The sequence below is a fragment of the Hyla sarda genome, chromosome 1 (assembly GCF_029499605.1).
Source record: "Hyla sarda isolate aHylSar1 chromosome 1, aHylSar1.hap1, whole genome shotgun sequence".
Taxonomy (NCBI): Eukaryota; Metazoa; Chordata; class Amphibia; order Anura; family Hylidae; genus Hyla; species Hyla sarda.
The window spans coordinates 398,739,031-398,811,119 of record NC_079189.1 but is presented as its reverse complement, the minus strand read 5'-3'; the positions used below and the strand labels follow the sequence as shown (position 1 = coordinate 398,811,119).

General features: G+C 41.6%; 1 protein-coding gene and 4 gene segments (V, D, J or C); 4 read left to right on the top strand and 1 right to left on the bottom strand.

Annotated features, from left to right (window-relative positions):
* The first annotated feature begins 4,020 nt into the window (after window positions 1-4,020).
* Window positions 4,021-4,542, top strand: LOC130364457 (Ig heavy chain V region 914-like). The segment is given in 2 exon segments: window positions 4,021-4,066; window positions 4,178-4,542. Coding segments are annotated over 2 exon segments (411 nt in total).
* Window positions 4,543-23,983: 19,441 nt separating this feature from the next.
* LOC130277054 (Ig heavy chain V region XIG14-like) lies at window positions 23,984-24,493 on the top strand. The segment is given in 2 exon segments: window positions 23,984-24,037; window positions 24,124-24,493. Coding segments are annotated over 2 exon segments (405 nt in total).
* Window positions 24,494-29,393: 4,900 nt separating this feature from the next.
* LOC130364300 (Ig heavy chain V region MC101-like) lies at window positions 29,394-30,732 on the top strand. The segment is given in 3 exon segments: window positions 29,394-29,520; window positions 30,218-30,280; window positions 30,371-30,732. Coding segments are annotated over 3 exon segments (552 nt in total).
* A 10,628-nt stretch (window positions 30,733-41,360) lies between these two features.
* LOC130277044 (uncharacterized) lies at window positions 41,361-46,169 on the bottom strand. The gene is made up of 2 exons (XM_056527285.1): window positions 44,702-46,169; window positions 41,361-41,661 (listed from the first exon to the last, which is right to left on the bottom strand). The coding sequence occupies exons 1-2, from the start codon at window positions 46,131-46,133 to the stop codon at window positions 41,651-41,653; spliced, it is 1,443 nt and encodes a 480-aa protein (XP_056383260.1). The 5' UTR covers window positions 46,134-46,169; the 3' UTR covers window positions 41,361-41,650.
* A 286-nt stretch (window positions 46,170-46,455) lies between these two features.
* Window positions 46,456-66,501, top strand: LOC130277060 (Ig heavy chain V region MC101-like). The segment is given in 3 exon segments: window positions 46,456-46,865; window positions 65,475-65,537; window positions 65,613-66,501. Coding segments are annotated over 2 exon segments (402 nt in total).
* Window positions 66,502-72,089: the final 5,588 nt, after the last annotated feature.

Genomic DNA, 72,089 nt, shown 5'->3' with positions numbered 1-72,089 from the left:
AAGTATTATCAGTTTTGTGACTGGATTTGGGTTCTACACATTCGGTTCACTCATCTCTCTGTATAATCATCTGGTTCTGACTAGTGTTGAGCGGCATAGGCCATATTCGAATTCGCGAATATTCGCGAATATATGGATGAATATTCGTCATATATTCGCGAATATTCGCATATTCGTTATATCCTCGGTTTATTTTCGCGTATGCGAAAATACGTGCATGCGAAAATTAGCATATGTGGAAATTCGCATATGCGAAAATTCGCATATGCTAATTTTCGCATATGCGAATTTTCGCGCGCCAGTCTCACACAGTAGTATTACAGCCTTCTTTACACCACACAAGCTGGAAGCAGAGAGGGGTGATCACTGTGATGTGTACTGTGAAGAAAAAAAAAAAAAAAAAAAAAAAAAAAAATTTAAATATTCGTAATTACGAATATATAGCGCTATATTCGCGAAATTCGCGAATTCGCGAATATGCGATATTCGCGAATAATATTCGAATTGCGAATATTCGCGAGCAACACTAGTTCTGACATCTACAAATATTATTTACAGACATGTCAGTGGGGAACTTTTTATTGATAATACAAGATTCTAATAGCACAGGACACATATTTATAGTTTACCCCATCATTTTTTATTTCATGGTAATTTTTCATAAATACATATGCATACGTATGTCATGCAAATAAAGGAGACACACTTCCTATTTGTAAAACAGCTGTTTCAGCTACCAGATATATATATAGACATTACATGGATCATCTAACACAACATTCACCACAATGGAAATGTCACTGTTCTTTCTCATATTATATTTCTGTTTCTCAAGTAAGAATGACCAGGAATGATCACAGATTATAATGACATATTGATAACCTGATGACATTATTCCCTCTTAGTCTATTTCTGTAATAGTTATTCCTTGTTCTTTTGTCCTAGGTGTCTATTCTGATGCTGGTCTCACCCAGTCATCAGACCCAGTGGTGGTGAAGCCTGGAGGCTCTCACAGACTCTCATGTACGGCTTCTGATTTCTCTATGAGTGGTTATTATATGCACTGGATCAGACAGGTTCCTGGTGGAGGATTACAGTGGTTGTGCAGGATATATTCAGGGAGCATACACTATGCTGATGTCATTAAAGGACGATTCACAATCTCCACTGACTATAGTAATAACCTGTTATATTTACAAATGACCAACATGAAGACTGAGGACTCTGCCATGTATTACTGTGCTAGGGAAGCACACTGATGAAAATAATCCCACGTCTGTAACAAAACCCAAAATGTATTCAGTATGGCTGAACAGTAGGTGGCAGCAAAAACCTGCATTCAAGATGCAATAAATAAACACCATTCCAAAATGTTGGAAATCAATATGTAATAATTTTACTGCACAAGAAAAGTGAAGGAAGTTTTTGTTCTGGTATTGCAAGACATATATTGGCCTTACGTGGCGGTTGCAATTAGTTTACTAGTGGAATAGTCAGTGACTATGTTCAGGCAGGCAATATATGAATTAAGAAACAAAGACTGTAATTCTCTGCTTTATACAACCAATTAGACCCTGAGGGCTGATAATGCTGTAGATCAGAGCTTTTCACACTTTTCATATTGGTGAAACCCTTATAGACATGCATAGCTTTGTGACACACTACTCCCTATACTGCCAATTACTCATATAATGTCAGGCATCCTATGGCATGATACCAATATCAGCTTTACAAATGTGGCTGAAACCTCCCATATGCCATTTCATTCCCCCTTTTATCATCCCCCCCCTTTACCAATTTATCATCCCTTGTGCCATTTGATCACCCCCTTCACCTCCTGTGCCAACTCATCAATTCATGTGCCATTTCATCCTTCTCTCATCACCACTTTCAGCATTTCATTTTGCTCTGTATCATCCTCTGTGCCATTTCATTCCCCCCCGCCCCCCCCCCCCCCCCCGGTGCCACTTCATTTGCCCTCCTTTATCACCCCCTGTGCATTTAATTTCCACTTTATCACCCTCTGTGCAATTTCATTACCCCCCTTGATCACCATTTGCACCACTTCACCCCCCCATCCCCCTGTGTCACTTTATCCTCCCCCCCCACCGTAATTCCCCCCTATAACTTAATTTGACTCCTTGATCCCGCCCCTCTGTGTCACTTCCCCTTCCTATTGATTCCACTTGCTGACAGTTCAAGATCTGGCAGAACAGCCGTGGCCACTTAAGAATGATAATCAGAGGCGGCTGCTTCTTTGGGACCAAGACACCACTGGGGATTGTCACCAACACAATAATGTGTTACAACACTTAGTTTGGAAAGTTCTGCTGTATGTGGTGTAGTACAATAAGCTCTAGTACAATAAGTATTTCACATCTGTGTTGTATGCATTTTTTGGGGTTCATAATGCAAAGCTTTTTTTAATCCATAAAGCGATTCACATGGTCATAAAATATGCAACATTTTAAAAAGTAGCATGTTCTACTATTATTAGTTTTGTGGATGGAATACACCCATTACATTCTCATGTATTATCAATTTTTCACAGTGTAACAAAATGTCTGTAAGATACCCATTAGTATTTACTGTACAAAATACAGACTCAATGCTGATAACACACTGATAATATTGTATCTGTAATATGTCTAGATTTCATAGCTATATTACAAATGTATACCATTATACTGTGAAAAAGGGTGGGTTCACACATGTTGTTTTTCTGAAAAAACACCAGAAACAACACACAAAAAGTGAAGTTTGTTTGTGAAAAACAGGCATTTCTGGCATTTTTTTGGAGGACTGCCACTGCAGTTTTTGAGCCAAAGTCAGAAGTGTATTCAAAAGGAATAGGACATATAATGGAACGACTTACTGTATACTTCTCCTTCCTACTGGATCCACTTCTGACTTTGGCTAAATAACCTGTAATGGCAGTTTTCTAAAAAAATAAAAAATAAATAAATAAATAAATGGCAGAATAAAACCTGTGGAAACCTAGCCTAAAATGCTATAGCTATAACGTTTTTTTTTTTTTTTTTTTTTGCCTTTTTTTCCTCTCTTGAAGTGTGCTTTTTTATGTCATGTCACTGTCAGTATTTTTCTGCAGTATGCTGAAGGTATAGTTTTTTTTGCCCATTTGGTGGGATTATTCCCCAATAGACTTCTATATTTTTTTTCCTGCATAAAAAACACAGGTGCAAATGAGTGTTACATTTGTTAGTGCTTTTTTGCTACATTTTTTTTTACATGCAGCAAAAAATAAATAAATAAATAAATATGTATATTTATATATATATATATATATATATATATATATATATATATATACCGTAATCAAGATTATTAACAGCAAACTAAAAAGGATATCTAATAAGACACACTGGGGAGTTAGGAGCTTGGTATTTCTGCCCCAGAAGAGCTCGGCTTGGATAAAGCATGAAAAGATTATCCACTAAATAAATTATCCAATAAAGCTTTCACACTTGAAAACAGATTAACAAATGATTGTGAGATTCGTTTTTAATTAATAATTGAAAAAGATTCCGCCGTTATAATTACATTTTTTATTGAAACAAACATGTTCACAGAAAGCAGCGTGGCTTTGTGCATAAGATTTTATCCAAGGCATAAACAAACATAGTTCACAATTTTTGGGGAAAAAAATTGATGTATGTTGCACCTAACATCAAAGAATGATGATGTGATGATGATGTTTATTATTTCAGGTACTTTCACAATAAGTACATAGAAAAAAAACTAAACACAAAAATAAAAATTGGCCCAGTCATTAAAGGGGTACTCTGCCCCTAGACATCTTATGCCCTATCCAAAGGATAGGGGATAAGATGTCAGATCGCCGCGGTCCCGCTGCTGGGGAGCCCCGGGATTCATAAATACATATGCATACGTATGTCATGCAAATAAAGGAGACACACTTCCTATTTGTAAAACAGCTGTTTCAGCTACCAGATATATATATAGACATTACATGGATCATCTAACACAACATTCACCACAATGGAAATGTCACTGTTCTTTCTCATATTATATTTCTGTTTCTCAAGTAAGAATGACCAGGAATGATCACAGATTATAATGACATATTGATAACTGGATTACGTTATTTCCTCTCAGTCTATTTCAGTAATAGTTATTCCTTGTTCTTTTGTCCTAGGTGTCCATTCTGATGCTGGTCTCACCCAGTCATCAGACCCAGTGGTGGTGAAGCCTGGAGGTTCTCACAGACTCTCATGTACGGCTTCTGATTTCTCTATGAGTAGCTATTATATGGGCTGGATCAGACAGGCTCCTGGTGGAGGATTACAGTGGTTGTGCAGGATATATTCAGGGAGCATACACTATGCTGATGTCATTAAAGGACGATTCACAATCTCCACTGACTATAGTAAGAACATGTTATATCTACAAATGACCAACATGAAGACTGAGGACTCTGCCGTGTATTACTGTGCTAGAGACACACTGATGAAAATAATCCCACGTCTGTTACAAAAAACAAAATGTATTCAGTATGGCTGAACAGTAGGTGGCAGCAAAAACTTGTATACAAAATGTAGTAAACACCCTGCCCTTCATATAAACTATGTCAGAGATTATATCTAATTGGGCAGGTAGCAGATCATAATATGGGCAGTTTGGAATGTTGCAGGGGCCCAAGGCTCCCAGAGAACCCATTACTGTCCTAAGTGCCAATTTTCATAAAATAAGAAAACAGTGCCAGTCCAGTAACCAGCCCCTTTTAGATTTCAGTTTTTGTCACAATGGACATTTATGACCTATGCACATATATTTGGGAATTCTGGGTGCCCCAATGGTTACTACATAAATATTATATCATAATATATATTGAACGTGTTGTGTTTTACTGTATATAAATGGTCACAAACACAATATACACATATAAAATACACACAATTCCTGTGTACATTATGTATAGGCTCATGACAAATTGCACCCATGGGTAAAAAAGTATATATAGAAAAATATTTATCTGTAGCTATGAGAAACTCTCTCACTTTTGCCTTGTGCATGTTTTAAAAAATCCATCCCATGAGGCTTAAAACATGTTTATAGGAATGTGTCTCTTCATCAAAGTTTAAGAGGTATTCCAGCCTTATACATCCCCTATCCAGGGTTCATTCACATGGGCGGGGGTTTACAGTGGGTTTCCTTCTACAAGTTTGAGCTGTGGCAAATTTTCTGCCGCAGCTCAAACTTCCAGCGGAAAACTCACTGTGACATACTGCATACACACCCTTACACGTACCCCCCCCCCCCTTACATCTCATATGGCATTGTTTCCTAAATGGAGCCTCCAGCTGTTGCAAAACAACAACTCCCAGTATTGCCAGACAGCCATTGACTGTACTGGCAGGCTGGGAGTTTTGCTACAGCTGGAGGTATCCTTTTTGGGAAACACTGTCCTAGGGTTTTGGTGGAAACAAGTGCCATCCTTGCATCTGGGTCCATCCCTATTGCAAATTCCTAATTTAGGCACTCTCTCACTTCAGAGCCCTGTCATATTTCAAGGCAACAGTTTAGTGCCACATATGGGGTATTTCTGTACTCAGGAGAAATTGTGTTACAAATTTTGGGGGGCTTTTCTCCTTTTACCCCTTATGAAAAGGAAACGTTAGGGACTACACCAGCATGTTAGTGTAAAAAAAAAATTTACACAAACATACTGGTGTTGCCCAATACTTTTCATTTTCACAAGAGGTAAAAGGAGAAAAAGACCCCCAAAAGTTCTAACGCAATTTCTCCTGAGTACGGAAATACCCCATATGTGTATGTAAAATGCTTTGCGGGCGCACAACAAGGCTCAGGAGTGAGTGAGCACCATGTACATTTGAGGACTAAATTGGTGATTTGCACAGATGTGGCTGATAGTTACAGCAGTTCTGACATGAACTCAAAAATAAATAATAGAAACACCCACATGTGACCCCATTTTGGAAACTACACCCCTCAAGGAACATAACAAGGGGTATAGTGAGCCTTAACACTCCACAGGTCTTTGACAAATTTTCTTTAAAGTTGGACATGAAAATAAACTAAAAAAATCCTGAAATGCTGGTGTTACCCCAAATTTTTCATTTTCACAAGGGGTAATAGGTAAAAAGCCTCCCAAAATTTGTAACACCATTTCTTCTGAGTAAGGAAATACCCCATTTGTGGATGTAAAGTGCTCTGTGGGTGCACTACAAGGCTCAGAAGAGCCTTGTAGCTTAATTGTCTCTCCAAAAGCCCAATGGTGCCATTGGGCTTTTGGAGAGAGAATTAGGCTGGAATTGAAGGCCATGTTTTTTTTTACAAAGCCCCCATGGTGTCAGAACAGTGGACCCCCCCCCCCACATGTGACTCCATTTTGGAAACTACACCCCTCATGGAATGTAACAAGGGGTGCAGTGAGCATTTACACCCCACAGGTGCCTGACAGATTTTTTAAACAGTCGTTTAATTTTTCTTTTGCACAGCCTACTGTTCCAAAGATCTGTCACCCACCAGTGGGGTGTAAATGCCCACTGCACCCATGAGAGGTGTAGTTTCCAAAATGGAGTCACATGTGGGGGGGTCCACTGTACTGGCACTATGGGGGCTTTGTAACTGCACATTGCCCCCGACTTCTATTCCAACCAAATTCTCTGTACAAAAGCCCAATGGCGCTCCTTCTCTTCTGAGCATTGTAGTTCGCTTGGGCTTTTTCTCCTTTTACCCCTTGTGAAAATTAAAAATTTGCGGTAACACCAGCATTTTATTGAAAAAAAAAATTATTTTTACTTCCCACTTTAACGAAAGTTCATCGATCACCTGTGGGGTGTGTACCCCTTGTTACGTTCCTTGAGGGGTGTAGTTTCCAAAAGAGTGTGCTATGTGTTTTTTTTTTATTACTGTTCTTGCATCAAGGGGGCTTCCTAAATGAGACATGCCCCCCAAAAACCATTTCAGCAAGATGCTTTCTCAAAAGCCCAATGTCGCTCATTCCCTTCTGAGCCCTCTAGTGCATCCACAGAGCACTTTACATCCACATATAAGGTATTCCTTCACTCAAGAGAAAAATGAATTACAAGTTTTGGTGCAGCCTTTTAACTTTTTACCCCTTGTAAAAATGAAAAAAATGGGGCTACAATAACATGTTAGTTTAAAAAATTTAGATTTTGATTTTTGTCCTAAAGGGTAAACACACTTTTTGAATGTCATTTTGAATACTTTGAGGGGTGCAGTTTTCATAATGGGGTCCATTATAGGGGATTTCCAACATAAAGTCCCTCAAATTCACTTCTAAATTTAGCTGGTCCCTAAAAAATTCAGATTTTTACATTTTCGTGGAAAATTGCTAATATACTTTGAAGCCCTCTGATGTCTTCAAAAATTAAAAACATGTCAACTTTATGATGCCAACATAAAGAAGACATATTGTATATGTGAATCAATATGTAGTTTATTTGAAATGTCCCTTTTCCTTACAATCAGAGAGCTTCAAAGTTGGAAAAATGCTAAATTTTCAATTTTTTTCCTAACATTTTTGAATTTTTCACCAAGAAATGATGCAAGTATCAATAAAAATTTACCACTACCATAAAGTAGAATATGTCACGAAAAAACGTTCTTGGAATCAAATTTATAAGTAAAAGCATCCCAGGGTTATTAATGCATAAAGCGATAGAGGTCAGATATGCAAAAAATGCTCCCATTCTTAGGGTCATAATGGGCTCCGTCCCCAAGGGGTTAAGTATCATGTTAAAATAATAACTTTGAATGTAAATCATGGATTTTTTTTTTTATTCAACAGAGACATTTTAAAGGGGTGTTCCAGGATTTTTGGTTCTTTGAATGTAAGACAAAGGGAGCAAAGTTAGTCTAGTTAGTAATATACTTCAGTTGCCTTTGTTTGGGGTATCAAATTCATTTGTCTTTCTTTTCCCAGGAAGTTCATTTTCTGCAGCCTACAAAATAAGTATTGTCTCTGACCTTTCCAAGATAGCTGTGTGGCCCGACACAATACATCACAAGTAAGGTGCTGAAAAGGGCCTGCTTTGTCTGTTGTGTGTGAAGCCAGCCCCCTGATGACGTTACCAATGCACATGGATGTGCATTGTCTGATGTGTGTGAATCCAGGACCCAGATCACGCTACTATTGCACATGTGCATGCATTCATCATCACCACAGCTTGTGTGTTAGGTTGTTCTGTACTGCAATGGGTGGGGAGACTGATGTGTGGGAGGGAAATAATTCACCTCCCACCTTAAAACAAAGGATCTCGGGGATTGTAGTCTGAGGGAGGGCACAGAAAAAGTAGCCATTTCCCAAAAACAAGCCAGCAGCCTGATAGAGGACACAGGGCATGGCCATTTACCACCAACACAAGCACAGATGCTTGGTAAGCATGTCTATTACTGTATGACACAATTAATAAAGTCACCTTATTTTGGATAACCCCTTTAAGCTTGATGGTTAAAGGGTAGCTCCCACCATCACTTTTTTTCTTTTCTGTCCCTGCCTATTACCCATCTATCCCTAACCCCCTCCCTGCCTTTAATTTTTTTTTTTTTACATATTAAAAATGCTTTTTTGTCTGCCTGGTAGTGTGCTCACTACCAGGCAGACTTCCCCAGCAGGCACCACGTCACTGATACCTGCTGGGGACGGCACTTCCGCCCGTAGTTCACCTACACAGGGTGCCTCCAGCTTTTTCCCCACTGCAACTCCCAGCTTGCCCTGACATCTATTGGCTGTCAGGGCATGCTGGGAGTTGTAGTGGGGAAACAACTGGAGGCACCCTGTATAGGTGAACACCGGAGCACATCACCCGCCGCGCAGCCCGCCGTGCAGCCCGCAAACCCCCCCGCCCCCGGCCCGTCGCGCCACTCAACTCACTCCCCCTCCCTCTTAGTTCACCCAGAGTACCCCCTCCACAGCGCGCAGCCCGCAACCCCCCCCCCCCCCCCCTGGCGCTCCGCTCAACCCACTCCCCCTCAGTTCACCTATACAGTGTCCCTCCAGGCTTCCCCACTAAAACTCCCAGGGCATGCTGGGAGTTGTAGTGGGGGAACTGGAGGCATACTGTATAGGTGAACAGTATACATAATACAGTGAACATAATACTTTACCTTGTCCCCGAGCCTGCGCGCGTCTTCTTCCTTCAAAGCGCTCGCTCCCGCCTGTCTGATTGACAGGCGGGAGCGAGCACAGGAGTGATTGAATTTCGACTCGTTGCCAGGCTTCAACGAGTCGAAATTCAGTGGTGACGTCACTGCTGAATGCATTCGGCCACTAGGAGGGCGACCCCTAGTGGCCGAATTTAAAAGTGATTTTAAACTGTTTTAAAATCACTTTTTTTTATTAAAGTATATTAGAGATATGTTGTAGTACTGAAGTACTACAACATATCAATTTTTTGTTTTCATGACAGTGCCCATTTAAACATATTAATATGTTTACAATGCTTACCTGCTCTCAGGTAACAAAAAAGTAAACAAGCACAAATGTGGACTAAAATATTTTTTCATATAATTGTTTATTTAATAATTTTTCATTATGACATGGGAAAGTAAAAGACATGTACAATAAACATAATCAGGGTATAGTTACATAATGCAAGTACATAGAAAAAAAAACATTGTACATAGAAAGAAGAGAAGGAGTAAAATAAAATGGGGAAGGTCAAAAAGAAATTGTAAAAATAAATAAGAAAGTGGGAAGGACATGAAGAGATGTCCAGATGAAACAGTGACCAGGGGGAGGTGATTTTGATCAGTTATTAAGTTAGTCAAAATTCCAAATAGTAATATCAATAAATGGAGACAAATGGAAATGTCGTATAATAGACAACTAAAATCATTGAAGGTCTAAATGGTGTATAGCACTAAGCAATACTTTAGGGAAGTTTTGAGAAATTGGGTCCCCACTGGAGGCTATAACAATGAAGAGAAGAAAAATAAGAAAGAAAAGAAAGGAAAGAACAGAGAGTAGTGTCTCGCATGGTCAAAGCAAATAAATCGTTATTAGCTGGTTACCAATCATTTAGAGAGTCGTCATACTCCTTCCAAGACATCCATATCCTCTTAAAAATGTGCAACTTGTTATCCAAGATTGCTGATAAACGCTCCATCCTGCGAATCTCTCTGATTTTCTCTGAGAGAGCCCAGAATGGGGGGATTTCAGGATGTTTCCACCAACGAGCTATAAGACACTGAGAGGCTGTTAGAATATGTAAGAGGAATTTGGATGATTTTTAGGGTATACCAGGTGGAGGGAGATTCAGGAGATATGTGGTCTGATGGAGAGGAAGATGGACATCCAAAACCTGACAAATCAAAGATTGGACCTCTAACCAGAAGTGCCTCAGTGTGGGACAATCCCAAAAAATATGTTGAAGGGAGCCAGTTCCAGCCTGACATCTCCAACACAGGGGAGACACCTGCAGAAACAAATGATGTAACTTCTCTGGGGTTTGGTACCAGAACATTTAGATTTTATATTGATTTTCTTGGTAAGAGATGCAAGAGTACGATTTGGCAGCATCTGTCCCAATTTTTTGCCATTGAAAAGTAGATAATGGGGTACCAATGTAAGATTCCCACTTATCCAGATAGCCGTGTCTGTGGTTATCGATGCCTCCTACAGAGGACAAAATATTGTAAATGGTAGAGATAAAACCTCTAGTGGAATTAGAACTGCTACATAATAACTCAAATTATGTTGGTAGTGGGAAGGGGGATTTATCTAAAGGCATACCCAAGTGTTGCTTAATTTCTTGATAAAACCGGAAAGCGTCTCTTGGGAGATAGTATTTGTCTCGCAGAGTCTGAAAGGGGAGAAGTGTCCTTTTACATGGGTCTACTATATTGTCTAGGTGGAAAAGTGGGATCTAATCCACGGGGTAATTATTGTAGTATCACAGCTGCCTGGGATCTGTGGGTTGAATAGGAGGGGAGTAAGGAGTGTGTTACTAGATTTTAATTGGGATGTAGTTAGGGAGTGTTCCCAAATATTAATGGTCAATTTCATGGGTTCCAACAGTTTGTTAGAAGGGCACATGGGGTCCTTAGACCAAACAAAAAAGCTTGGGTGAACGGGGGAGACCCACATCGTCATAACCTCAGTCCATTTGATAAAGGCCAAGAATGTTGACCAGGATGGGATTCTACAGAGATGTACCGATTGGTAATATTTATGGAGATCAGGGACTGCAAGACCTCCATATGTTTTTTTAGCGGTGAGGACAGATGCAGAGATTCTATGGCGACCCCCACCCCAAAGAAACTTAGACATTTCTGATTGTAATTTTTTCAGCATACCTCTGCGAATATGGGCAGGTAATTTTTTCAGAATGTACAGTATCTTTGGTAAAACAGACATTTTTATTGTAGCTATCTTCCCGAAAAAAGAGAGCGGGAGGGAGGACCATTTTGCCAATAGAGTCTTAATGTTGCTTAAGAGGGGTGGAAAGTTAGTCTTGTACAAGGTAGAGTATTAGGGATGAGATGGATCCCTAAATAGGTCAAAGACTCAGTTTGCCATTTATATGGTAAAGAGAATTTCAGGGACATGAGGACCTCATCTGAAATATTTATTGGCAAGGCTTTATGTTTTATGGGAATTTATTTTATATTCCGAGAGGCTACTATATACGTCTAAGGTGGCATGTAAATTTGGTAAGGACGTCTGGGGATTACATCATGACAGAAGCATGTCATCTGCGAATAGGGTAATTTTAAATTCCCTCATGTTCACCTTAATTCTCTGAATATTAGGGTTATTGTGAATGTGAGTCGCAAGGGGTTCAATACATAAGACGAACAACATTGGAGATAAGGGACATCCCTGGCGGGTCCCATTTTTAATGGGAAAGCTATGGGAAGTGGCATGTGGTAATCGGACATGCGCCATGTTAGAAATGTAAAGGAAGGAGATGGCATCGAGGAAAGGACCCGAAAACGCAATGTTGACATAAAAAAAAGGCTAACTGAGCCTATCAAATGCTTTTTCAGCGTCTAAACTCAAAAAAACACCTTGTTTAATATATCTATCAAGGTTATATTCCGTTGAGTGCCATCTCCCGCCTTTCTATTCAGAAGGAAGCCCACCTGGTCTTTGTTAATCAAGGAAGGGAGGATAGAGCCTAATTTATTTTCAAGTAATTTGGTAAATAACTTCAAGTACGAATTTAAAAAGGAAATGGGCCTATAACTTCAACATTCAGATGGATCTTTGCCTGACTTTGGAATGACATTAATGTAGGAGTTTAACATAGTGTGGTCAATGGGGGTTTTTAGCAGAAAGGAATAAATAATTGCAACAGGCGTGGGGAAAGTATGTCAGAATAAATTTTATAATAAAGATATGGAAGACCATCTGGTCCTGGGGCCTTACCGTTAGGTAATTCCTTAATAACCTCCTGTATTTCCTCAATGGTGAAATGAGAATTCAGTAAGCGTAATTCATCAGGTTTAACAAATTTCCACCATCCTGTGTGGACAAGGAGAAGGGTAGATATTATAGTTTATAATAGAAGTTGTGAAACAAGTCAGCCATTTGAACGGGGTAGTACACAAGGTTACCGTTGGTGTCTTTTAAAGCAAATGGATTTGTTTGGACAGAGTGAGAATTTAGTTGAGAAGCCAACAAAGAATCTGGTTAATTAGCTTTCATGTAATATTTATGTTTCTTAAACGTAAATAGTCCCTCGGCCTTTCCTACTGCAATCTTTGCAGTAGGAAAGGTGGTTACAGAAGGGCATCTAGCCATCTTGCCTTCCAAGTGTTTCAATTTTTCTACTTTTTTGTGTGTCATTAGTGAGTCTGAGTGCATCTCTTTTAAGCCGTGAGGACAGGGCAATACAATGTCCTCTAAATACTGCCTTGTGGGCCTCCAAATGTATAGATCGAGATGAGACTGAGCCTACATTTTGGAGACAGAAATCTTTAATACAGGCCCCTAGAAGTTCCATATGAGCCTCTGTCTTGAGAGGTGATTCATTTAGGCACCAATGGCATATTCTCCTCGGTGTGGAGGTTGGTTTCAAGTCTAGTATGACCGGGACATGATCTGACCATGTGATGGAGTGGAGGCCCAGTAGGTTGCCCAGGAATGTATCAATTCTTGAATGAGTCTTATGTGGGAGGGAATAGAAGGTGTAGTTTGACACTCTCCAGAGATCATAGAAATGGTAGCTTCTAATTAGCTGCCTGAATAAGGTAAAAAGGCGTAAGAGTGGTGCAGAAGGTGTCGGGTGGTCTAGAGAGGTCCTACCAGTGGAGGTCCCCAATGAGTAAAGTAGAAGGGGATAATTTGGCAAATTTAGCAAAAATTCTAGTTAAAAAGGGAATTCGGGCTGTATTTGGGGCGTAAATGTTGCAAAGTGTAAGTGGAGTATTGGCTATTACCCCTGAGACTATCATATATCTACCGTTAGGGTCAACATGTGTAGAGGTCACCTGGAAGGGGCAATGTTTGGAGATTAATATAGCCACTCCTCCCTTCTTACAGTCTTGTGTGGCTACATACGCAACTAGGTAGTGTCTGAGGGCAAATTTAAAGGAACCCGAGTCATCATGGTGGGTCTCCTGTATGGACGCTCCTGTATCACTTTGTGATTTTTAACCTCTTTTGCTTGACTTCAGTGTTCAAGCCTTTTACATTAAATGTCATTAGATGCTCCATGATGACTAATGTGGTTGGTAGGGGTGAATGTGGCTTGGGACATACCAGATATGAAGAGGTCTGGAGGTTTGGGGCTTGGTGTAGATATTTCCTTGGAGCGTGTAAAGATCAGGTAGGTAGGATGATGTGGGGCTTAAGCTGAGTGCATGACCATGCGAGAGAAAGAAGAGAAGAGAAAGGTTAAGCAAAAAACATCATATAATGAATCAAAAAACTACCATAAGAAAAATCAAACCTAAGGAGGAACACCTCAATAAACTATTTAGAGGAACTAATCCTCAGGTAAGAAAAAAGAGGAATTATATTAAGGACTCACACCTAAATCTAGTTAAACTAGTAGAGAAAAGTCAATTCCTCAATATAGGGGGGATAAATGGCAGAAGCCGACAAGGAAATAAATTGAACGAAAGGGAATCAGAGATAAGCTCCTTTGCACTGCTTATGAACATTAGTAGCTAATATCAATACAATGTAGTGGTCTTAACTGATTATGAATTGTCTATGACATATTTAAGCCTTGCATTAAGTGACAGTAAACAGTAAATAAGCTGGTAGTACTCAAAAGTTAGCAAATAAGAAATTAGAGATGTAGAATTATTCAGGTATCAGCATCAACAGAAGTTTCCCGGCGTGGTGATCTTTGGCTGACAAGGGTGGATGGATGTGGGGGCCTCTTCTTTCTCATAGAAACCTTCTTCCAGATCGGAGGCAGAGATGGTGGAGGGGGAAGTAGCTCCCAGTTCTGCAGCTTTGGGACTGGAATGTCCGATATCTCACAGAAAGGCCATAAATCTTGGGCTGTCTTCAATGTACCCGATTGTCCATTGTGTCTCACAGTGAGACTAAAAGGAAAGCCCCATCTGTATCATGGTCTCTCAGGGATTGTAGAAGAGGCCTGAGCAATCTTCTTTTTTGAAGAGTGACCCACGAGAGGTCTGGCATGACCTGGAGAATGGCCCCATCAAAATGAATTTCTCTGTTTACGTGCCTTTGCCATAATGTCCTCTTTGAGAGAATAATTTGTGATGCAGAAAATTATATCGCGTGGAAACAATAAAGACCCTTTAGGTCATAATGCCCTGTGGACCCTGTCACATTGAATTTTGTGTGAAGGTGGTGCTTCCAGAATTTTGTTAAAGATCGCTTTGAGCGTGATTTTTAGATCTTCGTCATGCGTTGCTTATGGAAGTCCTCGGACTCTGATATAGTGCCTTCTTCCTGGATTATTCCAGGTGTCTTTGGAATTCACAAATACCATCATGTTGGGCCACTACTGTGGATTGGAGGGATGATGTATACAAGCGTGTCTCGTCATGTTCGCTTCCCAATGAGTCCACTCTCTGTGTGACCGCATGTAAATCTTGCCTGACTACTGAGATGTCAGATTCAAAGGCATCTTTCATTTCCCTCATAAAATCTCTGAAATCATTTTTGGTTGGGAGATGGGAAAGACAGTTTCTCCAAGTATCATCATTCTTATCACGTGGTGACGTTTCAGACGGAAGATGAACTGTGGATATTGACTGTGACCTACAGTAGATGTTCTTGAGGATAATTGTGGTTTGTTATTTTTATGGTTCCCCATGGAAACCACAGGAGAGATGTAAATTTCAGGTGAGTGGATAGTCTTAGAATGAGATAATGCAATTGGAGAAGATATAAGTTCACGGCTGGACATTAGATGTATATGCAAACAGGCAGGTCAAAGCACAGGGTAATTTGAGGTATAGTGGCGTATCAGAGAGACTGTTAGCATACGAGCAGTCCCACAAATAAATAATGTAATTGTGGTAGATGAAGGTTCACAATTGAACAGTGGATGATAGCAAAAGACTGTCAATGAGATTAGGTAATGCAGAGTAGTAAGTAGCTTATAGGAGTGCTCCTTCTTTAGAAAGTAAGCGTGGATTTTTCCGATGTCAAAGTAAGTGCAATTTATAGATGAGAAATCAGTCCCATGTTAAGAAAATGCTATTGAAGTAGATGCAGTTTCACCACTGGACAGTAGATGGCAGTAGACAGCTGAGTATGCAGTCAGGTAATACAAGTAAAAGGTAGCTTATAAGATTACAGTGATCCCTCAACATACCATGGAAATTAATTTCAAATGAACCATCGTTGATTGAAACCATCATATGTTGAGGGATCCGTGCAATAGTAATATAGAAAGATATACTCACGTGTCCCGCCACTCCAGACCATCACCATTGCCCTGGATGTCGCTCTCCATCGTTGTCATCGCGTCCCCGGGGTGTCCGCGCCGCTCCAGACCTTCACCGCTACCCGGGATTGTTGCTCTTCATCCCGTTGCTGCGCACGCCACTCCTATTGGATGACGGGACGGCATGTGCGCAGCATGATGACGATGAAGGATGCAGGGGATCCTGAAGAGGACGGTCCGGAACTTCGTGGACAGGTGAGTGACACTCACCGCAGCACACGGGGCACCTTAAACGGCTATCCGGAGACAGCTGAAGCAGTCTGCACTGCCGGATAGCCGTTTATGCGATGGCCCCGACATACCAAAGCATGATATGTTGATTCTGCCTTCAACATGCGATGGCCTCTGAGAGGCCATCGTATGTTGAAATTATCATATGTCGGGGCCATCGTAGACAGCATAGACCAGCAATATAAAGGAATGTCACTTTCATTCAATATGTGATGAAGGCATATATCACAATGGATAGTATTGTTGGTGTACTATATAGAGTAACACTGATAGTCTATATGAGCACTTCTATTCACTGTAAGGCAGATGTAAAGGTAATGCAAATCCCACGGAGATAGGAGATTCCAAGGACTTTAGTATAGTATAGTATAGAAATATCAGGTAGTTGTTGTGTCCAGACTACTAAGCTGTACAGTCCTCTGGAGAGCACATGCAGAGTATTTATATATAAGAGGAGCGCACCACATGCGTCTGTAATGGTGCTGGCATGCTGACTCACCAGGGGGTGACACTTGTTGTCGAGGAGATCACCTGCAGGCCAGCTCATGACAGTTCAGTAGGAGATCCAGAAGCCCCTCCACTGCTGGGGCACTTAAACGTTAGAGTCCTGCTATGTGGAGTGGCCTCTTGTCGTTGACATGTAGCCTCTGTATGAAGCGTAGCCTCAGCTTCGTTCCAGGTGTCAGTGTCAGCAGGCTGGCTTACCCGGCAGCAGAGCCTAACAGAGCGGGCCTGCGGGTGACGAGCGGGCAGGTCCGGTGAAACATGGCTGTGTCTTCTGTGTGCAGCGAAAGCACATCTAGCAGTCTAGCTATCCGCAGGGAGCATGAAGCGAAAGCTTCACTGCACCTGAAGAGGTGAATGGGCACAGGGGGACACCTTCCACACCAAAGGTGACCGGGGCAAGTGTGGAGTCTGTTGTGTGCAAATTCAGTTGTGCTTTTATAAAATGCAGGGCACTTAACCGCAGTGTAAGCAGTGGGAAGACAGAGCTCAGCACACACACGTTTTACCCCAGGGACTTCTGGCCACGCCCCCGGACTAAAATCTTTATTTGTATACCACAAACCATGAAAACACACAATAAAAGAAAGCAGAAAAACAAATATGAGAGCAGTATATAGGAAATTCCAACTCACAGCAGAAAACAAGGGTGGAAATTCAAAAACATGGTACAAATAAATACATGGGTAGCTGTACACATAAAGAACAATTGCCTGGTGCAAAATAAATTTGTCATATAAGTACTAACCGGATCACATACCTAGAGAAGGCACCAGATGAATAATTAGCAGAAATACCAAATTAATTAGGTGTATACAAGTAAAGCGCACCTAAAGAAAAAAAAATAAGGTGTATAACAAGTGCATCAAAATACAACCAGGATCCCCGGAAAAAACTATGGGGCATAGTTACTAACCGCAAATTGTTATTAATTTTTATGTGGTAATTTCTGTGCTAGCTGCCGATGTCCATGTTTTGCCTTATTTTGCTGGCACATACACAAAGGGTGTGAATTTGTCAAAAAGGGGGCGTGCTTATAGGTGAAAGGGGACATGCCCGCCCCCAATTGCAAAGTTTATGGCAGTGTGGTGACAGATGAGAGGATACTGTCTTGTGGGAGTGTAGGGTAGTTAGGGTGTTGCTGTTCAGGATAGTTAAGGGCGCTGTTAACCCTTGTCACTCGTGACACCAGGGTGAGGGTTAAATGCTGTGTTTCTTGATAGGCCTATTGCCACCCTTCCAAAGAGCAATAGGTGATGCAGAAATAAAGGATTGTCCACAACCGCTGTTAACTGAAAACTTGCAGGAACTTTTACTGATGAATTTCTGTGGATGTAATAATAGTAACAGTCCAGATAACAGAGTCTCTTTACATATAGCTTGATCGGTTGGGATCAGATAAGCCCAATTTAGCTTCTGAAGGATCATATTGCAGAGATCCGCTGGATTTAGGGGAGTAATTAGGTCCAGTGATCTTGCGATGAGTAGCGGGGAATTGCTTAGTCTATCCGCTATGTTAGAGGCCGAGGCCGCAAGGCTTTGGCCTAGTAAATTGTCTTGTAAGCTGCAGAGGTCCTACCTCTTCCAGAGTCAGCAACTCAAGAGACAGATCAAAATGGCGCAGGTCCCTTATATGGGCAGGGGCCGGCCATTTTGGTTGGTCTGTAACGACTGTCACTCACCGTTACAGTGCATTGTGGGTGAACACGTCACGGGAACCTCCAAATGTCCTGTAGCAAAACCATAGAGTTTCAACCTGATCACGTGACCCGCAGGTCCTGCTACGCTCCGAACAGGTAGATAGCTAAATATATACATATCTATACTTATACTTATATTAATATTAAATAGAACTGCTATATAGTCATCGACTAAATGTGAGGTGACAAGGGGAAAACTACAAAAGAGGGACCCCGAAGTCGTAGGGACTCTGACTATGGGGACCTCTATACAGGTAACGTATAAAATACAGTACCGGGACACCACAGCAGTTTATTCTGCAAAAACAGCATAATCCGCTATTGATATCTCAGCTAGTTCGGATTGGTGGATATATTAGAATGGCTTCATGGGTGTGTTGGATCCAGCGAGCTTGTGTGCTGGTGGGGGAGCCTGTGAGAGAGTCATGATAACTACCCCTATGTCTATAGCAAAACATACACTAAGTTGGGGGTCGTCTTCTCTTCTTGGTTGTATTTTGCCAACTCTGTTTTTATGCACACCAAAATAGAAATGCTGCGGCACTCCAAAAAGTATAGTGAAAAAAGAATTTATTGACCTGACATCAGAAGCGACGTTTCAGCTGCCCGATTGCAGCCTTTCTCAAGCTCAACCACCAGTGATAACAACACAGTATTTATACAGGACGTGTACAACATGTGATTTCCATCGTTAGCATATATAAACAGTATAAAAAAGGATCATATTTAAGATCAGGTACAAAGTGGGTGAAAGAAAATATAATACATAAAGTTCCCATGCAGGGTGCTACTTACACAGGTACGTGATCAACATGACTACATTAAAAGATCACTTCTAGCAATTTTAACAGGTCATAAGTGCAGGTATACTTTAAGAGAGGGGCGGAAACATACATACAGCATGATGTGTTGCCGGGTAAGGACATGGAAACGGAGGACGCCAAGATGGCGTGAGACGCTGCCTCGGCTCCCGGCGCTTCGCGCCGTTCTGTGTGTCTATGCGCAAGCACAGAGGGAACACACTGAAACAGAGAGCCTATCACTGGCAAGCGTTCTTGCTACTATGGAAACTGGTCTCCGCTCACTTCCGCGCGTGCGCAGACGAGTGAAGTGAGTCTGTATTCTCCCTGGTGGAAGTTGGCAAACCTCCTCCAGTTACTGGATGAATGAAAGTATGCATTTAATGGGTCGGCGGCACATAGGTGGGCATCGTAGGTCTCGGCCCTATGTTGGAGACACAAGGCAGGAACCTAGGCGGACGTGGAACCCGTGGGTGCGGGGATACCATAATCCGCCGGACGGTACCCACCTCCAGATGCCGTCTGACCTCTTTGATCAGGAGATAGATGATGGAGCACAGTGACTGGAAAGATGGAGACCAGAGAAATAGTTTTCGTTGTTTGACCCGGTTCTTCAAAGCTGTAGTATGTTGCCTCCTCAAATTGGTGATCTAAAATTACATAAAAACAGAATCAGATTTCAATGCAAGAGAGTAAATATTACATATTGTCTCATATCAAAAATATCACATGTGGTTGTAACTGGCAATTAATAGTACAGAAACCTCATAATGGTGATTATGACACATTTAATATCCCTGGCGTAACCACAAATTCAACATTCAGTCCGTTGGGCCGCAGGGAGTTAAGGGTATGGATCCATCGTAATTCTCTTTTTTCAATATACTGGTACAATCTCCGCTATATTTCAGAGGGGGAATATGGTCTATTAAGGTGAACCTAAAATCTTTCTCATTGTGTCCAGCTTCCAAAAAATGCTTGGAAACTGGTAAATCATGGCGTTGTTTCCTTATTGAATAGCGGTGCTGATTTATCTGATGTTTGAACATGAGGGTAGTTTCTCCAACATATATAAGGTTGCATGGGCAACTAAGAACATAGATAATGTGGTCCATAATACATGTTAAATAAGCACCAATCTTGTATACTTGGCCCGTCCTTGGGTGCACAAAATTGGGGCCCTTAATCATATATGTACAATTCACGCAATTTCTGAAAGGATATGACCCTTTGTTCTGTACAGTGATGTAGGATTGTAAGCTACATGAGAGTAGTGTTGAGCGGCATAGGCCATATTCGAATTCGCGATATTTCGCGAATATATGGACGAATATTCGTTATATATTCGCTAAATTCGCATATTCGTAATATTCACATTTATTTTCGCATATGCAAAAATTCGCGAATGCAAAAATTAGCATGTACAAAAATTTGCATAAGCAAAAATTTGCATATGCTAATTTTCGCATATGCGAAAATTCGCACGCCAGTCTCACACAGTAGTATTAGAGCCTTCTTACACCACACAAGCTGGAATCAGAGAGGGGTGATCACTGTGATGTGTACTGTGAAAAAAAAAAAAAAAAAACGAATATTCGTAATTGCGAATATATAGTGCTATATTCGCGAATATTCGCGAATTCGCGAATATGCGATATTTGCAAATAAAATTCGAATTGCAAATATTCGCGAGCAACACTACATGAGAGGTGGTGTCTGGAATTCCATGATGTCTGGGAAGCTATTCCGAATAATATGCCATTATTTCCTGATGGTGTTAGTGAGCTTGTTAGTGTTTGGACTGTAAGTAGTGACAAAGGGTATACGTGACAAAGTTTTAGATGTTTTTGTAGAGGATAGGAGCTGATCCCTATCCATATTGAGTACCTTTTGTTTACTAGCTTCTACCAGTACTGTTGGGTAACCACGGGCTGCGAAGTTTCTTGCCATGGAATCCAATGCTGGTATGACTTTCGACTCCCTACTGACTATGCGGCGTGCCCGCATCATCTGACTAGCCGGCAGGGAGCGAACAATGTATCTTGGATGATGGCTGTCAAATTTCAAAATGGAATTACAATCCGTACTTTTAGTGTATAGATCTGTTTGTAGTTGGTTGTTGGAGTAAGAGACTGTTTTGTCCAGGAAATCTACTGCAGAATAGGACCAATTCAAAGTAAATTGTATGCAGGGATTAACCCCTTAACGACGCAGGACGTATATTAAAGTCCTGCGCCGGCTCCCGCGATATGAAGCGGGATCGCGCCGCGATCGCGCATCATATCGCGTCGGTCCCGGCGCTCATCAACGGCCGGGACCCGCGGCTAATACCACACATCGCCGATCGCGGCGATGTGCGGTATTAACCCTTTAGAAGCGGCGGTCAAAGCTGACCGCCGCTTCTAAAGTGAAAGTGACCCGGCTGCTCAGTCGGGCTGTTCGGGACCGCCGCAGTGAAATCGTGGCGTCCCGAACAGCTGACCGGACACTGGGAGGGCCCCTACCTGCCTCCTTTTTTTGGGTAAAATGACTAATGTCACTGCAAAGTAGAATTGGCGACGCAAAAAATAAGCCATAATATGGATTTTTAGGTGGAAAATTGAAAGGGTTATGATTTTTAAAAGGTAAGGAGGAAAAAACGAAAGTGCAAAAACGGAAAAACCCTGAGTCCTTAAGGGGTTAATGCTGTTTAAAAAAAGATGAAAATTAAGTAACTCAGATGCACTACTGGTCCAAATGAGGAACACATCATCAATGTATCGCCACCACCTCAGCACATGCCGAAAGTGGGGCGATACATAGATGGCGGACTCTTCCATGGCGCCCATATTTTTATGCAATGAGATAAAGTTTGTGACAGAATGGGCTTTGCTTTAATGGTCATAGCTTTTTTTAATGTGGTTTTCTATGTAGGAAGTATTTATTGCTGCTCTCAGATATGCTCGAATAACACTTGCATAAGTATCAGATCTCTTGTGGTTCTGTGTACTTATGTCTGTAAACTATGGAATGTCACTTATGACTGTCTACTGCTCCAAAAAAGCTTTGGTCTAAACTGTGTCTCTGGCATCCTTACTCAACGCTCTCAGGTGTTGACTCTATGGCACTCTCCTCTCCTTGTGTGGCACTTTTCTCTCATGGCCTAAACAGCAGTTTTACAGATAGAGGGTCCTCCTTTTCAGCCACAGATTTTCTATTCACTATGACAGACCTGGAAGACATTATTAACCCACAGAGGTTATTGCAACCCATTGGATCTCCGTCGTCAAGTCACGGAGGTTGATGTGTTTACACATTGGCCCAGATTTATCAAACTGTGTGAGAAAAAGTGATTTTCCAAAGCAACCAATCACAGCTCAGCTAACGAGCTCTGGTAAAGTGAAACTTGAGCTGTGATTGGATGCTGTGGGAAAATCCATCCACTTTTGTTTTCTCCATTTTGATACATCTGGGCCATTGTCCACAGTAGAATGTGATTCTAGTGACTGTAGCGGAACCTTAGCTGTCACTAGTTGGCTCCTTCATTGATCAAATGACCCAGCTGCTCAGCCCATGCAGCCACCATAATGTATTATTACCAGAAGTCACATTAACAGACTCTCTCTTATGATGTAATAATTAGTGTTGCTCACGAATATTAGAAATTTTAATTTTAATCGTGAATATCGCATATTCGCAAATATTGCGAATATAGCACTATATAATACGAATCTTGTTGTTTTTTTTTTTCTTTGTTCACAGTACACATCACAGTGATGTTTAGTGGTACGCCCCCCGCACCTGAGAGCTTTGGCTCTTGCTCCCCGCACCTCCAGCTATTGACTTGCCGTCTGCTGTATGGACACTTGTAATAAAGCATCGTTTGGCAAATACTTCTCAGTGGGTAAGTGCAGCTTTTTTCCAGTCTTCTGCTTTTCATGTTTTACACATCACAATGATCACTGCATCCCTCTCTGCTCTTCGTATATGCGCATATTCACGAAATTGAGCCTTCCCTTCTTTAATGGTATAGGGAACTAATGGGCTAGTGCAAAACTACAACTCCAGCATGCACGGACAGCCAACGGCTGTCCGGACATGCTGGGAGTTGTAGTTTTGCAACATCTGGAGATCCGCAGGTTGGAGACCACTGCACTAGCCCATTAGTTCCCTATACCATTAAAGAAGGGAAGGCTCAATATTCGCGAATATGTACATATATTTTCGCATATGCACAAAAAAACGAATATAGCAAATATGCGAATTTCGGGAATACATGACGAATATTCGTCCATATATTCGCGAAATATTGCGAATTCGAATATGGCCTATGCATTTCATCACTAGTAATAATATGTCATCAGGTTGGACAGTGAAGTGCACTGAACGACTGCTTCCTTAGATGCTCTCAGATGACCAGATGTTTCTCTTCCCCTTGTACATTGTAAGACATCACAAGCAGTGCCCTCTCACCCTCTATATCAGTCTGTCATTTACTCTGTTCATTGTACTTGTGTTTGAGTTATGATATATATTTTGATCCCTTATCATACGTATAGCTCCCTGGAACCAAGGACACAATATAAATACATTATTATTATTACTATTATTATTATTAATAATAATAATAATAATAAGAAGAAGAAGAAGAAGAAGAAGAAGGATTATTATGATAAACAACCAAATATTCTAAATCTAAACTAAATAATTATTACAAATAAAGTAAGGTATCATCATATTTATGTCTTTCTAAATTCAGAACTTGAACCAAAGGTGGAGCCAGTTATGCAAATACTCGCTCAACTTAAGAATATAAACGCTTGTGTCACATATTTATACAGCTCCTTATCTTGTTGATCAGTTCCAGGAAAAATGGTCATTCTTATACTTCTCTTCATGTTTTACCCAATAAGTAAGACAGAATGGACAATGTTTTTATTACTGTGATTATGTCTAAGTATGAGAATTATTTATTTTACTGTATTCTCTTTCCTTCAGGTGTCCTTTGTCAGACAATACAGGAGTCAGGTCCAGGACTTGTGAAGCCTTCACAGCCACTCGAAATGACCTGTATAGTGTCTGGATTTGAGTTAACTAACTACAATGTGCATTGGATCCGAAAAACTGGGAAAGGGTTCGAATGGATTGGAATAATATGGAGTGGGGGTGGTACACGGTATACTGATTCACTAAAGAGCAGAATCACAATCTCAAAAGACAATGGCAAGAAGCAGGTCAAACTCCAGATTGATAACATGGAGACTACAGATTCTGGAGTGTATTATTGTGCTAGAGAGACACAGTACAACACAGCAATGAGGAGATCGAACAACATCCAACTGTGTCTACCAGGAAATAGATGAACCACAAGAGAAAGAACATTCCTGATTAGAAAATAGGAAACCACAGAAACCAGCTGAATAATGTGAAGTAGAACAACAGACTCACCATTGAAGATAGAAAACGTTCATTAGTGTAAGCTACTGTATAAGAAACAAATGATACTGAGACTTTTTGTCCATGTATAGGGAAATAATCTAAGTCATAACAGCACAAAAATCAAGAACAACATATTTCATATGCAATATATTTATTCAAGTACAACACTATAATCGTGTAAAGACTGGTATGGGCCAGTAATATTTACATAGACAGAAAAAGACAGTATTAGTTGGATCATAGATGAAAAGAGGATAGCTGGTTTATCCCTATCTAGTGGCCCTGCCTGGCGAGACTGTAGGTCCCCTGTCCTTATGACCTGGGCCTACACTGGAACCTCCTAGTGACCCTAGGCTAGAGAGGGGACAACCAAACAGTAATACTGTGTCGCCAAGGATCAGGCCTTTAGCACATGAGATCCAATATACAATATAAATAACGCACTGATACTCTTCAAGAATAAACACACATGTGGTAAATACAATAAAATACCCAAACCCGAGGGTGGTAACCAGGGGTATATAGTAGTATTCACGTGTCAGACCCACAGTTGTCTGTGTTGCATAGTTAGAGGTGTAAATATGCACTTAAAGGAAATTGCATTAATCAAGTCATAACAGGAATAAAGTAGGAGTAAGGGGAATATGAATAAAAACAAAGAAAAGAAAAGAAATTGCAAGATGGTCTCCGGTTGGCCAGGAGGATAACATTTAAGACAGTGTGTAAAGAGTGCTATACCAATAGAATAACAAATTGTGGGATGTTTTGTGGTGGTTGCCACAAAAAGAGCTTTTAATAACTATTGTTTAACTCCTTAAGGACCACAGGTTTTCTCATTTTTGCACTTAGTTTTTTCCACCTCATTTTCTAAAATCATAATGCTTTTTCAATTTTCCACCTAGAGACCCATAGGAGGGTTTTTCTGTGACACCAATTTTACTTTGTAATGGCATCAATAAATTTACCGCAAAATCTATGGCAAAACCAAAAACAAAATCTTTGTGTGACAAAATAAAATAAAAAAGCCATTTTGTAAATTTTAGGAGCTTACGATTCTATGCAGTGCACTTTTCAGTTAAAATTACACCCTATCTTTATTCTGTAGCATAGCAATGATCAGTGTTACCGGTGCTCGACTGCTCCAGCTAGCTGACTGGAGCACCGATCAGACGGCGAGGAGGTAAGAGCCCTCCCATCGTCCTGTCAGCTGTTCGGGATGCCGTGATTTGACTGTAGCGTTCCCAAACATCCTGCTGAGCCATCTGGGATAACTTTTCCCCTGTTTTAGAGTCGGCGATGTCTGAGCACGCTTCACATAATGGGAGTGGGCAATGGGGTTAAACTGAAAACTACAGTGAAAGAGGAACAGAGCAGTTAAGATCTATTTCCCATTTGAGGATGTGTATAGAGTCATATAGGGTCCATGTAAAAATAAATAGAATAATCTAATTCCTTTGAGGGTTTTCAGTTATCGAGGGGCCTATAAAATATAATTTTGCTAGTGAAGGGAAACTTATAGAAGTCCTATTGGTTGTTGGTAAAAGGGAGCACAGTTGAATAAATTGATAGAGCATGAGAGCCCAAACTATGTAGATAAGGCTTCATGGGTTTTAAAAACATCACTAACATTCAAATCACCAAGAGAGATTATGGGGGGGTATTTATCAATTTTGCCTGTTGACAGTTTCATTTTACCCTTTTCTTTTTTTTTTCACTTTGGTTTTTGTGGACGTACGCCAAATTTATCATTTGGAACACATTGTTAGTAATTCTGGCGCAAATGCCGAAATCAGCTGTTCGACAGCGCCTTTTACACAGAACCTACCTCCACAGAGGACAGCGTATTTTACCCTGTAGAGCAGCCATTTTGCAGTCCCTCCTGCAGTATATCAGCAAGATACATGAGTTATTTTCTTTTGTGAGGTTTATAGGCACCATGTGAATTTTTTTTTTTTTTTTTACCTTTAGTGCTTACCTTTCCTGAACCTGTGTGGACATGTCCGATGCTGGCTCAACGGAGGGTGAAGGTCCCTCAGAGACAACTATGTCGCAGGATAGTAGTTCGCAGCCCCGGAGGAGTCGCTGCTTTCACAAAAAAAAAAAAATTAATATATTTTGACACCTTTACATTTTCTGACATGGATATGTGTGTTTTCCATGTACAACATTTATTGGTAGTGAATTGCGCCCAAAAAAAACCCTAAAGGTGCAAAATTGCGCCAAAGGTCAATTGGCGCAAATGATGAATTACTGACCAAAGCAAAAATCACACACAGGACCGTGTGATTTTGAGCAAGTTTAAAAAACGACAGTGGAGAGAATACGCCAAACTTTGGCGCCAAAGAATTGTGCCAAAGTTGTGCAAAAAAAAAAAAAAGGCCGCTGCATAATGACGAGTGACTTCCTCAACACGACGTCACTCGTCAGTCAGTGCGCGGCGCACAGTGACAGATCAGGAGACTGCCGGAACAGGAAGGACTGCAGTCCCCAGGGCACATGTAACTATAAAACCGGGGACGGGGAGGGAATTGTGCAGTGGCGGCGGCGGGATATTTAACTATAAAACTGGGGATGGAGAGGGAATTGGCCGTGGCGGCGGCAGGATATTTAACTATAAAAATGGGGACGGGGAGGGAATAGAGCAGCGGCACTCTGGCCCCACAGAAGCCACTGCACGTCAATGATTTAAGGCGGCTTCTGATTGAACTGCAGAAGCCGCCAGAAACAGTTTATCGAGGTACACCTGCATACACACACACCCTCATTTTTCCAAGAATATTTTGGGAATTGTGTATATATCCTGTATGTAGCCACAGCAAAATCTGTTCTTGTGTTCAGTATAGCATCTTAGTCCTACTCACTCTTTTCAGTGAAGGTCAGCTGCAATACCAGACACAACATTTTAAAGTTATGGCAGTGTTTCTAGAAGAAAGTAGGCAGTTTTCTAACCCTGTACAACCATTTAACTTTAATAGAAAAAAAGCTAATAAGATGCATGTAAATTTATATCATCCTGCATTGAGCACCAGGATCAGGTGGTAATAATTTTATTTCAGAATATAATAATAATAATGCCAAGATAGGAAACCAATCCTGTTGTTATGCCCCGAAATTAAATAATTTTTCACAGCTTTTAAAAAGCCACTCATTTTCCTGGCACAAAACCTGTTGCTACTCTCAAAAAGGAGTAACATTTTTGGACCATTTGAATTTTTTTTTCTTTAGCTGTCTCTGTGTGCTTATAAACATTGGCAGGCATCTGGCTCCAAAAAGGAATCATTTTTGGGCATTCATTTAAAAAAAGCATAAAAAATCTGCTAGTTCTGTGTGTTTTTATTCAACCTGTTAGTTACTACTAGTGATGAGTGCCATAGGCCATATTCGAATTTGCGATATTTCACGAATATATGGATGAACATCCGTCCTATATTCACGAAATTTGCATATTTGCTATGTTCGTTTTCTCTCTTTTTTCCCATGCAAAAATTCGTAATGGAATTTGCATAGTGCACATGTGCGATTATATCTTTCACCTAAAAGAAGGAAGGGATCAGTGTCCTCTTACTGGAAGTGCCAATATTCATGAATATTTGCATATTCGCATACACGCAAAAAAATTATTCGTCATTACGAATACATATCACTATATTCTAAAAATTTGTGAAATCGCGAAGAGCCAATATTCGCAGTAAAACTTCACATTTTGAATATTCACGCTCAACACTAGTTACCACCAGGTACTATCCGTCTACCCATAGCCATACATGTTGCGGTAATTTTGAAATGAACTTTGCCTTACAGGAGATATCCAGTGCTGAACAACTTATCCCCTACCCTAAGGATAGGGGATAAGTTTCAGATCGCTAAGGCCCCCTGCAATCTCCAGTATGGGGCCCCGGCAGCCCACGGGAAAGGGAGGTGCTGACCACCACAAGAAGAGGCGCCCAACTCTATGGCAGATCCGGAGCGCTGCCTTCGGCAATCTCCGGCTCTGCCATAGTGATGTATTGAGGGGGCGCGTCGGCTGCCGCTTCGTGCGGCTATCTGGCCAGCGAGCCAGGACCCCATACAGGAGATCATGAGGGGCCCCAGTGGTCGGACCCCCCGCGATCTTAAACTTATCCCCTATCCTTAGGATACGGGATAAGCTTTTCAGCACTGGACTACCCCTTTAAAAACAGCTCAGATGCCCATAGATACACTCCTAGGTAACAGTGTTATACAGGGCTTTTATGTCACTTAGACAGTGTTATACACATGTTTTTGGGCAATTGGGGAAGTACTGGTTCAGACAGAACTAGGTCAGTTAAAATCAGAATTTTTTGCCAGAGTTGGGCAAACCAGCAGAATTGAACTTTTGAAGAGTTTGCAAGTCTCTTTTCTCTAGGGATAAGCATTACCGAATGTAAAATTAGACCCACTATGAACCATCTGAACATTGTTTTGATCCTGGTCCTTAAAAACTGGTTCAATAACCCCTGGTGAAGCTGACGTATTAGTTGATAAAAATATTTATTTAGGGAAAAATACACAGCATATCTGCTTAAGAAACCTGCAGAGAAAAATCTGCACTATATCATCTCACACTGTCTTAGGAGAGTTAGCTAAATCTTATCTCTGAGCTCTAGCCCTGCCTCCTGAGTGATATCACCACCCCTGACTAGCCCCGATAGTCTACATAACATCATACTGGCATATACACATATACACCTTTCTGTGAACAATTAGGAAGAACGAGGTGTGCTGCCTCAAGCTGAGCAATGTGGCAGGCGGAGGGGGAGGGGAGTAGACAGGGTGGGAGGGCTGTGATGAAATGCTGAGGAAAAGCAATGCATCCTGGAAATTGTAGTATGGAGGAACTGCTCAACCAAAGAGTAGTAAGAGGACATGTACGGGAGAAGACTACATGCCCACAAAACAAATGGATTTTGGTAAATTCAGAACTGAGGCAGTTAGGTAAGCAATGTTTATATGCACCTGCAGTATTTTTATTTTTACTTGACATCGGAGCTCTCCTTTAACGTGCACTTTCCACTTTCTGGTTTACCAAAAACATTACAAACTACTATAAACAAATAAGGAGAGAACTGTCAAACTAGCCATGTGGGGAAAAGGCAGATTAGCGCTGCCCAGTAGACTCTTCTCACTGTGTCTTTCTCATTTTAACCCCTTTCTGACAATTGATATTAGTGTATGGCTTAGGAGTTGAGCCCTTTCCATTCATGTCATATTGTGGCTGTGTTACTCTGATGATTACCACAGACAACAGCCAGGAATGGAAATCATTCTCATCCATGCAATTGAGTGTGTAGCTACAAACTGCAGATTTTCTGATGGAACTTCGGAAACGGAGTAATCATGTAGTGTGAAAGGGGCCTAATATCTAAGTCCTACAAACTCCTATTCAGTGAAGCTCAGTTGCAGTACCAGACACAACATATTGACAGTTTTGGGGCTGTTTTTAAAAGAAAGAAGTAATTTTTTCTAGTCCTGTAGAACTAATCAATAAAAAAAAGCCTATAAGAAACGTGATTTATATCATGTGGTATTCAACACTAGGATCAGAGGTGGAGCGTCTTATGCAAATAAACATATAAATTTAGAATATAAAAGTTTGGATATTCAACTCTTAATCTCAGTTATCTGGTTATAGGGTCTTACATTGTATCAGTGATGATGGACATAATATTACTTCTCTTGGTGTTTTTCCCAATAAGTAAGATCTTGGATTCGTTTTTATTGTATTGTTTTAATTATGTGGATACTATTTTTAATATTTTATCTTATTATATTCTCTTTCCTTCAGGTGTAATCTGTCAGACATTAAAGGAGTCAGGGCCAGGTCTAGTAAAACCTTCACAGTCACTTGAAATGACCTGTATAGTATCTGGATTTGACTTAAGCAGCTATGCTGTGCACTGGATCAGACAAACTCCTGGGAAAGGGCTGGAATGGATTGGAGCAGCATGGAGTGGTGGTAGTATTTATTATGCTGATTCAATAAAGAGCCGGACCACAATCTCAAAAGACAATGCCAAGAAACAGGTCAACCTTCAGATTAAGAACATGGAGACTGCAGACACTGGAGTGTATTATTGTGCGAGAGACACAGTGCAACAAAGTCATGAGGAGATCATACAAAATCCAGCTGTGTCTACCAGGAAATAATAAAAAGACATGGGAAATATATGCGTTACTGAGCATAAAATAAGACCCACCAGAAAACACCCGAATATTGTTTTGATCCACATCATTGAGAACTGGTTCGATAACTATTAGTGTTGAGCGGCATAGGCCATATTCGAATTTGTGATATTTCGCTAATATATGGACGAATATTCGTCATATATTCGCTAAATTCGCATATTCGTAATATTCGCCTTTTATTTTTGCATGTGCGAAAATTCGCGTATGTGGAAATTAGCATATGCGAAAATTTACATAAACCATAATTAGCATAAGTGAAAATTCGCAAATGCGAAAATTAGCATATGCAGATTTTTGCATATGCGAAAATTCGCACGCCAGTCTCACACAGTAGTATTAGAGCCTTCTTTACACCACACAAGCTGGAACCAGAGAGGGGTGATCACTGTGATGTGTACTGTGAAAAAAAAAATGAAAAAAAAAATAAAAATATACGAATATTCGTAATTACGAATATATAGTGCTATATTCGCGAATATTCGCGAATTCGCGAATATACGATATTCGCGAATAAAATTTGCATTGCGAATATTTGCGAGCAACACTAATAACTATATATTAGTTCAAAATATTAATTTAGGACAGGAATGACATGGTTTCTTAACCCCTTAAGGACGGAGCCCATTTTCACCTCTAGGACGAAGCCCTTTTTTGCAAATCTGACCACTTTCACTTTAAACATTAATAACTCTGGAATGCTTTTACTTATCATTCTGATTCTGAGATAGTTTTTTCGTGACATATTCTACTTTAACATAGTGGTAAATTTTTGTGGTAACTTGCATCCTTTCTTGGTGAAAAATCCCCAAATTTGATGAAAAAAATGAAAATTTTGCATTTTTCTAACTTTGAAGCTCTCTGCTTGTAAGGAAAATGGATATTCAAAATATTTTTTCTTTGGATTCACATATACAATATGTCTACTTTATGATTGCATCATAAAATTGACGAGTTTTTACTTTTGGAAGACACCAGAGGGCTTCAAAGTTCAGCAGCAATTTTTCAATTTTTCACAAAATTTTCAAACTCACAATTTTTCAGGGACCAGTTCAGGTTTGAAGTGGATTTGAAGGGTCTTCATATTAGAAATACCCCATACATGACCCCATTATAAAAACTGCAGCCCCCCCCCCCCCCCAAGTATTCAAAATGACATTCAGTAAATGTTTTAACCCTTTAGGTGTTTCACAGGAAAAGCAGCAAAGTGAAGGAGAAAATTCAAAATCTTCATTTTTTCCACTTGCATGTTCTTGTAGACCCAATTTTTAAATTTTTACAAGGGGTAAAAGGAGAAAATGTATACTTGTATGTGTAACCCAATTTCTCTCGAGTAAGGAAATACCTCATATGTCTATGTAAAGTGTTCAGCGGGCGCAGGAGAGGGCTCAGAAGCGAAGGAGCGACAAGGGGATTTTAGAGAGTACGTTTTTCTGAAATGGTTTTTGGGGGGCATGTCGCATTTAGGAAGCCCCTATGGTGCCAGAACAGCAAAAAAAAAAAACACATGGCATACCATTTTGGAAACTAGACTCCTTGAGGAACATAACAAGGAATAAAGTGAGCCTAAATACCCCACACGTGTTTCCCGACTTTTGCATATGTAAAAAAAAAAAAAAAAATTTCACTAAAATGTTGGTTTTCCCCCAAATTTCACATTTTTTAAAGGGTTAATAACAGAAAAGACCCCCCAAAATTTGTAGCCCCATCTCTTCTGAGTATGGAGGTACCCCATAAGTGGACCTGAAGTGCACTGCGGAGGAACTACAATGCTCAGAAGAGAAGGAGTCATATTTGGCTTTTTGAGAGCAAATTTTGCTCGGGGGGCATGTTGCATTTAAGAAGCCCCTATGGTGCCAGGACAGCAAAAAAAAAAAAACACATGGCATACCATTTTGAAAACTAGACCCCTTGAGGAACATAACAAAGGGATAAAGTGAGCCTTAATACCCCACAGGTGTTTCACGACTTTTGCATATGTGAAAAAATATATATTTGTTTCACTAAAATGTGGGTTTCCCCCCAAATTTCACATTTTTGCAAGGGTTAATAGCAGAAAAGACCCCACAAAATTTGTAACCCAATCTCTTCTGAGTATGGAGGTACCCCATAAGTGGACCTGAAGTGCACTGTGGGCGAACTACAATGCTCAGAAGAGAAGGCGTCATATTTGGCTTTTTGAGAGCAAATTTTGCTCGGGGGGCATTTCGCATTTAGGAAGCCCCTATGGTGCCAGGACAGCAAAAAAAAAAAACACATGGCATGCCATTTTGGAAACTAGACCCCTCACAGAATGTAATGAGGGGTACAGTGAGCATTTACCCCCCACTGGTGTCTGACAGATCTTTGGAACAGTGGGCTGTGCAAAATTTTTCATTTTCACGGACCACTGTTCCAAAGATCCGCCAGACACCTGTGGGGTGTAAATTCTCACTGCACCCCTCATTACATTCTGTGAGGGGTGTAGTTTCCAAAATGGGGTCACATGTGGGTGTGTGTTTTTTTTTGCGTTTGTCAGAACGCCACCCCTGTGCAAATCACCTCAAATGTACATGGCGCACTCTCCCTTCTGGGCCTTGTTGTGCGCCCCCAGAGCACTTTGCGCCCAAATATGGGGTATCTCCGTACTCGGGAGAAATTGTGTTACAAATTTTGGGGGGCATTTTTCCCTTTTACCTCTTGTGAAAATGAAAAGTATAGGGCAACACCAGCATGTTAGTGTAAAAATGTTTATTTTTTTACATTAATATGCTGGTGTAGACCCCAATTGTTCCTTTCCATAAGGGGTAAAAGGAGAAAAATTTGTTAGGCAATTTCTCCCGAGTACGGCGATACCCCATATGTGACCCTATTCTGTTGCCTTGAAATACGACAGGGCTCCAAAGTGAGAGTGCCATGCGCATTTGAGGCCTGGGACTTGCATAGGGGTGGACATAGGGGTATTCTATGCCAGTGATTCCCAAACAGGGTGCCTCCAGCTGTTGCAAAACTCCCAGCATGCTTGGACAGTCAATTGCTGTCCAGAAATGCTGAGAGTTTTTGTTTTGCAACAGCTGGAGGCTCCATCTTAGAAACACTGCCGTACAATACGTTTTTCATTTTTATTGGGAGGGGGGTGGTGGGGGGGCAGTGTACGTGTGTATATGTAGTGTTTTACTCTTTATTTTATGTTAGTGTAGTGTAGTGTTTTTAGGTTACATTCACACAGGAGGCAGATTACACTGAGTCTCCCGCTAGGAGTTTGAGCTGCGGCGGAAAATTTGCCGCAGCTCAAATTTGTAGCGGGGAACTCACTGTAATCTGCCGCCAGTGTGAATGTAGCCTGTACATTCACATAGGAGGGGGGTCAAAACTACAACTCCCAGCATGCACTGACAGACCATGCATGCTGGGAGTTGTAGTTTTGCAACAGCTGGAGGCACACTGGTTGGAAAACCTTGAGTTAGTTTTGCAACATCTGGAGGGCTACAGTTTGAGACCACTTAGTGATCTACAACCTGAACCCCTCTAAATATTGCAAAACTACAAGTCCCAGCATGCCCACACAGCAAACAGCTGTCTGGGCATGCTGGGAGTTGTAGTTTTGCAACATCTGGAGGGCCACGGTTTAGAGACCACTGTAAACTGTGGCCCTCCGGATGTTGCTAGGCAACAACTCACCTAGCAGGACCCGAAAGTATTGCTGCCGCCGCCGCCGCACGTGGGGGAGGATCGCGCTTCGGGATCCAGGTAGGGACCTTCGGCGCCGACCTTCCCTGGATAGTTCCCCCGTTTTGCCCGGACACCGATAGGTGGGCAAAGTGGGGGAATTGAACTTTAACCCCCCCTCCCCCGATCTGCTATCGGTCGGTCGTTCGGCCGACCAATAGCAGGGATAGGAGAGGTGGCACCCCTGCCACCAAACTCCTATGCCTTCAGGGGGATCGAGGGTGTCTCGGACACCCCCGATCCCTCTTATTTTCCGGGTCACCGGGTCACTGAATTGACCTGTGATTTGCGCGCATCGCGGTCATGGGGGGGTCTCAGGACCCCCCTCGGCGATGTGCCGGGATGCCTGCTGTTAGATAACAGCAGTCATCCCGGCCCGATCACCGCTAATGGTGACGCGGCGCTCCCGGAACCCCGCGACGTACATGTACGTCGCCGCGCGCCAAGTGACACTTCACGGCGCCGTACATGTACGTCGCTCGTTGTGAAGGGGTTAAAGGGGTACTCCGCCCCCAGACATCTTATCCCCTTTCCAAAGGATAGGGGATAAGATGTCAGATCGCCGGGGTCCCGCTGCTGGGGACCCCGGGGATCTCTGCTGCAGCACCCCACTATCATTACTGCGCAGAGCGAGATCGCTCTGCACGTAATGATGGGCAGTAAAGGGGCCCGAGCATCTTTACGTCACGGCTCCGCCCCTCGTGATGTCATGGCCCGCCCCCGTCAATACAAGTCTAGGGGAAGGGGGCATGGCGGTCGTCACGCCCCCTGCCATAGACTTGCATTAAGGGGAGGGGCCGTGATGTCATGAGGGGTGGAGCCATGATGTCACACTGCTCCGGCCCCTGTATTGCCCGTCATTACGCACAGAGCAAACTCGCTCTGTGCAGTAATAATGGCGGGGTGCCGCAGCGGCGATCCCCGGGGTCCCCAGCAGCGGGACCGCGGCGATCTAACATCTTATCCCCTATCCTTTGGATAGGGGATAAGATGCCAGGGGCGGAGTACCCCTTTAAGGGAAAAGACAGAACATTCCTGCAGTAGAAAATCTGCACCAGAATTACCAAAATAATAGTCCTCTAAGTCATATACTGTTATTCCTTTGTATATGCAATACATATAAAATAACAATAACACATTAAATAGAATAGAAAATGGATCATAGGGCTCTTGTAAATCCATTTAAACCCTATATAAACAGATATAATAATCTCTCAGGAACATCAGATTACTTTAAAAAGAAAGAAGTAATCTAATGATCCTGAGAGATTATTATATCTGTTTTATATCAGGTTTAATTGGATTTACAAGAACCCTCTGAATCATGTTCTATTCTGTTTTATTTTTTCTTTTATAATAAATGTATTCCATATACAGATGAATTATATGACATAGGGGACTGTTACTTTGGTAATTCTATGTTTAACTCTTGATTGACTCCAGAGATACAGTAGTGATAACAGTAGATAGCTGAGAGGTGGGGTCGCTTGGATGATCACGTACCTGTTTATAGTACATTGATCCCCCTGTTCCGGAGACATAACATCCTTTATCCCCGCCTGACTGTTTTGGTTCTCTGTCTGGTAGGTGAGACAGCATTATAGCATGTGCTGTGAAGGGGGTATGGCCACAAATCAGACACGAGGGTCTCCTAAACATGCTGCCACACCCCCTTCATTAAATGTGTGGTATCCCAGAGCAGGAACATCTTCAGTACTTGAACTCTGTTAGGGTGGTTGATGTTTCCTAAGGTACCTGTTTCTAATCAAAGTCTTATTATGTACTGATATAAAAATGTATTTAATTCTGTTTTTCAATATTTCTTTTGTACTGTGTCTTTAACTACTATATAAGGTTGTTTTTTTCTGTAAAAGCTGGTAAGTAGCCAATCAGGGTAAGTTAGTCTGTCTCCACCCTAATCCCTTGGGACAGGTAAGTGACCTAATTTGCTTAGTCAGTCTTTCTTTGGTCAGATGTCAGGTTATATCTTCAGTCTACAGTTTCCCACACCGTTAGTGAGTACCTATCTTCCAGCTTCCTGTCTTCATATCTTGAATGAGGATAGGCCCAAACAATCACCATCCTGAGCCAGATCTAGTTGCAACTTTACTGGTGGATCCCACTGCCAAATTGGAACCATAATTCAAGTGGTGCTTTAGGGAAAGAGCCCTTTACCAACTTGAAGAAGGTGCAGGAATCCTTAGGGCTGCATATGTTCCCATGATGGACTAGTGTCTGGGGTCCCTCTGCTGAATGCCCTCACATCAATGGAATCTAGGCTATGGCCAAGTAAACGTAGGTGAGAGAGAGGGACCTTTCAAGTTTCCACAGCTTGCCCCATGGAGATCATGCCAATCATGGAATATATGCTACGTCCCAGCAAGGAAGGAGTTAAATAGTGCTGCTGATCAGCGCTAGTTAACTTTCTGTGGGGAGGGTGGAGTATACATTATACAGCCATTTATATGGCTGTATAATGTATAAAGTGAAGAGAATGATACTTACCATCTCATTGCCGGTCCGGGGCTCTTCTTGTGTAGCCTTGCCTCTAGAGGTAAACAAGAAGAGGCTCACACTTGTGAAAAGATGGTAAGTATACAGATAGAGCTGAGGTTGTGTGCTACTTAGTTCTTCCTAAGAAGCTGCGCTGAGTTTTCCAGGAAAGCCCCTGGTCTGGAGCTCGGCCCTCGCCATGATGCAGGGGAAATGCAGGAAAAGGTTCATAAGTAAAGAAATAATTAAAGGACAGTATCATGGAAAAAAATTGCGTGGGGTCTGAGTGCTAGGGCCCCCTGAAATCTCCTGTTTAGAGCCCCGGCTCTCGTTTACAGTGGCGTGTCATGACCCCCGCCTGAGGCAGGAACTGCCACACCCCCTCTATATAGTTCTATGGGAGAGCCAAAGATTGCCAAATGGCTCTCCCAAAGAGCCATATGGAGGGGGTGTGGCGGCCCCCGCTTCGGGCAGGGGTCATGGCGCGCTGCTTTAAAGAAGAGCCGGGGCTCTAAACAGGAGATCGCGGACCCCTAAAACGTATCCCTAATCCTTCAGATAGGGGGATACATTTTTTCCATGATACTTGTCCTTTAAGAAGGAATTGTTAATTTCTAGATTGTTGGATGAAATTAAAAGAAAAACTGATGTAATGTGAGCATTTGGATGTTTGCGTGACCTCACTGTACTGAGAGAGACCCATAGGAAAGGACCAAGTGTGCCCTTCAAAATACAGAACTGGTCCCCTTAAACAAGGAGGGAAACCAGAAGACAAGTGTCCTGGAGAAGGAAGGTGATCAGCAATAAGGATATAGACTATGACTCTGTGCTGAATATTGTCTCACATGGTAGTGCTGTACAATTATGGCTGATACATCCAGGGAGCCTGCAGAGGGGGGTGCTTTAATCTTTTAGGGGTTAACTGTACCAAATACTGCTATTACACCAAATGTGGATGACTGTACAGAGGAGCAGATAGAGACCAATAGTAATGTGTGTTCAGATCCAGAGAGTAAAGTGTTAATAGTCTCCACATCTGAGGCCTATGAATGTGCTGGGATTGTGTCAGAGTCTCTGGCTACGTGCAGCACCTGTAACACCATTACCAGAGACAGTAACCATTCTTAACAGACCCATCCTGGATGTGTCCACAGACCATACCTCCCAACCGCCCCGGATCCGACGGGACATTCCCATTTTTTAACAACAAAAAAGACCCCAGGGTGGGTTAGGGTAATTATAACCAAGAAACACCTTTGACCCTGGAAGACCCAGGGTCACTGATACCCTTGTTAAATCCCACCCCTAAAACTTAACTTTTATTAGTGTTCAAATTAGAATTATTAAATAATAAGTGTATATTAAATGATGAGTGTATTCACTTAAAAACACGGGTTGGTGTGCTTAATAATAGTATTTGGATTTAGTCAGTTCACCACTGTGTATGTATCAATTATCCCAGGTGGGCTGCAGTACCACCGTAGATAGCACACCAACTCCCGCTGATTAAAATGCTATAAACGCCCCCTCTACATGTTTCACTACATTCGTAGCGTCTTCAGGAGGGAAAATGGGCATCAACTTTCTGATCCACCATCTCGGTATTTATACCCATTAGGACCACCTACTTACATCATTCCACCTATCATGGCTTCACAGGTTACAATGCACCTGTGTGCCCGGTATTTGGACCAATCAGGTCCTATTCACCAGTGTTACCTGTACCACCGTACAACCTATCACCATCCTGGAACGCCGCCTCGTCATCCTCGCCGACTCAGCGCTGAGCGCCGGGCGATGACGTCAGTGTCACCTGTTCGCTGGCAGCCAGTCACAATTCCTTTGCGTTCCAAGCATCCATTGTTTGCGCTCCACATCGGCTTGATGGTTCACTGCGCATGCCCGGGGACCGCGGCTGCGCATTAACCTGTTTGCAGGACTTAGTCAGATTTTCGCAGACAGTACTGCGCATGCTCCAATATTAATCCAGCTTCGGAGCCACTCTTCTTCACATTCATTGGTACCTGATCATTATCTAAGGTTGGGATATTCGGAGGATGATGGGTTAGATGTTCACCATAGGGATATTCAGGACTTTAGCATTTATAGAATGCCCAGGTTGAAATGATATTATACGGTATTCCCAATTGTATTTATAAGATCCACTAGTATAGATTTACCATAATATCTGATATCTATACTGATTCCCATTTTTTGAGTCAAGTCCCGTCCTCCCGGAATGGCCCCCTGATGTCCCGTTTTTTTTTCTTATTACTTACAGTGGGTCCGTCGGCCAACGAGTGTCCTCTGGGGCCAGCAGCCACTGTCACTTTAAGAGGGCAATGGCTGCCGCGTAGCGTAGCAGGACATGCAGCGCGCAGGCACGTCCCATGCTACCTCATCATCAGGCGTCAGTAGAGGCAGCGGCGGGACGACTGAAGGACCCGAGCATGAGGAGGAGGAGTCCACAGCAAGTAATTGCAGCTTCCATGCTCCACTGCTTGTCTGCGACCTACAAGGGGGGGGGGGGTCCTCCTCCTCCTCATTCTTTTACATGAGATCTATAGGAATTCTTTATTTACATGTGCTGCCTACTAGCAGCTTATCATATAGGCCCTCAGCTACAACTAAAGTAAAGAGTCCAGTAAGAGGTCATGCTTTTGAAAAAAGTAGATAGAAATATGTATATCCTATTAAGTTATTTATTTTAACTGGAGCAAAACAGTGCAACAAACGCCTGCACTAGTAATGGCATGTCTCAAATGGCTCAAAAGGAAGATTATAGTCGGCCTTCTTTGTAAGTTCCTAAATAAAAAATTAAAAAAAGATTCTTTCTTTTAAGTAAAATGTAGTTCTTAGTATAAGACTAAAATGTTGAGCTAATAAATGGCACTTATTATAGAAAATTGTAATCCAGAAGCACTTGGGTCACAAGTTTAGGTGCAATATAAGGGTGCAGTCCTCTGTTTTCTGCTATTGTGCAGGGGAGCAGCTTACCAGCTGTAGTTCTATAATGGCGTGCTCCTGCTGCTGCCAATGTGATCCATTGAAGAAGGAAAAGAGCCGATGTTGCTTCTCCCAGGCTGTATGGTAATCGTGGGGTTCTCATTCAGACACAAACCAAAGTGGAGAAGCCTGCTAAAGGATCACAGTGTAGGGAGAAGGTGCATAGATGGCTGGATGTCACCATCTCTGACCAACCCCTACAGCACCTAATACAGCTGGTTGTTGGAAGAGATTGTCTGGTCTATTATGCAATGTTCTCCAGAAGTTCTGGGAGAGGAACTGACAGGACTGCTGTGGGAGGGAGTGAACAGGGTGGGAGAGCAGTGATCAAGAGCTGGGAGGAAGCAATGCATTCTGGGAATTGTAGTTCTGAGCAACTGCTCAAACAGAAAGAAAGTAGTGAGAAGACATGTAGGAGAGAGGACTTTATACCCACAAAACAAAAGAATTTCTGGTGGTTTTAAAAGCAAGCCAGTTAGGTAAGCAATATTATATGCATCTGCAGCATTTTCATTTTTTTTTTGTTTTTATGTTACAGTACTTTTTAAAAGTGCACTTTCCACTTTATTATGGCTTTTCAGCAGACCCTTCTACCTTTCTACCTATGTCTGTCACATTTGTAACCCCTTCCCAACAATTGATATATACTTAGGAGCTGAGCCCACTCCATTCATGGCATGCTACTGCTATGTTACATAGCTAATAACCACTGTCAACAGCTGGGAATGGAAATATCTCTTATCCAGGCAATTGTGTATGTATCCTATGTTAGTATAGCATCTCAGTCCTACTCACTCCTATTTAGCGAAGCTCAGCTGCAATGCCAGAAACCAGTTGCATCGCTAGCACCAGATCTTTGGCCTGGTATCCTGGATCTCTGGCCAACTGCTGCATTCAGTAGCATTTGTATCTTTCAGACAAAGCTAAATTCAATGCAGAGTATGGAGCCATCAGCTCCATGCTCCACTGTTCACACTCATGGGCTGCAAGCAGGATACCAGCATAGTATTCCAGTGTGATGATGTGATGTCAACACGCCTACCAGCATATGCTATGAGGCATCTCCTAGGCTGCTGGACTTAAGAGAGGGGGTGGCATTGTGGGAAGCGACAATTAGGGGTAGTGTCAATTAGGTGAAATGGGCATGCCCCCGACAAAAGGGGGCATGTTCCTGACAAAAGGGGTGTGTTTCACAAAACATTTGGTGGATTTGAGCTCTGAAAAAAACTTGACAGTTTATAACTGTTGCAATTTTTTTTTTTTTAAAGCTAAACGTAGAGAAAAGTAAAACATAGAGAAAAATTGAGAATTTTCCTATCCTGGGTGACGGAAAATTTGGATTTTAATAAAAACAAAACGCGAGTATTATGCTATTAAACTTCTTTACTAAACTCAGCAGCATATAAGTAATGGAAGTATCATAGAAATTTTTTATATAAATAAAGTGTAAATAAACATCAGGATACTAGGATGCAACCTAGAATGATGATCATGGCCTCGACCAATCAGGCAACAGTACAGCAGATATCAATAACTGTCATATAGATAACTTCCTTCTTCTTTGCGAAGTAGACAGGAACAATTGGTAACAGGTAGTCGTAGAACAAGAAAACCAATGTGAATCGGAATGTAACTCCATCGATGAAAATCGTCATAACAGGAGAAGATGAAGTGATCATTGTTGAACTGAAAGAAATAAAAACATAATTACAGGGATGGGTTCTGGGAGGGATAATACTCGCGTTTTGTTTTTATTAAAATCCAAATTTTCCGTCACCCAGGATAGGAAAATTCTCAATTTTAAGGCAAAACAAAACGCTTCGTATTATGCTAGTTCAAAGCTATTAATAAAGATTATAAACTCTAATTAGTACAATAGAGGAAGAAAAGAAAATAAATTATAACAATAACATGGAAACATGTGATTCAGGTCTAAAATAGAAGGTTTTAAAGGTTGAATCAGAAGACCAATTGGCAGCTTTCAGTAAGTCCGATAAAGAAGCACCAGATTGGAAAAGTCTAGTGGAAACAGCACTTCTAGTAGAGTGGGCAGTGAATTTGGAAGTATCGACACCAGCAAGGTGCAAAGTTTGTTTAACCCATCTGGCCAGGGTAGGAGAGGATACAGGTGCATGAGGTTTGCAAAAGGATATTAATAATTGGGAATGGGAAGTATTCCTAAGAGATTCAGTTTTTTGTTCGTAAGATCTAAGGCAACGAACAACACAAAGTTTTACGTGATGCGGAAAAGAGGGGTAGAAAACAGATTGAAGATTAGTTTTGGTACGACGATAAATAGAAAAGATAACACCTTGAGGAGTAAATTGTCTATGAGATATATCAAGGGATTTGACATCAGAGACCCGTTTCACGGAGATAAGACATAGAAGGGTAGTGAGTTTGAAGGAAAGAAATTTTAAAGAGAGGGAGTCATTATCATCCCAGGATATAAACATATTGAGAACTAGATTCACGTCCCATGTGGAAGTATATTTTGGTAAAGGTGGTCTACGGAAACGAATACCTTTAAGTAGTTGACAAACAAGAGGATGTCTACCAATAGGAATGGAATCAATAGGTACGTGTTTAGAGGAAATGGCAGAACGATAAAGATTAATGGTTCTGTATGCTTTACCAGCATCAAAAGAGGCAGATAAAAAATTTAAGATGTGGTATATAGAAGCTTGTAAGGGATCCAAATGTCTTCTATCGCACCAATCAGACCAAAGTTTCCAGGCTGATCTGTAAGCAGATCTGGTACCTGGGGCCCATGCGTCAGATAGGATGTCCTGAGCCGATTTTGAAAGTTGGAGGTTAGAACTTGGTGACCCGAAATCAACCAAGCGACTAGAGTCAATTGTCCCGACAGAATCAGAGGGTGGAAGTTCCCTTGAGGATCCAGAAGAAGATTCTGAAAAGAAGGTAGAAGATGGGGAAAATCTATCAGAAGATGAAGAATTTGGGGAAACCAAGACTGGGTTGGCCATAGCGGAGTGATGAGAACCAGAGTGGATTTCTGTATTGAGGTTTGAAATAGAACCCGAGGAATGAGATTGAAGGGAGGAAAGGCGTAAAGAGTCTTCTGGGGCCAGAATTGTAGGAAGGCGTCCACACCCAAAGCTTCTGGGTCTGGGCGCCAACTGTAAAATAGAGGTAATTGAGTGTTGAGACGGGATGCAAAGAGGTCTATGTGTAATGGACCCCAAAGAGAATTGATCGATTGGAAGATTGGAAGATGAAGTTTCCAATCGCTGGAATCGGTCAAATAACGAGAATACCAATCCGCTACTGAATTGGAAATTCCGGGAAGGTATTCCGCTTTCAAGGTAATATTCTTGTCTAAACAAAAATGCCAAAATTCTTTGACAAAATCTGCAAGAACTTTTGAAGTTGTGCCTCCCAAATGATTGATGTATTGGACAGCAGAAATGTTGTCCATACGTAGAAGAATACAGCAATGGGAGGAATTCTTTGCAAAACTTTTTAAGGCAAAGAATCCTGCTAGAAGTTCCAGACAATTGATGTGAAGGAGGGACTCTGAAGGAGACCATTTGCCTCCTGTAGAAAGGGGACCGCAACGAGCGCCCCATCCGGAAAGACTCGCATCCGATTCGATGACAATGTCTGGGTTCGGATGGAAAATTGCTTTTCCATTCCAAGACTCTATGTGAGTGAGCCACCAAAGAAGTTCCTCTTTGGCTTCTGAGGAGAGAGGAACTTCGTCTGAATAACCAAGGCCTTGTCTTAAGTGACGAATTTTCAGGCGTTGGAGAGCTCTGTAGTGAAGAGGAGCAGGAAATATGGCTTGAATGGATGCTGAAAGGAGACCCACAATTCGAGCTATTGTCCTCAAAGATATAATGTCTTTGTGAAGAATCTGGCGGATTTCTTTCCGAATAACTTTCAATCTCCTTGAAGGGAGACTCAAAGTGGTCAGTTGAGTGTCTATCATGAAACCCAAAAATTCTAGATTTTGAGTTGGAACTAAGATGGATTTCTTGTGATTTATGAGAAACCCTAGATGAGTTAAGAGGTGTAATGTCCAGTTCATGTGGAGCAAAAGTAACTCTTTTGACTGGGCCATAAGGAGAATGTCGTCTAGATAGATAATAAGACGAACTCCGCGGCTTCTGAGAGAGGCAACTACTGGTTTGAGTAGTTTTGTGAAGCATCACGGAGCCGATGAGAGGCCGAATGGGAGACAAGTAAATTGCCATGTCTGATCGTTCCAGAGAAATTGAAGAAAATGTTGAGAAGACGGATGGATTGGTATTGTTAAATAAGCGTCTTTCAAATCTATCTTCACTAACCAATCGTTTTTCAGAAGAATGTCTCTTAGAAGATGGATGCCCTCCATCTTGAAGTGACGATAAACAACCAGGTTGTTTAAAAGTCTTAAATTGATCACAGGTCTGTGACCTCCGTCTTTCTTTTTTACCAGAAAAAGATTGCTTATGAAACCCATGGAATGTGGGATTACAGGAATAATTGCTTGTTTGGAAGCCAGTTCTTGGACTTCTTGGTCTATGAGTTTTTTGTCCAATAGGGAAAATTGGATTGGATGAGGTAAATGGGTTTGGATAGGAGGGATGACAAATTCTATTTGGTACCCCATGACTGTATTTAGTATCCAAGAGTCGGACGTAATCATAGTCCAATTGTGGAAAAAATGAAGGAGTCTTCCCCCTAATGGGATATGTAGGGAAGAATACAGGGGTGGACTTACCTGTGGGAGGTCTGGAGCGAGGATAACCTCTTTGGCCTCTGGAGCGCCATGGTCTGGACCTGTAAGGGAAAAATGGGGAGGGAGCAGAGGGTGGAGCTGCGAATTGTACTGATGAGTTGGAATAGGGGCCTCTATAAGCTCTATGCTGGGATGACCGGCCGGAAAATCGGCCCCGACCTTTTCCGGCCCTCCCAAAAATTCTGCTTGAGAACACTTTCTTCATAGAAACTTGCGCTTTATTAAGCGAGGAAAAAAGACCCACATATTTATTTAGTTCTCTGATGAAATCCTCACCAAAAAGCATGCCATTGGTGGGGTTGGCCGGTTCGGCAGTAGCCAGATTGGTCAATTGTGGGTCAATCTTCATGAGAATAGACCTTTTCCTCTCAGTGGAGAGAGCGGCATTAGCGTTGCCAAATAGACATATTGCTCGTTGAATCCACCCTTTAAGGGTTTCGGTATCAACAGTAGAATTGGAGGCGGATGCCTCATCAGCCATGTCCATAATTTTAGAAAGTGGACCCAGAAGATCCATTAATTTGTCCTGACAGGACTTAAAGCTACGGTCTACTCCCTTCTTTGGGTTTTTTCCTGTTTTAAACAAGAATTTCGCCAGGAGTGGGTCCAACTCCGGAGTAGCCGAGGAATTATTAGGCAAAGAAGGGCGAGGGCATTCTGCCTTCAATTTGCTACGAGATGGACGATCTAAAGGCTTATTAGCTCTTAGTGCTAAGAATTCGGCAATTCTAGAATTTGGAAGCCATTCGCCTGAGCGTGGGTGGCAAATTAAAGCGGGATCAAAGTATGAATCCCCAGGATGTGTCACTGTAGTGTCTTCCTGCAAAGCAGGGTCATCGTGATCCGAGTCACTGTCCTCCGAACAATATAAAATCTCCTGAACATCTTGAATGTCGGAATCGTCCGATTCCTCAGAAGACTGAATTCGGTAGGAGTCTGGCTTCGTTCTAAATGTAGAAGCCTTGACAGGCTGGACTTCCTCTCTGGTGGAGGGTGAGGAAAGTGGTTTCTTTGAACCACTATTAGATGGTTCTGGTTTGGAACCTGGAGCAAGAGCGGTATTAGTCTCATGGCGAGTCCCTGAAGTGTGTTGTACACCTTTAGAGGGATAAGGTTCTTCAATTGAGGTATGGCGCTTTTTTGATTTAACTTTGCCAGGACCTTTAAAACCTTTTGCCATATGAGATACCGATTCGGCAGGAGACCAGTAATGGTCGGAAGGGGTAATAGGAGGTAGAACCCCAGGAGTCATATTGCCAGAGCGAGCCATAATATTAGCTAATGATTTTTCAAAAGATTCTTGCAGAGTGGAAACTGCATTTTGTAATGATTTGGACACTGAAGCGTCCACTAAAGACTGCAAAGCGTCTGGATTGACTTTTTCTGTGGTAGTTTGGATGTTGTCCTGAGACATACTCAATATAATTATGGAGATCAGTAAAAGGGAGAAAAAGAGATATATATATATACTGTATATGATATAATTAAGGATAATCAGTAATAAAATATATATGAATAATAAAATACTAATTATGAGGTAAGTAAAATAATTAGATATATAATCAATTAAATATACTGTTAAATAAAAAATAGGATAATAGTGTAATAAATGAATAATGAATTTAATATGAGGTAAATTAAAATACTACTATGAAAAGGGAATTAAATAAATAAAGCATGAATTAATCAATTAATTAAATAACTAGAATAATTATTAATAGATAAGTTAATAAATAAATAGGAAATAAATTAATTAAAATCAATATATTAGTGCATGAAATTCACATAGTGAAAAAATATGTAGTGAAATAGACTAAAATAGCCACCGGGCAGCAGTGGAGGAGAAGAAATACAGATTTACACTGTTTTTGGCAGGAGGCCAAATTTTAACAATGAATTAGGATACGCTATGACAGAACACAGGCGAGCGCGACCTCCGGGCTTTGACAGCTGTGAGGAGAATGTCAAAAGCCCGGGAGCGCTTGACAGGAGACGACCTCGCTGTCAGAAGATCTCGCGATAACGAGCGGAGCGCTCGAGATACGAGATCAAAAGGACAGTTGAAGCAGGGGGGGAGGAAGACGGAGCTCGCGCTGAAGATGGCTGTGATGACGCAGTTAAATAAGAAAAGATGCGCAAGACGAAGGTAGGAAAAAACTAACAATAAAGAATTGATGTGAATAGGATAAGGAAGTGAAAGTAATAAAAGGGGAATATCTATAAGTGGAAAAATAGCATAAAAGCTATAATGGAGAAAAAAGGAAAAATGAAAACAACCAGAAAATACAGGCAATTTTTATGGAAAACGGAATTTAAGAATGAGAAAAAGGGATAAAATATATAGATATATATATATATATATCCATCTATACATACACACATATATATATATACACATACTCACAATGGAATACAATAAAACTAGATAATATATAGATTAAGAGAATTTGAATAAATGAATTAACTAAAATATGAAATAAATTATGAAATCATTAAATGAATATATATAAATTGATATAGTAATACAATATGAGAGAGAAAAAATATTACATAACTTCACTGTTTGCTGAGCAGCAAAGAAGAAGGAAGCAGAATCTATATGACAGTTATTGATATCTGCTGTACTGTTGCCTGATTGGTCGAGGCCATGATCATCATTCTAGGTTGCATCCTAGTATCCTGATGTTTATTTACACTTTATTTATATAAAAAATTTCTATGATACTTCCATTACTTATATGCTGCTGAGTTTAGTAAAGAAGTTTAATAGCATAATACGAAGCGTTTTGTTTTGCCTTAAAATTTGTAAATACTGTGGAAAAATACCTGTTTGGGGGGGGGGGGGGGGGCACAGAAAACTACACTCAACTCTAATATTTCTAACATCTCCAAAATATGAACCACAATATTTCTAATCCCGTACATTTTATAGAAAAAAAAAAGCATATAAGATACATGTGATTTATAACATGTGGCATTCAGCAACAGGATCAGAGGTGGAGCTTCTTATGCAAATAAACATTTGAATTTAGAATATAAAAGTTTGGATATTCAACTCTTTATCTCAGTTAACTGGTTACAGATTCTTAGGCCTCTTTCACACTGTGAAATAGTTCTGTTTAGCAACTTCCGTCACCAGTTCCGTCACTATATCTGCGATTTTTCCGCCACGTAATTTTTCCGCCACGATGTCCTGTCACTGTATAACGCCCGTAATGAATTACGGGCATATACGGGTGCAAACGGGCAGTTACAAAACCCCATAGGCTGCAATGCAATTTAGTCACGGACGTCAGGGGTTTTGTAACGGCCGGGTTTGGCCGATATAGTGACGGGACTGGTGATGGAAGTTCCTAAATGGAACTATTTCACAGTGTGAAAGAGGTCTTACAGTGTATCAGTGACGATGGACATGATATTACTTCTCTTGGTGTTTTCCCCAATAAGCAAGATCTAGGATTAGTTTTTATTGTATTATGTGGATCCTATTGTAAATATTTTGTCTTATTATGTGTCATCTGTCAGACATTAAAGGAGTTAGGTCCAGTTCTAGTAAAACCTTCACAGTCACTTGAAATGAACTGTATAGTATCTGGATTTGAGTTAAAGGGGTTCTCCGGTGCTTAGACATCTTATCCCCCATCCAAAGGATAGGGGATAAGATGCCTGATCCCTGATGCCCTCCGCTGGGGACCCCTGTGATCTTGCACACGGCACCCCGTTTATAATCAGTCCCCGGAGCATGATCGCTCCGGGTCTGATTACCGGCGTCCACAGGGCCGACGGCGTGTGACGTCACGCTTCTGTCCCCGTGTGACATCACGCTTCGTCCCTCATTGGAAGCCTATGGGAGGGGGCGTGATAGCTGGTGACAGTGGTCACCGGTAATCAGACCCAGAGCGAACACGCTCCGAGGACTGATTATAAACGGGGTGCCGCGTGCAAGATCACAGGGGTTCCCAGCGGCGGGACTTCCGCGATCAGGCATCTTATCCCCTATCCTTTGGATAGGGGATAAGATGTCTAAGCACTGGAGAACCCTTTTAAGCAGCTATGGTGTGCACTGGGTCAGACAAACTCCTGGGAAAGGTCTGGAATGGATTGGAGTAGTGTGGGGTGATGGTAGTAGTGGCTATGCTGATTCACTGGAAAGTAGAACCACAATCTCAAAAGACAATGACAGGAATCAGGTCAACCTTCAGATTAATAACATGGAGGCTGCAGATTCTGGAGTGTATTATTGTGTGAGAGACACAGTACAACAAAGCAATGAGGAGGTCAAATAAAATCTAGCTAACAGGAAATAAAATAAAAAGTTATAAATGTTACTGAGTATAAAATAAGACCCCCCAGTAACCAGCTGAATATTGTTTTTATCCTCATCCTTGAGAACTGGTTCCATAACTCCTGGCAGTAAAAGGGGATAAGCAGCTGATATCTCCAGAAAATTACCAAGTGGCTCTGAAGTGGTAGGTCCACTGCGCACACCATGCGGGCAAGAACGAGGATTGCACAGAGGTGCCACTGACAGAGGTGCTAAAGGGTCTGACCAAGCTATGTAAAAATGGTTTAAAGTGTTACTCACAAAAAGAGGAGCATGGTTGTCTAACTTTTATAAAAAAAATCAGGCTGTACAAAAAGCCACTAAATAAGGCTCCAAAGATTTGAGTAGCAGGAGTTCAGCACAGCGTCCTCTTCCTTCAGTGGCAAACTACGCCCAATATTGCAACTTTTTATTTGATTTTAAGGTTAACATTTATATATGCCAAAGGGTATGTAGCCTGTATTATAAAGGCAAAGGACACTGAAGGTCGTGAGCTGCCCTTCTTTGGCTGAAAGTTAAGAAGGAAAATAGGTGGAATAGGAAAGCTTTGGAGTCATCTAAAGGATGGTGAATTTCCTGACTTAGGCTCTATTCACACGTACAGTATTCTGCACAGATTTGATGCACAGGATTTCAAACTCTGTTCAGTTTACATTGAAATCTGCAGCAGAAAATCCTGTGCATCAAATCTGCACAGAATACTGTACGTGTGAATAGACCATTAAAAGGAATGACTTATTGTTTAAATTAAGTTTTTATGTTTATATTTTTAAAGAATTTAGGTGATGTTTAAAGGGGTATTCCAGGAAAAAAACATTTTTTTTTATATCAACTGGATCCAGAAAGGTAAACAGATTTGTAAATTACTTCTATTAAAAAATCTTAAACCTTTCAATAATTATCAGCTGCTGAAGTTGAGTTGTTGTTTTCTGTCTGGCAACAGAGTAGAAGAGGTTTGCTATGGGGATTTGCTTTTAAACTGGACGGTTCACGAGACAGGTGTCATCAGAGAGCACTAAAACAGAAAAGATCAACTCAACTTCAGAAACTCATAAGTACTGAAAGGATTAAGATTTTTTAATAGAAGTCATTTACAAATCTTAAAAGAAAAGAGAAAATTGTAGGTGCAGCTCACAACTATACACTTACTGAGGTGAAATGGGGTACACACCTATACCACGGTGTGTTGGAAATATCAATAGAAAAAGAAAATGCTTTCCTCCACCTCAAGGCTCGTGTTTATATTATTACAAAGATAATGCAATAAGACCGTGCTTCGGTTATTCTATTATTTTATTCAAATTTATCATATTAATTTAACCCCTTAAGGACCAGGCCATTTTATACCTTAAGGACCGGAGCGTTTTTTGCAATTCTGACCACTGTCACTTTAAACATTAATAACTCTGGAATGCTTTTAGTTATCATTCTGATTCCGAGATTGTTTTTTCGTGACATATTCTACTTTAACTTAGTGGTAAAATTTTATGGTAACTTGCATCCTTTCTTGGTGAAAAATCCCAAAATTTGATGAAAAAAATGAAAATTTTGCATTTTTCTAACTTTGAAGCTCTCTGCTTGTAAGGAAAATGGATATTCAAAATATATTTTTTTTGGGTTCACATATACAATATGTCTACTTTATGTTTGCATCATAAAATTTATGAGTTTTTACTTTTGGAAGACACCATAGGGCTTCAAAGTTCAGTAGCAATTTTGAAATTTTTCACAAAATTTTCAAACTCACTATTTTTCAGGGACCAGTTCAGTTTTGAAGTGGATTTGAAGGGTCTTCATATTAGAAATACCCCATAAAACACCCCATTATGAAAACTACACCCCCTAAAGTATTCAAAAAAACATTCAGTAAGTGTATTAACCCTTTAGGTGTTTCACAGGAATAGCAGCAAAGTGAAGGAGAAAATTCAAAATCTTCATTTTTTACACTCGCATGTTCTTGTAGACCCAATTTTTGAATTTTTGCAAGGGATAAAAAGGAAAAATTTTTTACTTGTATTTGAAACCGAATTTCTCTCGAGTAAGCACATACCTCATATGTCTATGTTAATTGTTCGGCGGGCGCAGTAGAGGGCTCAGAAGGGAAGGAGCGACAAATGGTTTTTGGGGGGCATGCCGCATTTAGGAAGCCCCTATGGTGCCAGGACAGCAAAAAAAAAACACATGGCATACCATTTTGGAAACTAGACCCCTCAGGGAACGTAACAAGGGGTAAAGTGAACCTTAATACCCTACAGGTGATTCACGACTTTTGCATATGTAAAAAAAATATATATTTTTTTTACCTAAAATGCTTGGTTTCCCAAAAATTTTACATTTTTAAAAAGGGTAATAGCAGAAAATACCCCCCAAAATTTTAAGCCCAATTTCTCCCGATACAGAAAACACCCCATATGGGGGTGAAAAGTGCTCTGCTGGCGCACTACAGGTCTCAGAAGAGAAGGAGTCACATTTGGCTTTTTGAAAGCAAATTTTGCTCTGGGGGCATGCCGCATTTAGGAAGCCCCTATGGTGCCAGAACAGCAAAAAAAAACCACATGGCATACCATTTTGGAAACTAGACCCCTCGGGGAACGTAACAAGGGGTAATGTGAACCTTAATGCCCTACAGGTGTTTCACGACTTTTGCATATGTAAAAAAAAAAATTTATTTTTTACCTAAAATGCTTGTTTTCCCAAAATGTTTACATTTTTAAAAAGGGTAATAGCGGAAAATACCCCCCAAAATTTGAAGCCCAATTTCTCCCGATTCAGAAAACACCCCATATGGGGGTGAAAAGTGCTCTGCTGGCGCACTACAGGTCTCAGAAGAGAAGGAGTAACATTTGGCTTTTTGAAAGCAAATTTTGCTCTGGGGGCATGCCGCATTTAGGAAGCCCCTATGGTGCCAGAACAGCAAAAAAAAAAACACATGGCATACCATTTTGGAAACTAGACCCCTCGGGGAACGTAACAAGGGGTAATGTGAACCTTAATACCCTACAGGTGTTTCACGACTTTTGCATATGTAAAAAAATATATATTTTTTTTACCTAAAATGCTTGTTTTCCCAAAAATTTTACATTTTTTAAAAGGGTAATAGCAGAAAATACCCCCCAAAATTTGAAGCCCAATTTCTCCCGAGTACGGCGATACCCCATATGTGGCCCTAAACTGTTGCCTTGAAATACGACAGGGCTCCAAAGTGAGAGCGCCATGCGCATTTGAGGCCTAAATTAGGGACTTGCATAGGGGTGGACATAGGGGTATTCTACGCCAGTGATTCCCAAACAGGGGGCCTCCAGCTGTTGTAAAACTCCCAGCATGCCTGGACAGTCAACGACTATCTGGCAATACTGGGAGTAGTTGTTTTGCAACAGCTGGAGGCTCCGTTTTGGAAACAGTGGCGTACCAGACGTTTTTCATTTTTATTGGGGAGGGGGGTTGTATAGGGGTATGTGTATATGTAGTGTTTTTTACTTTTTATTTTATTTTGTGTTAGTGTAGTGTAGTGTTTTTAGGGTACAGTCGCACGGGCGGGGGTTCACAGTAGTTTCTCGCTGGCAGTTTGAGCTACGGCAGAAAATTTGACGCAGCTCAAACTTGCAGCCGGATACTTACTGTAATCCTCCGCCCATGTGAGTGTACCCTGTACGTTCACATTGGGGGGGGGGGGGGAACATCCAGCTGTTGCAAAACTACAACTCCCAGCATGTACAGTCTATCAGTGCATGCTGGGAGTTGTAGTTTTGCAACCGCTGGAGGCTCCGTTTTGGAAACAGTGGCGTACCAGACGTTTTTTATTTTTATTGGGGAGGGGGGCTGTGTAGGGGTATGTGTATATGTAGTGTTTTTTACTTTTTATTTTATTTTGTGGTAGTGTAGTGTAGTGTTTTTAGGGTACAGTCACACGGGCGGGGGGTTCACAGTAGTTTCTCGCTGGCAGTTTGAGCTGCGGCAGAAATTTTGCCGCACCTCAAACTTGCAGCCGGATACTAACTGTAATCCTCCGCCCATGTGAGTGTACCCTGTACGTTCACATTGGGGGGGGGGACATCCAGCTGTTGCAAAACTACAACTCCCAGCATGTACGGTCTATCAGTGCATGCTGGGAGTTGTAGTTTTGCAACAGCTGGAGGCACACTGGTTGTGAAACACCGAGTTTGGTAACAAACTCAGTGTTTTGCAACCAGTGTGCCTTCAGCTGTTGCAAAAGCTACAACCCCCAGCATGTACGGACAGCGGAAGGGCATGCTGGGTGTTGTAGTTATGCAACAGCTGGAGGCATACTACTTTGGCTGGGGATGCTGGGGATTGTAGTTATGCAACAGCTGGAGATACACTGGTTTACTACTTAACTCAGTGTGCCTTCAGCTGTTGCAAAACTACAACTCTCAGCAGTCACCGACAGCCAACGGGCATGCTGGGAGTTGTAGTTATGCAACCACCAGATGCACCACTACAACTCCCAGCATGCACTTTAGCTGATTTTGCAAGCTGGGAGTTGTAGTTACACAACAGCTGAAGGTACACTTTTCCATAGAAAGAATGTGCCTCCAGCTGTTGCAAAACTACAAGTCCCAGCATGCCCATAAGGGCATGCTGGGAGTTGTGGTGGTCTGCCTCCTGCTGTTGCATAACTACAGCTCCCAGCATGCCCTTTTTGCATGCTGGGAGCTGTTGCTAAGCAACAGCAGGAGGCTGTCACTCACCTCCAACGATCCTCGCTGCACCAGGTCAGTCCCTCGTCGTCTCCGCCGCGGCCGTCGCTCCTGGGGCCCCGATCCCAACAGGGGCGCCGGGGATCGGGGTCCCCAGCACCCGGGGTGCACGTCCCGCACCCGCTCACGTCCTCCGGAAGAGGGGCGGAGCGGGTTGCGGGAGTGACACCCGCAGCAGGCGCCCTGATTGGTCGGCCGGTAATCCGGCCGACGAATCAGGGCGATCGTGAGGTGGCACCAGTGCCACCTCACCCCTGCTGGCTCTGGCTGATCGGGGCCGTCTCTGACGGGCCAGATCAGCCAATAATTCCGGGTCACCGGGTCACTGGAGACCCGATTGACCCGGAATCCGCCGCAGATCGCTGGACTGAATTGTCCAGCGATCTGCGGCCATCGCCGACATGGGGGGTCATAATGACCCCCCTGGGCGATATGCCCCGATGCCTGCTGAACGATTTCAGCAGGCATCGGGGACCGGCTCCGCTCCAGATGGTTGCGGGGGGCCGGTAAAACACATGACGTTCTCATACGTCATGTGTCCTTAAGGACTCGGAAATGGAGACGTATGAGAACGTCATGTGTCCTTAAGGGGTTAAATTCCACTCTCACAGGGCCCTTGTGGGAGAAGAAATATATTAAAATACAAATAAAAATACAAAACAGTAAAAACAACATTCAGTAGTCATGACTACTGAAGAAAGGGTCAGAGATTACTAAGCACCCTGAAATGCATCTAGTTTTTTATTGATGTTATTTATGCCACTCATTGCCTAAAGAACTTTACTGTCAAGATTCTGGACAGCTACACTCTGGATAATATCCACAGCTCTGAATGAGCAATTCATCCCCAGGACTTACCTGCATCTAAGTCTGGGTCTAACCAGTCTCAGCTCCCATGGTCCGCATGAACTCTGACGTCAGACGCTGAAAACACGAGGCTCTGCATTCACTTCCTCGATCCCATCGGTCGGCATAATCCGGGTCCTGCGCCGTCAGGACCAGCCACCACGAGGCTCTGCATCCATCTCCTCGATTCATCGGGCGGTATCACCCGGGCCCTGAGCTGTCAGGACCAGCCGCCACCTGTGCATGCCAGCACATATTCCTGCAAGTATATCTGCAGCTCAGCGAGCAATTGCTGACCACAAAGAACTGGTAATAGATCATCATTTATTGCATCACTTGTTATAGCTTACAGTTATATTGAAAAATCTGACCAGAGACAATATAACAATATTATAGCAATTATTGCTACAATCTAAAGGACAGTTACATCTAATAGATATTTTGGTGTCCATGAATCTAATTTTGCAAACAATATAGCAATTGAGTGACATATTGTTTTTACTGTTTTGTATTTTTATTTGTATTTTAATATATTTCTTCTCCCACAAGGGCCCTGTGAGAGTGGAATTTAAATTCATATGATAAATTTTAATAAAATAATAGAATAATTGAAGCACGGTCTTATTGCATTATCTTTGTAATAATATAAACACGAGCCTTGAGGTGGGGAAACCATTTTCTTTTTCTATTCATTTACAAATCTGTTTAACTTTCTGGAGCCAGTTGATATATATAAAAAAAAGTTTTTTCCTGGATAACCCCTTTAATTTGAAAATTTCAATTTTGCTATCTATATTATAAAATGATCCTGAATTTTTAACCCTGACCACTAAGCAGTGTCCTCTTAATCATCATAGACAGGATTACATAGAAAGGTGACACCAGTAGACAGATATGACTTTAGGTTATGTTCACAGGCCAGTCTCCCCCTTCATGTGGAATGACCTCTGCAAAGGTCACAGACAGGGCCGGTGTAAGGATTTTCGTCTACCCAGGCAAAGGTGCATTTCCCCCCCCCCCCCCCCCCTCAATTTGGTAGATGACCCCAGTAGGAAGGTAGGGAATCCCCCAGGTAGATAGGTAGAAAAATTATCTATCCTCTTCCTCACCCTAATTGGTAAATGCCCGGTACAAAGGTAGGAAAGCATGCACTACTTAGGTACTGTAGGTATTGAAATCCACAGTATTTTGATAGGTAGAAAAGCCCCCAGTAGTTAGATAAGGAAGCCCCCAGTATTTAGACAGGTAGGGAAGCCCCCAGGAGTTACAGAAGTAGGGAAGCCCCAAAACTTAGGTTGCCAGGAAATCCCCCAGGAGTTAGATAGATAGGGAAACCCCCAATACTTAGGTAGGTAGGTAGGGAATCCGCCAGTTGTTAAATAGATAGGAAAGCCCCAAATATTTAGGTGGGTAGAAATTGTCCCAGTATTTAGATAGATAGGGAACTGAGAGTTTAACTTTGAATGATCAACTAGGAAAACAAGTGAGGGTGGCCTCAGCACCTCAGCAGCGGGTCTGGTGAGTGTGTCAGTTTTAGTGACTGCCAGCCTGTACATAACTAAAGAGGAGTAACATAATGTGTGGGGGCAGCTTGTTGTTTAGTATCTCAGTGGGACTCAGGACTTTTCAATCCCTCCATCAGTAGAGTCACCAGCCTTCTTAGTCGGGAGGGTGGTGAGTGACTATACCCATTACGGTAACGACTGCACCTTCCTCATGGGGTCATAACCCCTGGTACCAAGTGTGCTAAAAAATACCAACACTTTAGCTTGGAATAAGTAAGACAACCCAATAGTGGCAGTATTGTTAGGATTTTTTTAATGGAAAAAGATACTGTTTGGTATTTTTTTTTTTTACAACTATATATTACAAAAAGCAATCATAATAAAAAAAAAATAATTGTCATAATGACCATGCCTCTTTAAGACATATACCATACTTTGCATGCAACAAACCTTATATAGGCTCAGCTCTCTCCCCCCCTTCCCCCTCCTAACTACTCAGTTGGGCAGCCGCTTAACTGGGCCACCTCACTTGTAACAGCGACCACTTTATCAGTTGCTTCTCTGCATCTTTCGGTGTGAGGAAGACATAAGATTGGCCATATTTTTAAGCAATTCATTTGACTGGATGACCCTACTTGTATTAAATGACGTATTTTCTCATAATTTTGGTGTGCAAAAAAAAAAAAATCCTCTCTTTTACAATGTAGCTGCAGATAGATCAACAGATTGAATGAAATATCCCCCTTGATGTGACCTTCCACCCACAAGATCTGATATGTCACAGAGCCGCCCTTACTATTGAGGGAATTTTTTCTTCTTTTTTGGAGAACTATAGTGTCATGGACATTTTAGGCAGGACACTATCTGTTATGTATTGGTTACAAATGGGAATTTTAATACAGTTTTAATATATCCTTATGTTACCCTGAGGGTAGTCATTTGGTTCCCCGGAGAAGTATCTGGGAAGTTTTTGAAACAGTAAGGATTTCAAGTGCCTGGCATTTTGTAATTTTGTTTTTATTTTGTGCCTTATACTTTTCTCCTTTACTGTATCTTTATTGCATTGGCATGTATGACAATTGCGTGCCTACTCACGTATGGAGATGCATTTATACACTTTTGTTGTATATTTACGTCCTCCTTTTTCTTTTTTGTATCTGTGGTGTCCCAGTACCGCATTTCATTCGGTACTTATTTATCTATGGGTCCCCGTAGCCAGAGTCCCTAGGACTTAGTAATCTCTGTTAGTCAGTCCGCCCCTAGTCGCCTCTATTATAGTATATAGATTTCTAATTTGTCCATAGAATAATGTATATAGTATTATTTCTGTATATAAATGGTTAATTACCTGTTTCTATTAGTGTTGCAGGACCAGCGGGTCATGTGACAAGGTGAACTCTATGGTTTTAGTTTAAGGACCTTTGGAGGCCCTCTTACGTCAGTAATCCCATCACACCATGTACTGGTGAATGGCAGACGCTCGGACCAATCAGAATCGCCACGCCTCCTGCCCATATGAGGGAGCGGCGGCCATCTTCTCGCTCTCTTTCTCCTGGCTCTTGATGAGAGAAGACCTATATCGCAGTAAACGCAGTGAGTTAGGCCTGAGCCTTGCGGCAATGGCTGAACGATCTAAATTATAGAGTGTGTCATCCCCTAAGCACTCTGCAGTATCACCGGAACCAATATTTCCCCTAAATCCGGATGGATCTGCACATCACTCCCTAAATTCAGAGACTACAAGTTTAATGCAAGGTCCGCAACTTCTGCCAGTCGCTAAGCAACCTAAGAACTGTTATATGAGACTGTTACTACGCATTGGATATTGCAAGCACTGCAGTAAAGTTATTCAAGTTCAAGTTAAATCTGCTTGTGGACCTTCAGTCATTTCATTGCACCTATCGCTTCTGGGAAGGGCGGCGATAGGCCGGAACATAGATTCAGCATACCAGCCCTCACCCTGGCATCACGAGTGACAGGGTTAATATTAACCCCTCATATATCAACACCATACCATCCCTACCATACACCGCCCCAAGGGCTACCACATATCCCATTGATTGCATTATATTAAAAATATTAAAAACGTGCCAGAGAATTGTTCCAGAAAGTTTTTTGCATTTCTGAACGTTGTTAAGACGTCTTCTTTAAAGTGGAATAAATAAAGTCTGAAACCCTTGGAGAAGAGCCGAAAAGATGCCTAGGTTTGGGGATCCTGTGAACTCTATCGCTCAACATGTCTCTGCATCTGGAAGTAACAATGCAAAAAAGTCCATCAGGAAAGCACAAATCTTACCATATATACTCGAGTATAAGCCGACCCGAATATAAGCCGAGGCCCCTAATTTCACCCCAAAAACCCAGGAAAAGTTATTGACTCGAGTATAAGCCTAGGGTGGGAAATACATCATCCCCCCTGTCATCATCCAGACCCCCGTCATTAACACCCTCATCATCATCACCTGTCATCATCCTCCCCCTTCATCATTACCCTGTCATCATCCCCCCTTCATCATTATCCTGTCATCATCCCCCCCTTCATCATTACCCCTTCATCATCCCCCCTTCATCATCCCCCCCTTCATCATTACCCTGTCATCATCCCCCCCTTCATCATTACCCTGTCATCATCCCCCCTTCATCATTACCCTGTCATCATCCCCCCTTCATCATCCCCCTTCATCATTACCCTGTCATCATCCCCCCCTTCATCATTACCCTGTCATAATCCCCCCCTTCATCATCCCCCTCTTCATCATTACCCTGTCATCATCCCCCTTCATCATCCCCCCCCTTCATCATTACCCTGTCATCATCCCACACCACGCCCTTCATCATCACCACTTGTCAATATCTGATTTAACAGAGGTCTTCAACCTGCGGACCTCCAGATGTTCCAAAACTACAACTCCCAGCATGTCCGGACAGCTATCGGCTGTCCGGGCATTCTGGGAGTTGTAGTTTTGAAACATCTGGAGGTCCGCAGGTTGAAGACCACTGCCCGGGCCTTCGTCATCATCCAGCCCCCCCCCCCCCTTTAGCTTTGTACTCACCTCCACTCGGCGGGACGTTTGCAACGCAAGGCAACGTCATTATCCCGGGGCCGGGCGCGAAGCGCGGAGAAGAGCCCCCCCCCCGGTGAAAATGGACAGCCCGGAACGACTATCCCTCCCCACCAGACGGTCCTGCAGCACAGATGGCCCGGGCCAGCTCACCCAAACGTCCCGCCGAGCGGAGGTGAGTACAAAACTAAAGGGGGAAGGGGGGGCTGGATGATGACGAAGGCCCGGGCAGTGGTTTTCAACCTGCGGACCTCCAGATGTTTCAAAACTACAACTCCCAGCATGCCCGGACATCCGATGGCTGTCCGGGCTTGCTGGGAGTTGTAGTTTTGAAACATCTGGAGGTCCGCAGGTTGAAGACCACTGAGGGCGGAGAGTTCACTCGAGTATAAGCCGAGGGGGGTGTTTTCAGCACGAAAAATTGTGCATAAAAAACTCGGCTTATAGTCGAGTATATACGGTATATTGTTTCTTCTTGAACAGTCCTATATGTCTGCTTTAATCTTCACAGCAACCTTTTCTTCTTCACTTATGTTTTAAGCATCAACTAGGGGAACTCCTCCATTTTCTTTTTCCATGGGAACTGTCCGCTCTTCCATAGTTTTAATTTTGGACAATAGAGACTGCACAGCAGAACAAATATACATTTATAGAGTTTCTCTGAATTCCTTTAACATGAGATTTATAGACATTTCTGAAATGGAAGAAGAAGAAATGTCACTTCCCTGAGAATGATGCATAAGGCTAGTAGAGAAGAGTTGTGGAGATGGTTGTTGCCTTTTTCGGGCTGTGAGATACCAGCCTGAGGAACGATAGTTTCGTATGTAGATGCAATCTCCTCCTCCATGTAACAAATGCCTGCACTAGTCTCTAATGGCCAAAAGGGAAGGTTATAGTCTCTCTCTCTTGTAAGTTCTCTGTAAAAAATAAAAAAAAAATCCTTATTTTTAGTAAGTAAAATGTAGATGTGGTTATAAAGTTTGATAGTTTTCTAGTTAGGGCCACTAGATGTCATTAGAGGTCTATAATGTTGAACTACTGTATCCCAATTGCTGTTGTAAAAATAAAGGCTACTTAGATGATAGGGAAATTACTTCTTTAGAAAACATATTCCAGAATTCCTTGGGTGGGCCAGAAATATAGGTGGCAGTTGTGCTCGATAAATATATACCGTCCCTTAAAGGGGTACGGTGGAAAACATTTTTTCAAATCAACTGGTGCCAGAAAGTTAAACGGATTTGTAAATTATAAATAATTGTATATAGTTTGCGCTGGTCCAGATTTATAAAAAAATATATATATACTGTAGTATAACAGTATCCTACCTGTATAGGTGAGGTTGAAAGATGTCGTATGATATTGCTTGAGTAGTATACTGAGAATGCCCTTCTGTGTTAGGGTTAGCTGAAGAGAAATGAGTTTATATGTTTAGATATGTTCTTTACAATAATCATATACATCCAAAACGGTTATATATGTGTTCCTGATTGTTATACCTGCAGTTCCTGATCTATTATTTTGTATACTGTGTTTTATAGATCCAAGTGTTAAGTTGTTATAATCCTTTTTGTTGTTTTATTCTTTGGTATAATGGGTTAGTTTCGCATGCTGCAAAGAAATCCCTGGTTATACATATAGGTTGCGGCAAGTTTCTCTGTAGTATCGACTATATGATACGCTCTTCAATGTTATTTCAATGCTATTACTTATTTTCTAACTTTAGGTAAGTTACCGGTCAGACCGCCGTTATGTTTTCTTCAATTAGTTGTATAGGTGTTCTTCTATATCCGCGGTGCTGTCCGGTGGTTGTATCCAAATAAGAGATCCTTTTTTGGGTCGTTCTGTACATATCCTTCCAGTATGTTTTAGCAGCTGTATGCTACAGAGGAAATTCTTTGCTTTTTGAATTTCTTTTTATCTTGTCCACAGTGCTCTCTGCTGACACATGATGCCCGTATCAGGAACTGTCCAGAGCAGGAGAAAATCCTCATAGCAAACCTATGCTGCTCTGGACAGTTCCTGACATGGACAGAGGTGTCAGCAGAGAACAATGTGGACAACACATAAAAAAAATTCAAAAAGCAAAGAATTTCCTCTGTAGCATACAGCTGCTAATAAGTACTGGAAGGATAAGGATTTTTTTAATAGAAGTAATCTACAAATCTGTTTAACTTTCTGGCACCAGTTCATAAAAAAATAGTACCCCTTTAACCCCTTAAGTGCGGAGCGTTTTTCTGTTTATGCACTTTCGTTTTTTCTTACTTACCTTTTAAAAATCATAACCCTTTAAATTTTGCACCTAAAAATCCATATGATGGCTTTTTTTTGCGCCACCAATTCTACTTTGTAATGACATCAGTCATTTTACCCAAAAATCTACAGCGAAACGGGAAAAAATCATTGTGCGACAAAATGGAAGAAAAAATGCCATTTTGTAAATTTGGGGGCTTCCGTTTCTACACAGCACATTTTTCGGTAAAAATGACACCTTATTTTTATTCTGTAGGACCATACAATTAAAATGATACCCTACTTATATAGGTTTGATTGTGTCGTACTTCTGAAAAAAATCATAACTACATGCAGGAAAATTTATACGTTTAAAATTGTAATTTTCTGACCCCTATAACATTTTTATTTTTCCACGTACGGGCCGTTATGAGGGGTAATTTTTTGCGCCCTGATCTGAAGTTTTTAGCGGCACCATTTTTGTGTGATCAGACTTTTTGATCGCTTTTTGATCGCTTTTTATTAATGGTATAAAAAGTGACCAAAAAAACACTATTTTGGATTTTTTTTGCACATACGCCATTGACCATGCGGTTTAATTAATGATATATTTTTATAGTTCGGACATTTACGCACGCGGCAATACCACATATGTTTATTTTTATTTACACATTTTATTTTATAATTTTTTTTATGGGAAAAGGGGGGTGATTCAAACTTTTATTAGGGAAAGGGTTAAATGATCTTTATTAACTTTTTCTTTTTTACTTTATTTTTGCAATGTGATAGCTCCAATATGGGCCTATAACATTATATACACTGATCTTTTACACTGTCTACTGCAAAGTCATAGCTTTGCATTGATCAGTTTTATCGGCGGTTGATTGCTCAAGCCTAGATTTCAGGCTTGGAGCAATCAATTGGTGATCGGACACGCAGGAGGCCGATTTTATCGCGATGGTCCTGATCAGCCCGCCTGAGCACCCGGGATGGTTTTACTTTCACTTTTAGACGCGGCGAGCAACTTTGATTGCCGCGTCTAAAGAGTTAATGACGGACATCAGCCCAATCGGCGATGTCCGGCATTAGCACGGGTCCTGGTTGCTTATAGCAACCGAGACCCACCGGGTATGACGCGCGCTTACCTTGTGAACGCGCATTATAACTGGGGACACGCAAATGGACGGTCATAAACGTCCATATGCGCTAAGGGGTTAAAGACTTAGTGTAAGAGGCCTTATAAAGAGAATTATTTTTCTGGATTCAGTCCTCTGTTTTCTGCTATTGTGCAAATGAGCACCTTACCAGCTGTAGCTCTGTAATGGCAAACTCCCACCACCAATGTGATCGCCTGTCTTGTGGCCTGGTTGTGTAGAAGAGGGGAAGGAGCCAACATTGCTTTTCCCAGGGTGCATGGCGATCCTGGGGGTCTCATGCATTCTCTAACCAAAGTGGAGAGGTCTGCTATATATATATATATATATATATATATATATATATATATATATACACAGTACCCCCCCCCGACATGCGATGGCCCCGATATATGATCAAATCGACATACGATGGCCTCTCAGAGGCCATCGCATGTCGATGTCAGCATCGACATACGATGCTTTAATATGTCAGGGCCATCGCATTAACTGCTATCTGGCAGCGCAAAATGCTTAATCTGCTGTCGGATAGCAGTTTAAGCATTCCGGACAGGTTCACTTACCTATCCCCGCTGCTCCGGGTCCACTTCGCGATCCTCCGGCGTCTTCTGTATCTTCTCCAGGGTCCGGGCCTCGCTTTCCGGCGTCGTTATTACGTCGTTAGGCACGCCGCGCCGGAGCAGCAGCATAATAACGTCACCAGAAAGTGAGAACCCTGCAGAAGATGCGGAAGAAGCCTGAGGATTGCAAAGTGGACCCGAAGCAGCGGGACAGCATCGGGAGCCCCTGGGACAGCATCGGGAGCGGTGAGGATACGGTCCAGAGTGGCGGGGACAGGTGAGTACAAACTTCCTATACTTTACATTGCACAAATCCCTCAACATACGATGGATTCTACAAACGATGGGTCATTTGGAACGAATTACCATCGTATGTTGAGGGACCACTGTATACAGTATGGGGGAGATTTATCAAAACCTGTCCAGAGGAAAAGTTGCTGAGTTGCTTAAAGCAACCAATCAGATCGCTTCTTTCATTTTTCAGATTTTTGGGGCTTCCTACGCCCCTGAGTGCTGTGGAAGGGAAGTAGGCAGTGTGGGAGGATTGTGATTAAGAGCTGAGGGAAAGCAATGCATTTTGGGAATTTTAGTACTGAGCAACTGCTCAACCAGAAGGTAGTGAAATGTAGGGGAGAAGATTACATATCCACAAAATTTTTTACCTGACATCAGAATACTCCTTTAGGGTCTATTCACACATGCAGTATCCTGTTCATATTTGATGCACAGGATTTAAAGCTGCAGATTTGATGCTGTGTTTATTTAATCTACATTGAAATTTGCAGCATAAAATCTGCAGCTTTAAATCCTGCACATTAAATATGAACAGGATACTGTATGTGTGAATAGACCCTTAAAGTGCGCTTTCCACTTTACTATTTACCAGAAACATTGCAAACTACTCAACACAAATAAGGAGAGAACTGTCAAACTAGCCATGTGGGGAAAAGACAGATTAGCGCTGCCCAGCAGACCCTTCTACCTGTGTCTTTCTCATTTTTAGCCCCTTTCTGACAAATGATATAAGTGCATGGCTCAGGAGTTGAGCCCTTTCCATTCATGACATGTCATGGCGGCATTATACAGCTGATAACCACCTACAACAGCCAAGAATGGAAATCACTGTTACCCAGGCAATTGTGTATATACTGTATGCTGTATGTAGCCACAGCAAAATAGGTTCTTGTGTCTGGTATAGCAGCTCAGTCCTACTTACAGTACTTCTATAGACTCCCCTAGACATCTTATCCCCTATCCAAAGGATAGGGGATAAGATGACTTATTGCGGGGTATCCAGCCTGGCATCCAAGTCATCCGCATTCATGGAGCGAATGTCACTCCGTGCTGGATTACAAGCGACCACTGCCGTCACACCCCCTTCATATATTTCCCATATACATTAATAGAGGGGCATTACAACAACCACTTCCAGCAGCCTAGCACAGTCAGCTACCTGAACATAAACCTTCAGAATGACAGGGTGCCAGGCTGGAGATCGCAGAGGGTGTTCAGACATCTTAACCCCTTTGCTTTGGATAGGGGATAATATGCCTAGGGGTGAAGTACTGCTTTGAAATATATATTTATATATATATATATATATATATATATATATATATATATATATATTATTATTATTATTATTATTTATTTTTTTTTTCAAATCAACTGGTGCCAGAAAGTTAAACAGATATGTAGATTACTTTTATTTAAAAATCTTAATCATTCCAGTACTTATCAGCTGCTGTATACTATAGGGGAAGTTCCTTTCTTTTTTAATTTATTTTCTGTCTGACCACAATGCTCTTTGCTGACACCTCTGCCCATGTCAGTAACTGTCCAGAGTAGAAGCAAATTCCCATAGAAAACCTATCCTGCTCTGAACAGTTCCTGATATGGACAAAGGTGTCAGCAGAGAGCACTGTGGTCAAAAAAAAATTCAAAAAGAAAACAACTTTTTGTGGAGCATACAGCAGCTGATAAGTACTGGAAAGGTTAAGATTTTTAAAGATAAGTAATTTCCAAATCTGTTTAACTTTCTAGCACCAGGTTGATTTAAAAAAAATAAATAAATAAATGTTTTCCACCGGAATACCCCTTTAATGAAACTCGGCTGCAATGCCAGACACAATATATTGAGAGTTGTGGTGCTGTTTGTAGCAGAAAGTAGATTTTTTTTTTTTACCATGTCCAACTATTTCACTTTAATAGAAAAATGCAAATAAGATACATGTGATTTATATCATCCTGCATTCAGCACCAGGATCAGGGGTGGAGCTTCTTATGAAAATAGATTTTTTTCTTCAGAATATAAAAGTTTGGATATTCAACTCTTAATCTCAGTTATCTGGTTACAGGGTCTTACATTGTATCAGTGACGATGGACATGATATTACTTCTCTTGGTGTTTTCCCCAATAAGTAAGTTCTAGGATTAGTTTTTTTGTGTTACTTTAATTATAAATATTTTATATTATTATATTCTCTTTCCTTCAGGTGTAATCTGTCAGACATTAAAGGAGTCAGGGCCAGGAATTGTGAGACCTTCACAGTCACTTGAAATGACCTGTATAGTATCTGGATTTGACTTAAGCAGCTATGCTGTGCACTGGATCAGACAAACTCCTGGGAAAGGGCTGGAATGGATTGGAGCAGCATGGAGTGGTGGTGGTACTGATTATACTGATTCACTGAAGATCAGAACCACAATATCTAAAGACAATGACAAGAAGGAGGTCAAACTCCAGATTAAGAACATGGAGGCTGCAGACACTGGAGTGTATTATTGTGCAAGAGACACAGTACAACAAAGCAATGAGGAGATCATACAAAATCCAGCTGTGTCTACCAGGAAATAATAAAAAGACATGGGAAATATATGCGTTACTGAGCATAAAATAAGACCCACCAGAAAACACCTGAATATTGTGTTGATCCTCATCCTTAAAGGGCTTTGACTATGCTACAGGGGCTGTAAAGTTAGTGTAGTTCATAATATAGTGTCTGTACCTGTGTGTGATGGTTTTCTCACAATTCTTCTGTAATTTTCTCCCCAATATTTATTTTTATCAGCATACAAAATGACTTATTTGTCCGGATTTCCCAGGTTGCAGTGCGTCGAGACCTGACTTCACAAGTCAGGTGATCAGAGCGAGACTGTCCTGCTTCAATGGGTGTTGGGACCGCTGGGTGGGAGAGAGTTCAATTTGCAACAGCTGTAAGCACCCTGATTAGGAAACACTGGTTTAACATTGAAGGGATCACAGGTGTGTTTCAATGGGTGGGGTGGCTGATGTGTGGGAGGGAGAAAAGTGACCTCATAGTTACAAACTATGGAACCATGGGATGTGTAGTTTAGAGAATGAATTCAACAGCAAATACCCAGTTCTGGCAGGTACGTACTTCTAAAATCCCCTCATGATGAATAACCCCTTTAAAGGAAATCTGTCATCAGAATCACCCGCACTAAACCTGTTACACAGGTTTGTAATGCGGGTGATCCTGATTAAAATGCTCCTTACCTGGTTAAAAATGGTTGAGCGCTTCTTAAGATATCTTTATTTTTAGTTTTCTGTTATTCCCTGGCTTGGGACTCAGTGGGAGGTCTTATCATCTGGGACTCGGCCACACGTCATTATAGCTGGGCGGAGCTGCCGCCCGGCTCATGAATATTCATTAACTTATCCTCATGCACCAGACCTAGAAAAAGGAGTTAGACCACGAGGATAAGTTCATGAATATTCATGAGCCGGGCGGCAGCTCCGCCCAGCTATAATGACGTGTGGCCGAGTCCCAGATGATAAGACCTCCCACTGAGTCCCAAGCCAGGGAATAACAGAAAACTAAAAATAAAGATATCTGAAGAACCGCTGAACCATTTTTAACCAGGTAAGAAGCGTTTTAATCAGGATCACCTGCACTACAAGCCTGTGTAACAGGTTTAGTGCGGGTGATTCTGATGACAGATTTCCTTTAAGAAATGGTTTAAAAACTCCTAGGGAAACTGATTTATTAGTTGCTCAAAATATTAATTTGACATGCTTCCTCAGGGGAAAATACAGAACATTTCTGCAGAAGTACCAAACCAACTAGAGATGGGCAAATCAAAGCTGACAAAGTCAAATTTGTTACGAATTTCATGAAAAATGTGATTCTGAACGAATCCGAATTTCATTGCACTTCGTGGTAATAAATCACTTCATTCACTACATTTTGTGTGGGCCGGTGGGCTAAAATGGCGGCTACAAGTGTAAGAACATGGGGCAAGGAAGTCTGGGAATATGGGAAGGCAGGACCACTTTGAATCACATGGCGGCATGCAGCCTATCAGCAGACATCCAGCCCTGTCATTTCACAGCCCTATATATTCAGCAGAAACTGTGTGTGCGCACTAATCACTGTTACTGACAATATAGATCTTTACAGCGGTGAATCCATTCACCTCAAGCCCGCATTCATTCTGGCTAGAGAGAGAGAGAGCAGACACTGTGCGGTAACTAATCAGCGTTACTGACAATACAGATCAGCACAGGGGAAATCCATTCACCTCAAGCCTGCATCACTGCAGGCAGGCAGGGAGAGTTTAGAAGTTGTTTCATAGTCTGCCAATTGAGAACATCACAGGAAGCACTCCCCATTCAAAGACTGCAAGCAACCATAGTGCAGGCAGGGACAGTTCAGAGAGAAAGAGTACACTTTTTTCTGGTGCAACCATACTGGGATGTATTACTGTAAAAAAATGTGAAATATATAGTCAATATATAGTGACTCTGCAGTTCTATGTTTTTTCTGGTATAAGCTAATAGGGGGCAGTAAGTGTAAAAGAACTAAAAGACTTACGCACTAGATTGTTATGCTTATTTCTAGTGCAACCGTTCTGGGGCATATTATATAAAAAGTTAAATACATACGCACTCCGCTGTTGTACATGTTTTCTGTTTCAAGCATATAGTGGCCTGTTAGTGTAAAAGCAGGGATATATATACACACATTGAGTGTTCCACAAGTTTCTGTTGCAGCCACATAGGGGCCTTTTTCTCCATAAAAAATAAAATATAGACGCACTCCGCTGTTGTATGTGTTTACTGTTTAGTAATAAACTTATACATTTTATTAGGAATAAAAGCAGATGCATATAATTGCACACATTTCGGGACGCAATAACATAATAACCAAAACAGTGGGCATATAGAGAAACAAGGGTATAGGAAGCATATATCAGCATACAAAAAATCGGTACTGTCAGATCACAAAAAAGTCAATACAGTGACATAGTATAGCGAATGTTAGGGCAATTGGAAGAAGACATCCTGGGAGACCAAACTTGTTCAAAGTAGTCCACCACATCATCACTCATGGCATTTATTTTTTCAGAGAGAATAATGGAATTAACACAGTCAATGACCCTATCTAAAGAAAGAACCAAAGACTTCCAGTTCCCCACCACGTGAATCCTGGCTGCCATAAGGACAAACTGGGCTAAACAAAACAGTCTATTCAGCATGCAAGATGGCCGCCTACTAAGAAGGCAACACATAAGTTGAAGGGGACAAGGAAGCCCAGTAACCTCCCACAATAGGGAGACAACTGAGGACCTTATGTAATCGAGTGGGAACATAGTAGGCCCTATGAAGGGAGACCTGCCTGCTCCCCTTACTAAGAGATTTGTAACAAGATTGCCATACAGGGAGGGATAATGTGGTGCATAAATCCGCCTCCCATTGCAACATAAATGGTAATTTGACATCCGGTGGGGGGGCATTCAACTGGCTGTAAATCACAGATAGCAAACCCTTTCGGGTAGGTGAGTACAGCATTAAACACTCAAATCTAGAAAGGATATATCAAGAAGAGGAGTAGAAAGAGAACGAAGAAATGAAAAGACCTGATTGACTTGCAGGCATTCCGAAGCTGGATGTCGGAAACGATCTCTAAATTCCTCCAAAGTCAGAAGGTGCCCCCAAACCAGAAAGTTATAAAAGTAAGTCAGATTCAGTGAGGACCATCAGAGAAAGTCAGAAGAGTGAAGGCCAGAAGAGAAGAAGGAATTATCCAAGAGAGGGGACAGTGGGGAGGAAGGAGAATGAAGTTGAAACGGGAAACGGACCAACCGCCACAAAGAAAGCGAATACAAGGTAAATATAGCAGAAGAAGGGACATAACGGAAGACTGGAGGGATAGACCACATAAGTGCAGAAAAGGTATATCCAAATGAACCCAAAGAGGTACCCCTTTAGGAACCATAAACCAAGCAAGTTGGCTCAAACACGCAGCATAAAAGTACTTCAGAAAGGTAGGGACAGAAAGCCCACCCAAAAGTTTATGATGCATAATAGAATGGGGAATGTGATGTGTGTGTGAGTGGGGGGGGTTGTTATGCCAGACAAAGCTAGAGATGTCCAACTGAAGCAACCAGAGATCTGCTGCTGGTACTTGGATTGGCTGGGTTCTGAAAAGGTAGAGAAGCCGGGATAAGACCACCATCTTAACCATATTATTCCTACCGATTCAGGACAAGTAAGGCACATCCCAGGAGCGGAGGTCCGCTCTTATAGAGCGAAACAGAGGCAAGTAGTTAGCAGAATAGAGAAAGGAATCAGTAGAGTTCAAGGACACACCAAGATAAGATAGTCTAGAAGCGGGGTCAGGAATGGCAAAGTTAAGACAGATCAGCTTCTGAGTATGCAAAGGAATGCCACAGAAAAGAGACTCAGATTTCAAGACATTCACCCGCAATGCAGAAAAAAGAGAAAAGTCAGAAAGAAGGCAAAAGAGGTTTAGAAGAGAGGTAAGAGGCCGAGTAAGGGACAAAAGAAGATCATCGGCAAACAAGCTAATAAGCCTAAGTGTTAAGAGAATTTGCACACTGAACCAGCAAGAGATTCTGACCAATATGATGCAGTGCAAGAGTCAATACTTACAATTAACAGGCTAGTAGAACCCACTGAATAACAAGAAATAAGCAGATCCTATTGAATGAGGAAAAGGATAACACCCCACAGGTTGTCATATACTGCTAAGACACATGGGACACAGGAACCAAAATCCTGGGAAGACATAGAAACATTGCCAAAGTATCACTTCAAGAAAATAAAATCTGGTCACTCACTGAGCTCTCTTTTGGATATCTATCTACCTACCAAACTTTCTACTAGGGGGTCCTACCTACCTAGTTGGAACAATATTCCTACAAGAGGGCCTTACCTACATACCTGGGACAAACATCCTACAAAGGAGTTCTACCTGAACACACTAGTTCACAAAGGCACCAAAAAAATACCACGTCATATACTCTCATACTGAGCCCATGGTGCCTATACCGACCATATAAGGAAAAATAGGAGTAAACTCCACAAGTACCTGAACACACAATAGCTAAAGTTCATAAACCTCCTAATGTTAAAAAAAAGCTATTTTTATTGAGACAATTACATATAAAAATACTGCAATCACATATAATAAAATAAGATAGAAGTGTAAACAGGGGGTAACTCGATAAGATAGATAACGTGCTTAGTCACAAATCCTTTTTCAAGGGACCACTGAGAATTGTGTCATAGTTTAAACTCAGAACTGCTCAGAATGTTTATGTGGTGAGCTGGGATGTTGCAACGGTGTAACAGGGTCTGGTGGTATTAACCCTGTGGGGTACGGTTTTATTAACCCCTGATTATTCATGACACCAGGATGTGGTTGTTTTCTGTACACAGTAAGGCCAGGCCAATAACCAACCCAAAAATGGCAGGCAATAAAGGATGTCCACAGCAGGAATGGTGCAAATAACTGGAACTTTTACTTAAACTTCTTATGGAACAGTCTTTGCAATTATGCAGTTTCTCTAGAGGCAACCGGGATGCAGGATACCTCACAGGCTTGCTGGGACTTGTAGTATAGACATTTATTCAGGCCACTGCTACTAATTGTATGCTATAGTTGAGTAGTAGTCGCTAGAATTGTAGATAGAGCTTGATAACTCACGTTTTGAAGTGGCTGCAGGTTCTTTAGGCTTTGGTTCTAGATGAGATGAATTTAGTAGTATATGCTGAGATTGTGTTTCTTTTGTGTCCAGGAGAAAGAGAGTCAATTTAGAGACTACAGCCCCTTATATACTAAGGGGGCTGTACTGAAGCTCATTGGTTGCAAAACCTGTAGGTCCTATACCCAGGGAACTCTGGGTACATCACATGACGGTAGATAACATGACCCAGGAAGGTACTATACATTTGTACAACTTTATGTACACTAAACAATATGCACATTATATATACAATGCATTGCTATGAGGTGAGCAAGGGGTGAGCCCTGCAGGAGAGCCCTACGGACTGCAGGGACTCTTCCTGAGGGGACTTAGGAAGGGTACAGGACCATGTCCTGTACCGGGATACCACATTCAGTAAGAGGCAGTGATAGCCATAAAGTAATATATTCTTCCATGTTGAGAACATAATTTTCCTCCAGCAGATGTCAGCACATAAACAGTAACAACATATGTCTCTTTCTGGCAATTGTGCTAGTGAAGAAACCATTTTGTTTACCAATAGCCGCATGATGTTGCAGATTATCTCAGCAACATTGGATGGCTATAGGTGAATGCATGGGGTGTGTGGTTGCGTTATGGGTCTGTTTGGTGCCAAACAACAATGCTGAACAGACCATTCGCACAAAGAACATTGCTGGGTCCAGATGAATCCCATTGACTTGTATGTGGTCCATTGATATTTTCTGCTGTGGATTTTCTGCTGTAGAAATTCCATTGCCGAAATTCTGCCATGGGAAACTGATGGGTAGCTTGCCTGTGTAAACATACCCTAATTCTGGTATTGTTTTAGGGAGAAAAATAAAAACTTCACACCACACACTCTAAAAAAAAAAAGGTCATTGGTGTCTTCGTAAAATGTATTTGCTGACATCTTTTTACAAATCTTTAAACCAAACTTATTTATTAAAGGAGTACTCGGGGATGGAAAAATTGTC

What these genes read in the sequence shown, in the direction of transcription:
- LOC130277044 (XM_056527285.1), bottom strand. Translation starts at nt 46,133, where the DNA reads ATGTCTCAGGACAACATCCAAACTACCACAGAAAAAGTCAATCCAGAC.